This window comes from Lycium barbarum, chromosome 4, assembly GCF_019175385.1.
Source record: "Lycium barbarum isolate Lr01 chromosome 4, ASM1917538v2, whole genome shotgun sequence".
Classification (NCBI taxonomy): domain Eukaryota; kingdom Viridiplantae; phylum Streptophyta; class Magnoliopsida; order Solanales; family Solanaceae; genus Lycium; species Lycium barbarum.
In genome coordinates, this window is record NC_083340.1 from 12,412,470 (window position 1) to 12,484,558 (window position 72,089).

General features: G+C 36.9%; 5 protein-coding genes across 16 annotated transcripts in view; 2 read left to right on the forward strand and 3 right to left on the reverse strand.

Moving 5' to 3' along the window:
- Positions 1–1,196: 1,196 nt before the first annotated feature.
- LOC132635226 (regulator of nonsense transcripts 1 homolog) lies at positions 1,197–13,891 on the reverse strand. The gene is made up of 29 exons (XM_060351523.1): positions 13,269–13,891; positions 11,983–12,234; positions 11,726–11,896; positions 11,491–11,541; positions 10,914–11,006; positions 10,663–10,758; positions 10,459–10,509; positions 10,225–10,343; positions 9,701–9,809; positions 9,054–9,176; positions 8,881–8,952; positions 8,242–8,313; positions 8,074–8,140; positions 7,765–7,907; positions 7,563–7,634; positions 7,360–7,488; positions 6,573–6,728; positions 6,012–6,125; positions 5,456–5,554; positions 5,304–5,381; positions 4,787–4,921; positions 4,399–4,473; positions 4,172–4,289; positions 3,206–3,576; positions 3,054–3,116; positions 2,909–2,980; positions 2,506–2,637; positions 2,200–2,319; positions 1,197–1,977 (listed from the first exon to the last, which is right to left on the reverse strand). Exons 1-29 carry the CDS (start codon positions 13,797–13,799, stop codon positions 1,837–1,839), a joined length of 3,825 nt encoding a protein of 1,274 aa, XP_060207506.1. The 5' UTR covers positions 13,800–13,891; the 3' UTR covers positions 1,197–1,836.
- Positions 13,892–21,840: 7,949 nt separating this feature from the next.
- LOC132635230 (putative cytochrome c oxidase subunit 6b-like) lies at positions 21,841–24,486 on the reverse strand. Its single transcript, XM_060351538.1, has 4 exons — positions 24,232–24,486; positions 22,979–23,061; positions 22,747–22,828; positions 21,841–22,090 (listed from the first exon to the last, which is right to left on the reverse strand). Exons 1-4 carry the CDS (start codon positions 24,370–24,372, stop codon positions 22,049–22,051), a joined length of 348 nt encoding a protein of 115 aa, XP_060207521.1. The 5' UTR covers positions 24,373–24,486; the 3' UTR covers positions 21,841–22,048.
- Positions 24,487–25,516: 1,030 nt separating this feature from the next.
- LOC132635229 (putative invertase inhibitor) lies at positions 25,517–26,234 on the forward strand. The gene has a single exon (XM_060351537.1). It carries the CDS (start codon positions 25,561–25,563, stop codon positions 26,158–26,160), a length of 600 nt encoding a protein of 199 aa, XP_060207520.1. The 5' UTR covers positions 25,517–25,560; the 3' UTR covers positions 26,161–26,234.
- On the reverse strand, positions 25,934–34,183 carry LOC132635227 (nuclear intron maturase 2, mitochondrial). 12 transcript variants are annotated; one of them, XM_060351530.1, is made up of 5 exons: positions 31,649–34,183; positions 30,808–31,059; positions 30,067–30,138; positions 27,284–27,365; positions 25,934–26,187 (listed from the first exon to the last, which is right to left on the reverse strand). In XM_060351530.1, exon 1 carries the CDS (start codon positions 33,940–33,942, stop codon positions 31,771–31,773), a length of 2,172 nt encoding a protein of 723 aa, XP_060207513.1. In that variant the 5' UTR covers positions 33,943–34,183; the 3' UTR covers positions 25,934–26,187; positions 27,284–27,365; positions 30,067–30,138; positions 30,808–31,059; positions 31,649–31,770. The 12 variants fall into 12 exon arrangements, with proteins under 12 accessions (XP_060207513.1, XP_060207511.1, XP_060207508.1 ...); XM_060351528.1 differs by having other exon boundaries at positions 30,067–30,141; XM_060351525.1 differs by having other exon boundaries at positions 27,284–27,432; positions 30,067–30,141.
- Positions 34,184–71,137: 36,954 nt separating this feature from the next.
- Positions 71,138–72,089, forward strand: part of LOC132635233 (probable purine permease 11) — a 1,933-nt gene continuing 981 nt past the window's right edge. Inside the window, exons 1-2 of the mRNA XM_060351541.1 lie at positions 71,138–71,230; positions 71,726–72,089. The exon at positions 71,726–72,089 is cut by the window's right edge and continues 981 nt beyond it. Coding sequence (XP_060207524.1) covers positions 71,191–71,230; positions 71,726–72,089 — 404 coding nt within the window. The 5' untranslated portion in view covers positions 71,138–71,190. The remainder of the gene's footprint in view (positions 71,231–71,725) is intronic.

Below are 72,089 nucleotides of genomic sequence, written 5' to 3' on the forward strand. Positions count from 1 at the left end.
TAGAATTCCAGCAGAATTAAAAAAAAATAAAAAAAATCTGGCAAGACAAAAGGACAGAATTTTCGCGAAGCCTTGCCTTGCGAATTTCTTTTTACCAAGCGAGGGTTTAAACCAAGAACTTTGGGATATTTTCGACCACTTTTTTAAGTGAAGGACAAAAATCAAAGACTAGAGCCTTTGAAGAACAATCCGCGCAAAAAAATGTTATTGGTCAAGCCCAATATATGGGCTAGACCCACAAGAAGCCCATTTAAGTTTCGTAAGGGGTAAGTGCGCAGGTAGCCAGTTTCAGGGCAGCTTTTTAAGCTAAGTCCTAAGTTTATAAAATTTTGCAAATTTACTACTTCGAAACAAATTTAGACATACGGAGTTGAAGTTGCAAAAATCCATGTCCTGAGATTACAAATTTTGTTTGAAGGTAAGATCTATATGATTGCACTTCAGCCACATATGGCTGACCGTTCAGTCATTTTTACATGCACTTCATCTAAATGCCTGCAGGACAAATTTTTGCTCAGAAACAACAACTTGTTCTATAATTTCAACAATCACACGATTCAACGCCTAAAATCTACTTGAGATGAGCTCAAATTTCAAACATAAGTTTCAAATTCATAAATATCAAACCTCTACTATCAATTTCTCACTCCCGAGTTGAACAGTTTGGGTACATATGGAGTCTTGTGGATTCTGCAATTATGACTTGGAAATTTAGGACTAGCTGGTTTCCCCGTAAAGCCTTCATAAACAATTCATAATGTGCATCACTGTTTCTATTTTCTATATTATCAATCCCTGCATTATTGACGTACATTACAATAATGAAGGCAAAATTTTCAAGAAAAGAAGGTAATTGGAACTCCTGCAACCGTTGAACTTTTACTATATAACTCCATTGGTTTGTTCTGTTGCCCAAAAAGGAGTGGAACGCCACCCGCACATGATGACAAACGACGAATTGGAAAAGGTAGTAAAGGGAATGGCCAGAGGTCGACCTATGATTTCAAGAAAATTGTATATGGAGTATCAACATACACCATTTGAATTTAGTGATAAATATAACTATGGATATGAATTCAATTACACACACAGATCGAGCTAAAAAGCAGCATTTCATCGCGGCCATTGCAAATACGGAATCCATCAATGGCTAGGGAATAATGGGGCCAGAGACACGGTGCTAAACACTGGGAGAATAAGTTAAAATACTTTCATTGACTATACCACCGAGTGCTTTGACAGACAACCACCCAAAAAAATGACTCCACTAATGATCCAAATTCAGATTAATTTGATCTTAAGGCCGAAACCCCAAGCTTAAGTACCTAACTAATCACAGTAGTGGTACTGCTGTATTATTGACAAACACATCCATTGCCGTCTACATAATAGTGAGAGTACTAATTACATGGCAGGAAGAGCTGAAAGGATTAGGTTGACTTTCGCCAGAACTCTGTACAGGACGACAATGCTAGCAGCTTCCAGGTCCGGCTATAGTAACAACTCACCCTCCGACTAATACCATACCATGTAACGGTCTCTCCTGAATAAACAGTTTACTTCTCTTGCACAACGCAACATCAAGCAGATAACAACTGTTATTTTTACCTCTCTCAGCACCGGATGTGCTGCCCGTGCTTTTCTTTTACCAGAGAGCCTTCCTCCACTTCATCCCTCGGAATCAAATCATTCAGAAGCATCAGCTTGCCACCAGCTGATCTGAATTTCAGCACTCATACTCCATCTTACGGTGATAAACAGAGTCACACATGACAGCACAAACCAAGTTGCTGGATGCAAAACCATATGACCCATTACATAACAAGCCGGTGGTCTTCAACCATTGTAATGGAGTTTCTGATTTTGTGAGCCTTGGACTTGTGGGGCTTGTGGCTGTTGAGGTTGGGAACTTTGCATATTCAACGGTTGGGTATTGTAGTGTCCAAAAGGCTGGGAGTACAGTGGATTGAGTAGACTCTGGAGAAAAACAGAAACAAATTTGACATTGACACAATTAGACCAGTGAATTAACCAATAAAAAGGAACAGTTTGCAACACGTAAAGGTCCCCCCTAAATCTTGATATTGGTTAAAAAAATGGACTTTCCAGTGCTGGAGACTTCACATGATGCATACTTCATATCTGGAGGTCTTATAATAATTTTGCTAACTACGAAGCAGAATTAATGAATGCAGTAACCTGAGACTGAAGTTGATTTGCATTGGACATGCCAAAATGGTTCTGTGAACTGTCATCTTGTGATGGATTATTGTATCCAGCTTGTGTGAAGAGACCTTGGGATCCATGAGCCATGTAATCCTGCACAGCGATCAAAATGATGAGATAAGCAAAACACCCAGGTAAACAGGAGGAACAGAAACAACACTAAAGAAACCAAATCACAGAGTTGTTCACCGCCTATGAAGAGACTAGCGACACCTTACATTTTCCTCAACAGACCTTAAAGAGCAAGAAATGAAGGGGCCAAAGGAGTGGACAGCTTACCTGTGACATAAATTCATTTCCTGAACCAAAACGTGAGTATCCAGCTTGTGAATTCTGGTTCGAAAAATTCCCTGGAAAACCAGCCTGTGGTCCCTGGTTTACATAATCAACAGCATATCCACTCTGTGAAGCCTGAACGTAAGTGAAACAAAGCTGAGTTAGTACTACTTAAAAAGAAGGGGGAAAAAAAATACAATGTACGTAAAATTTAGTAGGAGCGAGGTGGGAATATCAATATATTATCCAAATTAAGGTAGTAAATAGCAGTTTCATATGAGAAAAAAATACAATGTACATACAAATTCGCTGGAGAGAGGTGGAAACATCAAGATATTATCCAAAATAAGGTAGCAAATAACAGTTTCATATGAACTGCCCGCTAGAGAATGTGGGGGACAGATACCTGTGTAGAGAAGTCAGCAACATGATATGGAACATGGGATCCCTGGCTCTTGAAATCATCGCCCAAGAAGTCCTGATAAAATATAAATAAGGGTCAGTGTGATATTCGGTGAAGCAAACAACAATTGATGAACACAATCAATTACCTGTGACATGCCGCCCATTGAAAATCCATCACGAAATGTCTGGCTTGGTCCTTGAACGGTCATCTATCATGTTTTAGAATAAATAATTCATGATTACCACAGGAACAATAAGTAAGTGCTAGAATAGTTAAAGACTTAACAGGTTTACTAACATTAGAAGCATATCCAGGCTGAGATACAGGTCCTCCCACAGACGGCTGAGTGTTTGGACTTTCAAGTGCAGGAAAGTTGAAGTTAGGTCCATGACTCCCAATAGGTTGCTGAGAGGCTTGCTGGTGAGAAAGATGGCTACCAATTGGAGCATTGGCATTCCCACGCCCGGCCCCAAAGCCCCGGCTACCTGGCTGTGGAACATGAGGTACAGCTCCTACAGGTCCGTGTATAGCACCACGAGCAGGAATAGCATACGGTTGGGGAGGGCCACCATGGTAAGGGGAGATGGGAACTCGAGGCATTGGATAACCAGAAGGATAGACACCAGGTCTGTGAGTACCATTGGATGGACCAGGTGCCATGTAAGAACCTATAAAGAGATAAAAAGTTAAAAACCTGAGCAACAAGGACTAGATGCATGAATACAGACTGCAATTTGGACCATAACACATGCTTCCAGTTTTCCGGCACCAATTTAAGAAAACTTGGCAAGGAGAGGAGGTAGCTCGGATTCTAACACCTTATCAGATGAAACCTGCTCAACTTGGAGATCACGTCACATAACTGCATTCCACATATTACGAGGATCATTTATATTGTTGTATAATATTTGGAGCACCTACAGGATTCCCATTACGGCTAGGTGCTTTTGGTAGAGAATGACATTCTTATCTAAATCCTCTACTTTGTATATGCTTGTATATGGGGCTATCCCTAATCGCATCAATATGATACCCCACTTGGGGGAAAATCATCATCTCAAATACAGGAAACAGGCATGAGTAATGAGTATAGGAGATCGGTATGGACAACAGGTCCCCTTAACTTTTAGCAAATTCTTTGCATTTCTTGAAGGATCCATACGAAAATAGTCACATCCATATTGAACATTCCCAATACACATCAAAGCTACTGAATGATGAATGTAACATAAGCCAATAGGAGAAAGATAAAATCCAATATACCCCTTGGTCGACTATTTCGCCTGTCAGCATTGGGGTTTGACGAGGCAGCAGGTCCATAATTATCACCGGGAACAATTCCAGGTCCACTACCAAAGAAAAGCCTGCGATCATTGTAGATCTGCAAAACCAATGACACAAGATCAACACATCAGAACCACAATATGATACATTCTGCTGAGGCATAAGCACAAACATCAAACTTAGAACATATATGCGCCTATAAGTACCTTTTTTGGCTTCTGAAATTGAACCATGCTTTGCTTTAAGTTATTTAAAGGACCTTCTACCAAGCATTCATGCTCCTGATTGACAAACATGAGTTTGAGCATGTCAAGGCGTAATACACTAAAACAAATATATAAATTATTCCCGAAGTTTAAGACAACAATGGTTCCATCAAACAAACTAAGCAATACAATACCCTCTTCCAAGGGCACAAATATAACACGTAACGAGAAAAATGTCAATTTTCCAGTTCAACAAACACCGTAGTTCAGAATAATCACGAAATGCGGCCTTTTAAGTGAGAAGCATTTAAAACCAGCATTAGAACAGAAAATAATGAAAGAAAAAGGTACCTGAGCATTTTCATTTCAAATATTTTTAGGAAGTTACCTTGTAGTGTGTCAATAAGCCATTCCAGAGAGGCTGCTTGCTCAACACTTTGGGATTTCCTAGGATAACTATTCCATAACGAGCACGTGTAAGAGCAACATTAAGCCTACGAGGATCATTAAGAAACCCGATGCCCTGAAAGGAATAGCAAGTAAACTATAAGTCAGCAGTTACATAAAAGACACTGGCAATATGTGATGTTTCAGCCAGCATATTTATCAGTTTTACATAACTTCATTTTTTTTTTTTAAATGCAGTTTTACATAACCTCATGGCCAGAACAACCAAAAGAATATAAGAAACTGAATACACCTCTTGTACCCCAAACCAAAAGGTTATTACATTTTAAATGAAAAAATGCAAAAAATCAGAGGTTATGGGGCATATGTTCTGCGGAAAGAGTGGAGAAAAAAAGGAGCAAACATCACAGCAAGATTAAAATTATCAATACACTGAACCAAAATGGTATCAACATGGAAGTAAGTGACAACACATAATTATGGATATCAATACCAACCTGATGTTCATTGCTCCTGACACAAGACAAGATGATATAATCTTTTTCCCTTCCTTGAAATGAATCTACACTTGCAACCTGAAGATAAAAATTACTCAGTTTGATGGAAGAATTCAAGAGAACCATAAGGAACCCCTCTATTCAAAGCTTACCTCAATTTCCTTGTAAAGTTGCTGCCTTAAAGAACCATTTCTAGACATGTAATTTACAATATATGCTCGTTGACCCTCATATGGTGTTATAACTCCAATCTGGCAAAATGAAAATTCAACTCTTAGGTTGTACTTTTGATTGCTGAGTAAAGGAAATGATAGTACCGGAAAGAAAACTTCTCTGCCATTATGCATTTGGAAGTAAGTGTGAGTACAGTTTTTAAAACTATGTAATAGAAAACTTTTTTCAAATTAAATTGTAATTTTTAAGGATCATGGTTTCTCTTAACTTCGAGTCGAGGGTCTATCAGAAACAGCTTCTCTATCCACAATGGTCGGGGTAAGGTCTGCGTACATCCTACTCTCCCCAGACCCCATTTGTGGGACTACACTGGGTATGTTGTTGGTGGTGGTGGTTTCTCTTAGACTTCACTTTTCCTTTTAAACAAATATATGCTTGAAAATGATTTCCCATCTTTAATTTTTACTTTGCAGAAATTTCGTAGTAACTCCTCAGCATCCAAAGGATAAGTTAAAAATCTAAACAACCACATACCTGACTAGGGACTACACCACTTTTGAGGAACGTAGTCACTAGCTTCTCAACGTTGGAAGCTTCAGTTCTATTTAGATAGGAAGTTCCACTAGCACTGATCTCCTCTTGTCCCATCTATAGAGATAAACAACCGTGTATTGACTTTATACAGCCACAAAAGGGGAATACACAAAATTGAAAGTGAAAAAGAAATCGTCAACCTATATGGCTATATCTCTACAACACACAATCCTTAGTATCTTCATAGCCATATCAGTAATATCTAGGAGAATCAAAAGAGAACAGAAGCAAAATATCTCTTTTCACTCTAAAGACATCATGAAATCAGCTAGATACCTGGACTCTTTTTTTTTTTTGACCAGGTAACAGACAGTGTATAATGATCAGCACAAAGTGCCATCCAAAAATTTACAGCATTGAATCTACATCCAAAAGAGTAAAAACAACGACTCTCTCTAAATCCTATTTCATCTTATAAGGATACTAGGATGTCTACAATAGAAACAGGGTCATCTATATACTACCTGGACACTATTTTTTTAAAAAGAAATTAGAGAATACCTGGACATAAAAGAACATGGGCCGGTTTGGTACAGGCCAAGGAAAATCAATGCCTAAAGATTGTCTCTCGTTGATGGTTACACCATTTTGAAGAGTACCTTCGTAGAAACTATTTGAGGGAAACTCTGATAGTGCAGGATGCATACGGTATTGTACCTGATATTGCATTTTAATGGACAGCAGAACCAACATTATACACCATTCAAGCAAAATATAAACCCTTAAATGTTACAGGGAAAAAAAAAAAAAGGAAAACAGAAGAGAAGGTACAAACAAATACTACAGTCTGAACAGCATACACGACAACCCATAAAGTTAATGTAATAAATTAGAGAGGAACATTCAATCAGGAAAGCAACGGAAGCAGAGTATCTATGAACTATTGTTTGTCGCGTAAATGCAAAATTCTAGCATGGCGTGCATGGAAGCTCAACAGCTGAGGTGTAGTTTAAGAAGGATAGGGAATTGCTATCTTACAACACAATTTGGAATTAAGCACTGGAAAATCACACTTAAAACTAGAAAGGTCTTTTTTTTTTTCTAATCCTCCACACTGAAGAAAAAAAAGATAGTGGCCCGTTGAAGAAATTTTGAATGTTGGTGTCCCTAAACACCCCACACAGGGAGAAAAAAGGGTAAGAAGGGAGAACTGAGTCTTCATAAAATACATGAGCGCTTTAAAATCTCTATATCAATTGCATGAGGAACAAGAGCAAACACTGGATCTCACAATTCAACCCAACCCCCAGAAAAGTTAATGGATCAGAAAAACCGCCAAGAAAATCACCTGCAACCTAATTGGCTTCACACCCAGCAGCACAAGGCGTTCAAACAGGGATTGAGCAAGTCCAGCACGTGCAGCTTTCTTGCACATAATGACAGGTCCAAGCTGGCAGTGATCACCAACAAGGACGATCTAGCACATAGATCAAAGTAAGTATCTTCCATCTGTATAGCATAACTCAATATGAAATAAATTGCAGCAGTTACCTGCTTCGCTCCAAGAACCAAAGGAATAAGGCATTCAGGTTCAGCTGCTTGAGTGGACTCATCAATGAGCACCTACAATAAGGTTACATAGCAGAGATGTTGAAACCAGCAAGGAAGGACCCAGATGAATAAAGAAGCACACAAAAAATGAGGCACAACTAAATGGATAAGAAATATGGAAAAAGAGCTAAGGCAAACCAACCTGACGGAATCTGAAATTTGCCAATCTAGGGTCTCCAGCACCAACACAAGTGCAACAAATCACATCAGCGCTTTGAGCAATTTCCCTCTCTGTTGCCCGCTTCAGAGCTTTATATTTCTTCTCATCACTGCTGGAGAGTTCTCCTGAACGTCGAATCAAAACAATTTGGATTATATGCACACATTTATCAATGCTATTAATAGAGGATCAAGTATGTACTCAGAAAACCAAAGACTTCAAAAGCTAACAAATACTTACATAAATTGGAACACCACGTAAAACATAAACAAACTAGAAGGGAACACCAACCTTGTTCATCCTTCAGTTGTTGTAACTTGTGAAGTTCACTCTTCTCAGATGTGTCAAGATGACGAACCTAAATGGACGAAGAATTGAAGAATGAAAGGAGAGAAAGGATATAAAGGTTCTGAAAGGAAACTTATAGATATGTGTGTGATAATTTGCAAAAGAACTAACCTGATAGTGAAGGGTTAGATGCTCAACAGGAGAACTGACAGCTTCTCTCGACTTAGCACAAAGCCTGACAACCTGGGAGAAAAGAATTCATAAGAAAAGAGCTGAAGAATCGTACGGTATATGACGTTCCTGCTCATTATCTGTGATCCCTATTGTTCTTAATATTTGGATTTTGATTTCTCTTTCATTTTTTCTTTTAGTTGTGTGGTTATATAACAATCAGCAACGCGCCTTCAGGTTATGGAGAAGTACTCCTAACCAATCACCACACGGAAAGGGGGTAGCGGAGGGGAAAACGGAATATGTTATGTCAAAAAGACGAGGAAGAACAATCCAAAATTCAGTAGGCTACTTCCATTATACAACAACAAAGAAATAGTTTTCAAACAAAAAAGGTCGTTTTCAAAAAAACAAAGAAACATGCGTTGATAACCAAGCAAAAACAGTGATTGAGCGTTATTTCTTTTTCTTTTTGGGAACGGTAAGTATTTTATAGATATTAATGGCAGAGCACTAGGATGGTGCTTTCAGATGCATAATCTTGGAATCTCCTATACCAAAAAATAGTGAATGAACTTGTTAGGATAGCAATGAAAGCTATCCAGCAGAGGAAGTTACACACAAATGCTGGTGCCTCACCTTCAGACCAGTAGCACTTATTTTCTCTGCTAATTGGTCCACAGCCACGTTACTGGGTGCACACACCAAAACCTGATGAAAATAGTCAAAGAAACATACAGAATACACTTAGAATCAAGAGGTTAACACTTAACCATGACGACAAAGTCAAGTTGTAGACCAATTAAACTTACTTGACCCTGGCCTTGCTTGGCCATGTGATACACGATGGCAGCAGAAGTGACAGTTTTTCCCGTACCAGGCGGACCTTGAATTAAACTGACGGGTTTTTGGAGGACACTTTTTACAGCAAAAACCTAAAAATATGAACAAGTACAATAAGACAATATTATTCCTCTTATTTGTTTCCTTCCATAGGGCATGTTTCCCTTTTCTTTTTGGGTGTTGGAGCAAGTGGATTTGAGCCACCACCTTCAGACTAATTAACTAACAGATAAGTGGAGGGAAAGCTTATGAGAAGAGTGACCAAACAAGACCACCAACAAATTAAATGCAGGATGCTGGTGATGCATAGTTCACATGGTGACATTAACGAACCAAGCAACTAAAATTATCATTACCAAAAATCTCAAAAGTCAGCTAACATGCCTATCATAACATGTGTAGCTCTATATATGAGCAAGTATGCACATGTATAAATCCCATAACTTCTATTTCTATGGCGTGCACTTGCAACAGTTCAACTTGCCCAAATATATATTAAAAATACTCCTGACAAGACTGGTAGGAGGAAGATTGATACCAAAACTAGATAGACAAAGCTGCTGTTTGAGAAACAATAAGAGGAACTGCAAGTTCAAAGAAAGACAGAACTGCCCACCTGAGACGCGTTAAGCTCTGGAAGACCAGGAGCACCAAAACGGCGAGGAAGTGTATTCCGGACCATCTGCATCTCAACTTCATGACCTAACAGGTGATGGTAAATATACCTGTGAAGTGGAATCAATGAATCAAACCTAAGTATCCTAATCAAAAAGTTATAATACGGTTGACACAAACAAAGTTATTTGCTAAAAGTCTACAAGTATGAAAAACTACAGCTGTATCGTATTATTTCAGAGTTTCCTAGTGACACCAAGACTGGACAGCAAAGCAAGGTGAATTATCAATAACATTCAGCAACAGCAAAGTAAAGCATGAACAGTCATTCATACAACATAAATACATCCACAGAATGCATCAACATTCAGAAGAAAGTCAAGAAAGCAAACATGAGATCTATCTATTAAAAAATGTAAGATGTGAAAGTACAAATTTAGGCAGAATAACACGAACAAGAGGAAGAAAATATATGTATGATTTTTCTATTAATTTTCTGTACAAAATTCAGACATTCTGACTCACCCACTGACACTTGTCTCATCCACAGCAAAAGTTTTCATTGCAGTCTGCATCCTATCAAAGCTCGTACTCTTCCAAACAAAGTCAACACTGAGCCCATGGGTCACATCAACCGGAACTCCCTGCAAGACAGGAACATTGCAAATGAATTATGTAACACAAAATGTGATGTAACCTTTGGGTTAGTTGGGAAAAAAGATAACAAGAAATAGAATAGAAATCCTAAAACTAATGTACCTGACTGGCACGAAGCTCAAGGGCAACCTCTTCTTGAGCGGTTAATTTTATCTGAAAATGGAAGAAACAATTCACCAATGAAAAAGCCAATACACTTCTCCTTCAAAGTCGTCTTGTACGTCTTAAAGAGTATTTACAGCCTTAAGGAGACTCCATATTTTTTGCCTTCTAAACAGGGTGAGAGATCAAGACAAAGGTCCATACCACATGCCCCACTGACTGCCAAGCTGGATGAGCTGCATCCCCTGAATAACGCAGTCGTAGCTCATCACCAGGTACAAGACGTAACTCATTGTCTTCCTAAAAGAACAGCACCCTATGTTCAGTCCAGATGAGTGAAGACATAAAGAAAATTCCACTTCAAGAAAGAATTGGTAATGACAACAATGTAACATCACAAGAATCTCATGCTTGATGAGAGCTATTAGAGGCAACTTTTGAGGATAACAATATACCTTCGGGAAAACAAAATATGCAACGCGTTTCTTGTTAAGACCAACATCCCATCGAACAGTCAAGTTATCTTTACTTTGAGACTCTTTCATCATCTACCAAACAGAAATAAAATCTTGTTATGTAGCAGCATTAAACCTCAATATAAAACTTTACAAGATGGAGAAAAGACACTATCAGCAGGTTATTGAAAGGTAAGAGCATATCTTTCCCAAGAGGAACCAGTGTCTTAGATTGATTGACTACAGAATTCAATCATAAAAGAAGAATAAACAACAACATAACCAGTGTCTTATGTAAAGTATTTCATAATTTACAGATTAGACGCATTTAGGAGCAAAAGTAAGGTTAATATGACTAAAGACTGTTGGATAGACCCTACTAACATGCAACTTTAATAATACTACACCAGCCAAAAGAAAAGGAAGTACTACACCATCCAAAAGAAAAAAACAAGAAGGAAAATGATCCACTAAAGGAAAGCAAAAAGCCTTTTTGGTGGAACAAAAAGCCAAGAAAAAGAAGGAACATAATGCAATCAAAATTCAGCAATTAAAATCATCTAATTGGCTGACGTACCTTATCATAGTCAGCTTCAAGCTTGATCAGCGGTGCAAATATGTTTTGATACTACATTAGAAGGATAAAGCCAAGCTTAGTTAACGTGTCAACCACAGAAGCAATTCATGAATACAATCCAGGGAAAATTTCACGGAGCATCCTTTTTTGAGGTCATAAAAAAATTGAGAAGGATTATGGAGCATTTATTAGACAAAAAAAGCTAAACAAAATAGGATAGCAATATCAAAGACACCTGATACGCATCTTCATACTTCAAGCCAACAGGCTGAGGTTCATCATCCACACCTGGCTTCTCAAGATCTTCCAGGTTAGCATCAGGATTTGTCTTCCACAATTCTTCAATTTTATTTATTTGTTGCGCACTGATTTGGCGTGCCCGCAACTGTTCTTGCTCAGATGGGGCCTGCAGCAGGCAACAGGTTACAGGAACAGGAGAGGAGCAAAACTCAGAAAGCACCACAAGGGGAAACAATAAAGAGTATCCCAAACCTTAACGAGCCACTGCAAGAAACACCTGTCATCGATAAGGGGGCACCACTGACTCAGATCCCAATTCATATCCTTCAACGCATTAACATTTAAACATGGTTCCCTGCAGAGGAGAACAACGACACTCTCTGTCTTGGCAGAGATGAAACCAAGAAGAAAGACGTTCCGACATCCACAGTTGTAGCACTCTAGAATTGTTTCTCCCAGTGGACTATCTTTATGAAGACATACCTCCTTGTGTTTCGCTCGGACCTATGGTGAATGTTGTAGATTAAATTCAGTAAATTCCAAATGCCTTGTTTCTAAAGTAAGAAGGACAAATGTACCAGCTACAGGGAAAGCCAAGATACAACTATCAACCAAATATAGCTCATAATCTATTTTTGTCGATGCATGTAGATATCCCAAAGTTTGCTATAGTAACAAGAAACAAAATGTAGCACGCACTTACGTGAATATGTGTCCTATTTTATCAGGTAAACTCACATCTAATTGACATTGAACATGTAAAAAAGAGACATCTAATAGAGTAAATTAACTCCCTTAACAATCAGCAAAAGCTAATGCCTTCGCTATTTTTTATTTTTTTTTGATAAGTAGGTAATGCCTTCGGTTTAAGCTTTGATATTTGATAATATACAAACTTCAGTTCCATATTTTCTCTGCTCTTAAAAATTGGACTTGCAGAAGAAATAAAATCTTCAACAATCAGACAAGAATCTAGTTATCAGAACAAGAAGAAATGGACACCACAAATTATAGGCCCTCGAGAAACTTTGGAGATGTCATGGATATTAGCATCCCAAAAACAAGACATGGTCTAAAAAAAATGGCTTCATATTCCCCCAGGGGTTGAATATCCATTGCCATGTCCAACAGAAAGAAATGAACACGGCAAAAGACCTCATCCGTAACAACAGCGTATCCGAAAGGCAAAGAAAACATTTTTAGAGGCAGAACGAATTCTTCATCAGTGAAAATAAGCTCAGTTCCTTAAGTTAAACAACTACTACAATCCAACTAGTTGGAGTTGGTTGTATGAATTCTACATCCTTTTCTAGAAAAGATAAGTTGCAGATTAAAACGAAGAACAACATAACCAGTGTAACCTCACAAGTGGGGTCTGGGAAGGGTAAAGTGTACGCAGGCAGACATACGACGCTCGGCACAAAGACCAATTCAAAGCAGTACGAAAAAAACAAATAAAGCCTCGACACAATACTATAAAAAGCATGATAAAGTAACTACCACAAATTAATACGATAATCTAAGCATTACATACATACCAAGTGATTAACAATATGCGAACCGGAAGTATTCCCTCTGGAATTACAAAACCATTTTCGACACGACGGAACGTTACACCTAACAACACAAGCAGGATTGGCAACACCACAATACTTACAAGCATGCTCAACACCAAAATCACCTTTCCCATACTCAACACCAAAACCCTCATCATCACCAACACTCTCTTCAAAATTCAACCCCGCCAATGCATCCACCGCCACCGCAACCGCCGCCTTATTACTACTAGTAGTAGCAGTAATTTTACTAGTACTGCCACGTGGCTTAGATGACGGTGACACGTCAGATGAAGATGAGGGTAACGGACGATCATGAGGAGATTCGGAAGGTGTAGGCCACGTAGTAGATGATGGTGATGTTGATGATCGAATTGGCTGTGAAAGCTGGTGAAATTCAGGGTAATCGAATTCTTCTTCGCCTTGTGTGTTGAATTCTAGAAATGTATACGCGTCGTTGCCTGTATCTGGTTGCGACGCCGTTTCGTATAAATTGTTCGCTTGAGAATCCATTGTTACGATCACAGAGCTAGAGCTAGGGTTAGGGTTTATGAAATTGAATGTTACGAAGACGAAAACAAAAAGAAAAAGGAAATTAAATTTAATTAGGGAGAGATATAGAAATGTTTTGTACGTATAGGTGAGAGGTGAAACGGTGGGGGTGGTCACGTGAGGTATGACGTGGCGGTTTTGTGTGATTGGGTGATTTGGTTTGGTCTCGTGAGTATAGGCACGTGACTCAAGGTGGCGCGTTGATTTTGTTGTCTTTTTTTTATGGACAGACAGCGGGGTTACTTGAGCGTGCGTTTTAATTATAAAAATGTTATATTTGGATAGTATAGTTGAAAAGTAACTATTTGTGAATTTTTTAATTACACCTTGTGTCTCTTGTTACTTACGCTCTCGGTTTCAATTTATGTGAACCTGTTATTATTTGGAGAGTATACGAGATGATTTTTTGATCATATTTTTCTTACATTTTTCTGAATTATTTAAATTATACATTATCATTATTTATAATACTTTTTAGGTAATTTCTAAATAAATAAATTTTATTTTTACAAATTTGATAAATCTATGTCAAATTTATAAAGTTTTACCCTCGTACTCCGAAAATGTTCACATAAATTAAAACGGAGGGAGTATAAAATTTGAAAATATTTAGGAAAAAGGGTTAAAAATACCCCTCTACTTCGGGGAAAGGGCTTAAAATTTCCTCCTAACTAATTTTGGATCAAAAATACCCCTCTCGCCATTGAAGTTTTCAAATATACCCCTCTCTTAATGGAAATTCCCAAAATAACCCAATTTCATTTTTTAAACTCGCTCCATTATTTAACCCGACCCAACTTATAATAACTCATACTATCCTCTTATTCCCCTCCAATTCTCTCAAACAAAATGAAATCAGGTTATTATTAGTTGGGTCGGCTTGAATAATGGAACAAGTTTAAAAAATAAAATCGGATTATTTTTGAGGAATTTGGGAATTTCCGTTAAGAGAGGGGTATATTTGAAAATTTTAATGGCGGGAGGTGTATTTTTTGCCCAAAATTAGTTCGGAGGATATTTTTAGCCTTTTTCCCAAAGTAAAGGGGTATTTTTGACCCTTTTCCCCTAAATTTTATAATTGAAAAATAATACTTCTTCCGTCTCAATACAATTTATGTGGCACTATTTGACTAGGAATGGAATTTAAGAAAGAGAAAAAAAACACTTTTACAAGTTGTGGTCCAAAACAAGTCTTACATATTTATGTGGCCGTAAATCATCTCACAAAGTTAAGTTATTTTCACATTTAAAAAGTGATATTCTTTTTTAGACTGACTAAAAAAAAGTGTACTACATAAATTGATACAGAGTTAGTAATTGGCTTGAAATTCTAGAACAATGGTTATTTTTCAGCTATTTTACTATTCTCAATTTATTTGTCATAATTTAAGTATTTTAACATTTTAGTCATACAGTTTAAAATTTTCATGGGAGAGGAGGCGGTCACGTGAGATGAGACGTGGTGGTTTGTGTGATTGGTGTGATTTTGTTTGGCCTGGTGAGAAGTGACTATGGAGCACGTGACTCGAGGTGGCGCGTTGATTTTCATTAGAATAGGGTGTTTTCTTTTTTATGGATAGACGGTGTGGTTACTTGTAGAGGTCGGCGTTCGGTTCTTCGGTTCGATTTTATCAAATTTCAGTTTAGCTATTTCGGTTTCGATTTTTTGAAGGTGGGCACCGAACACCGAACCCAACTAGTTCAGTTCAGTTATTTCGGTTTCGGTTTCGGTTTTTTGAAGTTTGGTTCGGTTCAGTTTTTTCAATTCGATTTTTTTGATATGATATTAGAAGCGATTCCATTTACACTAATTCATATTCTCAAAAGCAACAAAACATAAAACTAACAAATTAAAATCAAAATCAAACAAACAGGATACACAAGAACAAAAAACCATAATTATAATATAGGATTACTAGATGTTATATACATACAGTAAGAATATAAGAAAACACATAAAGGACATACATTAATCCTAAAGACACATCCTAGTCACGCTTCTTTGTTAAGGATATTTGATTTTCTCAACTGAAGTGGAAATTAGAGATACAAAAGCAAAAGAGAGCTTATTACAATTGAGTTTTTTGTGGGCTTAAACTTAATGGGTCTGGACTATTTTAATTTTTTTGGGTAATGTATAAATTTCGGTTCTTCGGTTCGGCTTCATCAAAGTTCGGTTCGCCTATTTTGATTTCGGTTTTTTGAAGGTGAACACCAAACACCAAACCAAACTAGTTCGATTCGGTTTCGGTTTCTTGAAGTTTGGTTCCATTCGGTCCGATTTTTCAATTTTAAGTATTTATGCCCAGCCCTAGTTACTTGAGCGTGCGTTTGGATACAAAGTTGCATAGTATGATTAAAAAAATGGCTATTTGTGAATTTTTAAATTAAACTAGGCAGCTAGGCATATGTTGTACTCATAAGATCCACAAATCATCTTTTAATTCAGTACTCCCTCTTGTTAAAAAAAAAGTGTTCATTTAGCCTTTATTTTTTTTTAAAAAAAAGTGTTCACTTATCAAATCAAGAAATAATTAATTTTATTTTCTCAGATTTGCTCTCATTAAGTGTTAAGTGATCATATCTCAATACCTATTTAATTAAAGGTAGTTTAGTCAAATTATCTATTTTTGTCTACAAGTTATCTATTTTTGCCTACAAATTAATATTTTTTTAAAGGGTGTGTAAATGGTTAAGTGGACTCTTTTTTTAAACCGGAGAGTAATAATTGAAAATAGTATTATCCTGAAATTTTTCTTGTGAGTCTGAAATTCTAAAACAATGGTTATGACAAGTGAGGGATGGCTCAGTGGTTAAGCACCTCCATCCACGACTGGTAGGTCCTGGGTTCGAGTCACAATGGAGGGGAAGTGTGGAAACACTATAAATCCTCCTAAATGGGTGGAAAAAAAAAAAAAAAAAAACAATGGTTATCTTTCAGCTATGTTTACTGTTCTCATTTATTTTGAGTAATAATTGAGTATTTTAACATTTCTAGTCAACACTCAACAGTTTAAAAAATTCACGCCTCACCGTGTGTGTCTGTTTCGTCATTGATGTATGTTCAATGACTAACAAATATATAATTATAATGAGTATATAATGTAAGGAAAATGATTTAATATAGCCCTCGAACTAATCGCAGTGGGTCAACTTTACCCTTCGTTTGCCCTCATCGTTCAAAATACATCGTTAGCCAAGTAACTTAACCCCCCTAGCGGTTATTCCAATTTAGATGAACAAGGACTAGTTTTACTCTAAACTATTTGAGATGAGATGTTTTTTTTTCCTCCATTCGCTACAAGGACTACAACGATTAATGGCTAAAGTTTATTAAAAATAAAAATAAATATTATAGTTATTTTTTGTTTGTAAGCTTTGTTGGCTCTGTTGCAGGTGTATATTTAATTATAATCACTTTTTGCGCACCCGTTATAGTTATAAAAAATAATCATTCAATATGCGTAGCATTTTATTTAAGACCTAGCAACAAAAATGAGCCACTATAAATTTGATGACAAATTCAAAATTCATAAATTTCAAATTTTTGCTTCTTTTAACAAGAAGTTTGACTATTGAATGTAGAATTACATAGATCGAGAATTAATATCATGGTACAATGGATGCCTCTTGTTTGATGTTTCAGGCAAATGTTTCCCCATATCATAATATGTGAAAACCTATGAAGTTCTATTTACAAACACATTGAAGGCGAATTTAGTTTCAAAGGCATATCAATAAGGATTATGATTGAAATATGACTTGCGTGCTAATATGACTTGCACGCAAGTCAACACCTGGTATTTTGTTTGTTATTAGTTGATGTTTAGTAGTTAGTACCACAGGTGCCGGCTAGTATGTCATATTTCTCCAGCACAGTTTTCTTAAAAATTGTTTACTACCAGGTCGTATTAGATGAACTAACCTAATCTTGGTTTGATAATATTATCTATATCTATTTTGAAAAAAGAATCAACTAATATGATGCACTTCTTTTAACTTTTACTCATGTCGGCAGTGGCGTATCTAGCATAACAAGTGGAGTTCAATTGAACCCCTAACTTCCACGCGGAATATAAATTTATGTGTAAAAAATTATGAAAATTATAATAAATAATAGATATGAATTCATGACTTTAAAAATATAATGCGTTCAATGCTAAAAATCTGAAAATTAAACCCCTAGATTTAAATTCTGGATCCGCCTCTATCACCAAGCCATTCTACACCTGAGTGGAATATAATCACTACTTTTAATTTTAAAAGGCATCGTCCTCTGGGAAGTTCCATCTTCAAATCATTTCCAATTTTATGTCTAATGATAAGCTTTCATTTCTGGTGGAATCTATATATAATATAAAACTAGGCATAAATAAGGTTATGTGGCACCTATATATGATCTTCATTCCTATTTATCTATTTTCTCATTTTTTTGACAATTTCCCTTACTTCTCTACTATTTTTTATTGTATAAAATAAAATGTATCAATTACTACTCAATTAAATGAAATGGTATTTCATTGTAAAATAAAATGCTGCATTACTCAATTAATTAATGGGATGACATTCTGATTACACCGCATTAATGATGAAGTGCGGTTAATTAGTCACAATATGTGCACACTCTTCATCTTCCCATCCCATATTCATCCGATGTTCCTCATCATAATTGCTTTGTATATATTGTTTATATTATTTATATGTATCAATTAGGCACACTACGTGCACTCTTCATCTTCCCACCCTGTTTTTCATTCCATGTTCTTCATCATAATTGCTTTGTATATTTTTTTCATTCCATGTTCTTCATCATAATTGCTTTGTATATTTTGTTTATATATATATATATATATATATATATATATATATATATATATATATATATATATATATATATATATATATTACTACTTAATATAAGTGAAGACTCAAGTTTTTTGTCATTCTCAAAAAAATAATAATTTGATCCTGTAATGTTGTGACATGTGGCTTTCCTTTTGACTTTTCTTAGCCTATTCTCCTCTTCCACTCATTTTTTCTTATCCATTTCCATGTGGGTCCCCAAAATTGTGGTATATTGATATTTATAATACTTTTTGTGAATCTTTTTTTTCCATGGTACTCTTAGCTTTCATATTTAGTCCAAATAATTTTTTTTATATATAATTAAGAATATATTAATAGTCTTATATATATACCAAATTTATCATTATTTAGATAAGTGAATTTTTACATAATCAAAAAATTATATTAAATGGGTACTATTTAATTAAGGTGATTTAAGTGAGGATCCATGAGTTTTGTAGTCCTCACAACCTCAAAATTTCATTTTTACCCCTATTTTGGCCTTTGTTTACATAGTTACCTATATGTAATTTGATAAATTTTTAAAAGTTTGATGGCAATTATACCCCAAAAGGCAACAAAGTTGAAGGACACTTGGCAGCTATCAAGATTTTTTTCCAAAATTTAAGGGGCCCATGTATCCTCATTTAGATAAGTTAATTTTTATATACTATCAAGAAGCCATATAAAATTGCTAATATTTAATTAAGGATAATTTAGTGAAAAGACTTTTTAAATTCTAGGCATGAGTGATTTGTTATAGCCAATTTTTTTGTTCCAACTAAAACATTTATTAGGTCTTACTTTATAGTTAAACATGCCCTACGCCATATGTTCCTCTTCATATGCTTCTCTCTATTAAACCTCCAACATTTTACATTTTTAGTCATATCATATGTGCTTACAAATACAGAAAATAAAAAAATTATTGAATGACATTGTTTAATGTTGAAAATGAAGGTAGAGTTATCAGTCACGATTAGATTATCTTTAAGATCTCTTGTTTGATTAACCAAAAATTAATTTTTTTTAGCATAAAACATAAATGAATAACTAAATTGATTCTCGAAGTTCATTTTATGAATTTAGTTATTTATTGAATTTCGTCTAAACTAAGGTTAAAAAACACATTTGACTAACATAACGCCTTGACACGAAGAATAATGAGTGAAAAATTATTAAACATCAAAAGAAATCTATTTCTATCTATAAATAACAATCGCATGCTCACAAATTCATAAAAATACAAAAATAATTTCCAATTTATGATCTTCGACAAGTTGTGACTATCATACTTTATCATGTTAGTTTATATAATATAAAATTACTTGCGCCCTTTTGGTATTTGCTAATTTTCCTACCAAACTTATTTTCTCATAAATATTTTTATTTTAAAAAAACTATCTAATTATATGACGAATAAACTTTAATAATTATGAAAATTTATAAACAAAATATGATTAACCTTCAATTACATTAAATTAATTACGTACTAAAAAAAGTGACACAATTTATACTTATTTGATTAAACTTACGCATTATATTTATATTTTGAGTTAAGCCCGGGCCTCCGACAACTAGTGTGTGTTGTGGGGGGTGGGGGAGGGGGGTGGATAATGCAAAAACTCCGAACAAGAAGTACGGGCATGTTTTCTTTCTATTTGTATTGACTATTGTCCTCCTCCATTTCATAATTTATTATAATTGATATAAGTTATTAAAATTATAATTGTTATTCAGTCGTCCTTTATACGTAACTTTTGGAAGAAATAAATGTACATATGCTCAGTGGAACTCCAAAGAATTTATAACAGAGTAAGACTCATTTCTTTTTCGTACTCTTTCTTTCACTATAATTTGAAAAATGTTAAGTTTATGTTAACTCTCATGAATGAATTATTTTCTAATGAAATTTCCTTAATTATTTGGGTTTGATAGTGATAAAATCTCAATAACCCAGCATCTTCCCTTAAACTCATCTTTAGAAGATAAATCTCTTCAAATGTCATGAACAAGATTGTTAGAATTTCCAAATAGGAAACTGTTTTACTACGAGAAACTTGAAGCATGTAATTAGGAGATTAAAGTTGTTACGTTTCTTCATCCTTGTATTTTCTTTTTTATTTTCATCTTTAAACTGAGAAGTGACGTGATAGAAAGGTGGAATATCTTTTTATCTTTTTTTCTCATTTAAATTAAACAAAAATAACGGAAGAAATTCTCGCAATTTGATTTCGTGTATTTAGGGTCGATTAATTTAATTTCGCATTTTTACCGCTTTCCATTCATCCTTTGCGAGGAGAATATTATGAATGCATTGATTAACGAAAGGGAAAAGGTTGGAAATACATATATTAATCAGTGTACGTAAGAAAAATCCGTCCGAATTTTGTTAGACATGTGCACATAAAGGATAAATTTCTAAAAATTCTTATCTTTCTTGACGCGTTCTTTTATAAAAAAAAATATTATGTGATATTAAAATCTATTTCTTGATGACTAAACCCATCCAAATATTTTAGTAGAGATAAATTTCTAGAAATTTTATCTTTTTCAACGAGTTCTTTTAAGAAAAAAATAAGAATATTATGTGATATTAAAATCTATTTCTTGATGACTAAAACCTAAGTGGTAAAAAAATATTTAAACTGTGTTAATGGTATAATGTGTTAAAACTTAAAATTTAAAATTTTTGGATAACTAAAAAGCATCTTCCAAGTTTAAGATTTTTTCGTAAATTCAGTTTGCTCGAAGATGAAAAATTAATTTGCAGAAAAATTCATTAGGATTGCGAAAAAATCAAATTGTGACTAATTTTTTAATATAGAAAAAAAAGTGATTATACGTATTTCATATACTGTACACTTGGAGGCTCTTCAAGTTCAAGTTAACAATCATATTATGAAAGAATAAAAGTAACATTATAGCATTAATCAAACCAATAATAAAATAGAAAATGCCAGATGTAATTAGGCAAATGAGCTAAATACGAGTTCTAATATTCTATCAAGGCTTCGGTTTAATCTATTTGGATTTGAAAATTTAAAAAGAATTTTTAACATAGTTTCTTTACAACAGCTGACAAGTTTACTAGTTCTTACGGCAGAGATTATTTTAGTTACCAAAAAAATGGTAGAGACTATGAAAAAATGAGCTCTATACGAACTACCGAGTAACATAGAAAACAAAAGTAATAGTTCTGGTTTCGTTTCATAAAATTATTACCCCAAAGAACAAATGCAAATACTGCTAATCAAGACTTTCTCCATTGGCAATTTCTTTCCTTTATGCTTTCAAGATAACATTTTGAAAGCTGGTAAATTGTTTAAGGCGACTGCAAAAGCCCCTCCTATGAGAAAAAAGAACTATCGAATTCTAACCACGTTCTCTTCATGCCACTTCTCTATCTGCACAAGCACACATAGCATACCATTCATTAGTCCCTATGTGTATATATAGCCGTAAGAAGAAGAACATCAGGAATAGTAGTTATATACAAAAAATGACCATTTTGGAATATTTCATAAAAATCAAATTCAGAATGAACTCTCATAACTTGATTCGTTTGAGGCATAAGATGAAATAATTACGGCATAGGATGACCTGGTACTTTTATCTAGTGTTCGGTTTGTATTTTGAGTCTTGCATAGCTAATCCTGGACTCCAGGTATAACTTGATACACCATTGGCGTATTATAAATAATACTACCTAATTTGGTATCGGATAACAAACATGAATTAAGTACATAGATTAAGCACTTTTAAGACAAAATTACTGCCTTTTCCTCAAACTCATCATCCACAGTACCCATCCAACTCTATTTAAGTTTAAAAATACACGTATATCTCAAATTTTTTGCCCTATATATATCATTTTTAGTACAAACCAAACTTCTGATAGAAAAAATCTCTTTATAATCCATGTATTACTACCGCTTGCACTGTATTACAATCCTTGCATATTTCTACACCAGACAATCCCTTAAACATATATATATATATATATATGTAAAACACGTCGACAAGATATATAAATTCTCGTAAGATTACAGCATTTACATACCCATTCTGAAGGACAAGATGATTTGTAAGCCTTTCCAATCTTCTCGCACTCCGAGTCCATGCTGCCCTTCTCTTCAATGCACCTAATTATTCATGACAAATCAAATATAAAAAAATTATCGGAAAAATTAATTAAAGCAAAATAATAGTTCTACTCTTTTTTCTCTTTGTTGGATATAAGCATCACTAATATTGAACCTAGCTAAGGAAGTAGTAGGAAATAGGTAACAAACTTGCGGTAGCGGCGGAAACGAGCATAACAATGGCGGATCTCATCAGCAATGGCATTAGCTGTAGCCTTCTCTTCCGTGTCAAACTGCATGCATCATCATCAATACCGCACCATAAACTCACTCAAACACAAAGCCATATAATTAAAGCAACAGAAACGAAAATATAAATAGAAACCCAACTATGGCGACCATACAATGCTATAACAAGTGGAGTTACTCTACTCTAAGGAATATGAGAGTCTAATGGCAGGATTTAAAATTTAGAATCAGCCGGTCAGAATTAGCACGACCTATACATATGGGTGCTGAGCTGGGGGACCGAAGCCTTCGCTAGAAAATTATGCTGTTTATAAAGGTCCCAATTACATTTTATGTTTACATAGTACATCTTGATTCCCCTTGGGTCCCTTGTGCGTTTACTTCTTCCTTGTATTTTGAATCATCTTAGTGAATATGTTGGTTCCGCAGCCACGTGATACATCTATAGGGCCGCGCCACTGACAGATCCAACAATTAATGAGTTTGGAGGTTCAGCGCTGAATTGTGAGCTGAAATTGAACCCTCCCTACTAAAAAATCACAATTTTCCCACTGAAAAGTTTTCTTTTCCCACTGAGCTGGTTTGGTGGGAATGAGGTCGAAAAATAATACACATTTCCCATTGATCATGGTGGAAAACATTTATTTCTAGTAGTGCCTATGTATGTACGAAAAAAACAGTATGGACATAATCGAATATAAGGAAAACTATGCTTTTAGTCCCTCGAATATCAACAAAGGCTGATTTTGATCCGTGTGATTATTGGTTAAGCACGTTTTATCTTTAATTAATCTCTATATATGCACTTTCAATCCATCATCTGATGATGAGTCCTCACAAATTTAACTAATATTATTGTGTTAAACCATTTAACTATTGGTGTGCTCTGTTAATTTTGTACTGTTTTAGAGTTGGTCCATATTTTTGAGTGTGTAAACTATACCATTATAGAAATAGTCTAAATCACATAATTATTATATCAAGGAAACAAAAACACATATTAATTAATTGAAGATTAAATGTGTTCAACCACAATAATCAAAATTAAAAATTACCAAAAATGCATTATCTCTTAAATATACATTCAAGACACACTTCCTCAAGTCAAAGCGCACAACGTCTAAATCCTGAATCTACCGACTATATATAGCACGGTTTCAGGTCAAAAGGAAAAGAAAGAGAGATACATGAGATAGAGTAGAGAGTAGAGAGACCTGGTGGTCAGTAGAGGAAGGAGGAGGAGGTTTAGATACAGTGCCTGGTTCATGAACTGGCCTAGGTGCTTGTTGTCCTGTTGCCACTTTGTTAACATCTCTAGCTCTCATCTTGTCATGTGGATCTATAGCTGATGACATTTTTATTATACATACACTACTTTTTCTGCTTCCTTTCTTTCAATTTGAATGATCTTTTTTTTGTTGTGTAAATTAGTTGTGTGCAGACATACTGGTTTTGATATGATCAGAGAGAGCTGACTGAAGACCAAATTCACCGAATGCTGACACAATGCCTATGAAGTTTGGAAAAGGCACGTAGCAAATGTAAGTGAAACGTGTCAGGACAATGTTAAGGTTTCCACAAAATAGGATTTACATAAAAAGAAAAATAAGGTTTTACAAGTTCTTTAGAATTTTTATTTTCTTCTATTTTTCCCAAGTTAAAAACTTTTTTATGACAATCAAGACCAAGGTATGTGAATATGGGTACCTAAACTCGGAAAGGAGGGGTGTGATAGAAAAGCTCTTTTGTTATATTTTTTTTTTTCATAAATTTTTTAAAAAGAACAAGAATCTTTTTTTTTTCCTAAGCTAAAACACAAAAGACAAAAATAAAATGAACGTTACGCTTTACATTTGACAATTTACTTTTTTATTTTTCACCCGCACTTAACAATTGCCTAAAAAAAAGTTAAACACTTAATTTGACATAAAATAAATAAAAGTGTCGCAAGTTTGACAATTTGAACTTAAATGGTCACCCGATTTTGCGTTGTCAGTTTTGCTAAATTTGATAAGATTTACATTGATGATTTGTATAATACTTATTACCAGTATCTGCCGATCACAATGGGCATACTGTGACTATTCCACAGGCACTTGTTACCTCTCACTTAAGATAACAATACTAGGATTTGACCCCTGGTCAATGGAGATTTCATTTGATTGACTATTAAGCTACACTTTTGGATGCTAATGTCACAACGTGTTTACATTAAAAAAAAAAAAACCGCTAAAATATATTTAAATCTCCAAAACAACTGCAAAAATCCACGTGTACTTGATCTTGGAAAAAAAACTGACGAGCTATGCAAGTTATCGTGGACAATAAAAAATAAAAATACATCAATTTATATAGCTTACTTTGCTAGTCTTGACAGGGAAATTTCCTAAACCTTTGTTACGTTTGCACAGTTCATTTGATGAATTTCCAGGAAATTTCCATTCTGTACAATATAAATTGATGTATTTTTATTTTCAATGTATATAAATATGACTTCACTTCACCATAATACGAGAAACCATCAAAACATTAGACTCAAAATAATGGGGCATTGCCCTTTCTGTTCCCTCTCACTTTGCTGCTTATTCTTACTATTAACAATAGTAACTCCTACACATTGTTACCTGATTTCTCCACCATTGCTAGACTTGATCAACTCAACTTGCAAAGAATGCTCAGATAAGTCAACAGACATAAACTACAACTTCTGTGTTACTTCACTCCAAGCAATTCCTGCAAGTCATGTTACAAACTTACAAGGAATAGGACTTGTAGCGATGGAGTTGGCTCTAAAAAATGCTACCAACACGATTTCGACCATAGAGAAGATGCTCAGCAGCAAAGAGTTTGAACCTTTTGCTATGGACTGTTTAAGAGATTGCTTGGAACTTTATGCAGATGCTATTGCCATGCTGGTGGATGCTTTTGCCGCGTTCTTGTATAAGCAATTGGATGCAGCTAATATATTCATGAGGACAGTTATGGACGCGACATCAACTTGTGATGAAGGATTCACTGAGAAGAAAGGTGAGTTGACACCACTAGCAAAGGAGAATAACAATCTCTTCCAATTGAGTGACATCTCATGGTGTATCATTAAACAAGTTTCTTTTGTTCCTTCTCAGCTACCTAATGTATCTTAATAAGATGTGGCAGCTATCAATTGTGCACTGCATGGGACATCAAAGAGTTTTTAAAATTCTTGTAGAAATACTAATCAGCAAGTCTTGTTATCCCCATCCCCCGTTTCCTTTTCCCCCGAAAAGGATACTTGCACATCAAAGTTAAAAACAGTAAACAGTAGAGGTCAATTACAGGAGAACTCGGGAAGAACACAAGATAAGTGGTAACAAAGAGAGCACTATGCCATGTTCATCTGGATATTTAACAAAGCGAACTGCATCTTGATCTATGCAATTATGGGCGAGATGAGTCACTTTAAATTATATTTTCTAGTCCATTAAGGAAAAACTTATACCAGAACATTTCAAAAATGTTACATTAGGAACAGTATGGCATAACGTAAGGCAGGGTCTTATTGCATGCTCATAAAGATATATTTGTCGAATGAACTCCCTAATGCACGAAGATGAAGTAAAACAAAATTTTGTAAGCAAATGGACATGATAATGAACCAAGGAATGGGACGGCAATCTTTTTCCCTTCTCATTCAATCTAGGAAGCACCGCCCCAGCCAAACATCGGATATGATGAATAAAATTTTTGCAGTCAGTCTGCAGGCACATGTACTGATCATTTGGTACTCACAATGGTCCAAACTGGCATGTCTTCATGGAACCTTCTCAGAGAAATTTTGCATAGCGATTTTCTTTCCATGATTTGGGATATAACCACAACCAAATAGATAAAGACTTAACAAGTGAAAACTAGTAGAAAATTATGCAACATGCAAACGTCTAAGCTTGAAATGTTCTCTTTACTAAACGGGGGCAGCTGAACTTCCCAAGGCTGGCAAAAATATAGATACGAAGGAACTAAGCCAATTTTATGCTCATATTAATGGTCGTACACAAGGATCGATAAACTAAAAGCTCCAGTGCTTCTGAAACTGCAAGGATAAAATACATATAATTCGCATTAAGAAGTTAGGCAGGGCAATCACAGGGACAATTTCTACGCATAAAATATAAGTTCACATCAACCCATTAGGCAGCAACCAAAGAAAAAATCTTTCTAATGTTACTATGTATCTGCCAGAGGACAGATAATACTCTAAGCCTTGACAAAATCTACAATATCCCTCACCTCAGCTCGAGTACTGAAAATTCCAGCTGGTGTGACTGACTTCTTTGGATCAAACGCATCAAGGTAACCTTCCATTGATGCTCTTATGACAGAAAGAAACAAATGATTAGTTCAAGTCTATGCACATTACATAGATATCACTACTTTTTCTGCACACAGGCTAACACCATAAATCATAGTTATATTATAATAACTTGATGTAGGCACGAGAGGCACTCATGAGATTGGAGGCTTCCATATTAACATCAAGAGCTTAGCGTGATTTAGAAGAGTTTGGAAGGGCGACCACAAGATCCTTTTGATAAGAGAAGACCACAGGATCCTTAATATGCTTAAATGGATATTTACAAAAGAGGAGACCAAGACTTAAGAGAGTAATATAAAGAAGCACAACGGAGGAAGTGGGCTGTCCCAAGAAGGATGGCGCCTAACTAGTCCATTAAGCTTATTTAATAAGAGTTATAGCCTAAGTGTATTTTGGATAATTACTTATGTCTTAAGTAACCCTTAGTATTAATAGTTGTTATTAGGGTTTTACTGAAGCTAGTTTTTGGATAATTGTAAAGGATGAGATTTTGATGGTAATGAATAGTTAAGACCATAACTCCGGTTTTTGCTCCATGTTTGATATATACCCTTTTCTCAACCCTCGTTTGTCTTAATTTTTGTACATTAATACTTTTGTGAGATGGTGTCTTTTTGTCTGTGCTAGAGGAACACTGTGGAATGAACAAGTAAAAACAGAATCATTATCTTAGACAAGCTCATATAGCACAACTTGGCGCACACAGTCAGGGTTATCTTGCAAGCATGATCTCAAAAATGGACATGTATGACAATCCGACAAATCACAATTTGGCCAGTGCATTAAACAAAACAGTTTAAATCCCTTACCAAACGAGATCAGGGTACTTACATTTTAAATGAAAGTGATTGGAAGTTGTGCTAATTTATCAAACAAGCAAACAAAAACATTAATATGCTGGTCCAACTCCACTGCCTCTTTAATTTTTCACATCAGTGCATTTCTTAATATCAAACTTGCACTAGCTTTCATTGTTAGTCATTAAAGAAACAAACAGTTTTCTGCTTTGATAAATAGTCTCCATTAAACAATGAATGTCGTAGCAGGATTATACATTGTATTCTCCAGCAAAAGAATGAAGTACTACGTCCAGCAGATACAAGCATTTACATTTTTAAAGTCTTGTTGCCCAATCAAATGATGTTGGTACCCCTTCTAAGTACAAGCTTTTCCATTAGTTTTCTTTAAATTCGACCACAAAAGACAGATAACCAGTTAAATAACTGTGAGGACATTTAAGTGACAAAAGTAGTAAGAAAGACTAAAAATGTGACTTATCTATCCATTATGCTTTAAGAAAGACTAAAAATGTGACTTATCTATCCATTATGCTTTGGTGCATGTTATCGTTGCGCAGGGATCATGCTAGCCTATGCTGTACCACTCCAATTTATCTGTAAATAAGAAGTACTAACATCTTATCTATTAGAAAGTGGAATGAGAAAGAGCACACCTGAGGCCGCTCTTGCAGTAATGGTACTAATTCTTGTCCAATCTCCAAAAGAAAAATGAACAAGACTGAAACCTTCGTCTATAAATGAATCAAAGATGCATGGGACGAGAAAAGGGAGAAACTCATGTAGAATTTGATAGCGAACAACTTAGTACATAAAACAAGGCTCCTCATATAGGAGCTTTAGGGTACATAAATAAGATAAGTTTCTCAGATCTTGGATTCCTAATTAGTATGACATAATCTGTAAGAATATTATATGCAATATTCAATATGATTTTCCATTATTTTTTTTTTTTGATAAGGTAAATTTTATTAAAAGGTACCAAGATGATACAGAATTACAACAAGAACAGCCCCTGCCATACCAGGGAAACTACAAACGCCCTGTCTCCTCTAAGAAATTCATATATTGCTCAATATTTTTCATAGCTTGTCTTTTACACCAAAAATACAAATTTAATAAGCATCTTCAAAAAAAAAAAAAAAGGCATCTATTCTTAATCCTAGATACGTGCTGCTTTTTCCCTTCAAAGCAAATCCTGTTCCTTTCCAGCCATATTCTTTATGATTTTCTTCACTTTCAACAATAACATAATCGTTATGAATATCTCAAGAAACAACTTCTCAGTGAATAGAGATGGATAGATAATGCTGTAGAGGTATCAAAGACTTGCGAGACAGCTAATCTCAGACTACATCAGTATTGCATGTGCAGCAAAAGACATATGCCATTTAAAAGGGTTGTTAACGGGTCAAAGCTCAATTACTTAGTTCCATTAAAAATTGGGTGAATCTTAAAAGCTCAATAGATTAAAGATTAAATATGCAAGGTCAAATAATAGGAGACAGATAGAGCAAACAAAGTTAATAAAGGAACAAAATTGAATTTTCCTCGAGAAAAGAAATAGAAGGAGCAAGATAATATCTTAAACTTGAAGAAAAGCTTATTTACTACAATGTCTTGCACTTAATCTTCCTTGCACTTGCAGAAAAAGGAATACTTGAAACATTAGGATAATTTTTCCACCAGGATATTCACATATTCAAAATGTTACAGAAGTGGAAAGGGAAACAAAAACATGAAGAAAATAAAAATAAACTGAAGGGAAAAGAAGAATACCACAAGGAAAAGTAAGCCCTACTCATCACGCAAGATATCAGAATGTCAAATGACACAACACGGAAGAATCCAATCTTATGAATAGAACAACCAAAATGTGAATTTATCAGAGAATTCCATACCAGCAAAGGGAAGTTCAAGTAGACATGGATCACAAAAGTTTCCAAATACTGTCGAACCCAAGGGAAATTGTTCTGCTGCATGGAAGAGAACAGTAAGAGTCATTAGGATCAGCAATGCGCTGCTCGATATAGGAGGCCAATCATTTCAGCACATATGGACAGTATCTCCATTACCCAATATTGGCTTTCATGTACAAACAAATATGTCGAATAACTGTATATATTGCATGAAGCATCAGATGTTAATGAAACTCTTGAGAATTTTGACCTAACACTACCCCTCTTTGTCTTTTCTTTTTGTGGCAGGGAGGGGATAAGGGGGGTTTGGGGAGGGAAAATTCTATGTTATTTAACAACTTGAATCACTTTTCTTTGTCACTGAAAGCATCTCCTATTTCTTTCTTTCCATATGCTCCATGCAACACTTAGTCAGATAGTCATCCAAGGCTTCTTATGAAATTTACCATGGAAGCTTGACCTCAAGCACCCTATATAATGTATTTATTGCAAAAATATTATAACAAGAAGAATTGTCATTATTATTGTACATCTGGTAGTCATACCACAATGTTGGTATTCATCAGCAGCTTCTCTATTTCTTATTTGTAGATGTTCATAAAAAATTCTGGAATACCTCGATAAATAAAATGTACAAGATAAAGTAGGATACAGCCATGTAGACTAGCTAGCAAATCCCAAATTTCAGTGGAAAAGAAATAGTGTGCACTTAGAAAGGGCAACTTGTTGCTCTTCAAGCCATTGAATTTTGAAGCTCGATCTGTGCTGAGGAGATTGATATTTTAGAATATTGTGAGGGTGATTTTACGCAGATTCTGATGTTCCTTGCTATAATTTCATCAAGCAGGCTCTCCCTGCACTTAGTCCCTATGCTATTGGAGACACTTCTTAAGCAAGAAGAAGTTCAGGATCAGGATGAAGTTGCTTGGAATCTTGCAATGGCCGGTGGCACTTGCCTTGGTTTGGTTGCAAGGACTGTACAAGATGACATTGTCCCTCTTGTAATGCCACTCATTGAAGAGAACATTACAAAGCCTGCTTGGGTATAACTAGCAAATATATATATATATATATATATATATATATATACACACACACACACATAACAAGGAAATGATTGATCATGAAAATTCATTTGATCATATAGGTGCAAATTCACAGAATGTAATATGTTTGCAGCGAAAAGTACAAGTTATATGTTTTAAACTGTATCTCAAGGAGTAAAAGAGGGTGGTCGACCGCAGTTACGTTCATAGATTATTATGAATAAGGAAGCAGCATAACAATGTAAATTTTGCTAGTAGAAACTGAAACTAAAACAGAAACAGCGATGGAGAAAAGGGGAACAATCTCATTTGATTAAAATGGATATCCTTCTTTTTCCATTTATTTCCCTATTCTCTCTAGAAGGAACAGAGAGTGGTTCACTGCAGTTAAGTTCATAGATTATTATGAATAAATAAGCAGCATAAAAAGGTAAAGTTTGCTAGTGGAAACTGAAACTCAAACAGAAGCAGAGATGGGAATGGGGGAAATATCTCATTTTATAAAATTGGATACTTACATACAAGCTGCTACACTCTTCTTGATAACACAAGTAACTTTAGTACCATAAAATCTTATAGTATCTGCTTTTCTGTCGGAAGAACAAAATGCCTAAAGGACCTCCAAAAACTCTAATCTCCCTTAACCTTCTTCTGCATATACCCCTTCTTCATCATCTTCATCACTTTCATTTCTTACATTAACTTTCTCCACACCTGTGCCCAGTAACAAACTTTTCTGATCTACTGGAACATCATTTCTTTTGTAGTTCCAGACAAGCATTGAAATGTAATCCTGAGGTGAGATCAGACCTTGTTCTTTAAGGCAGTTCTGTTGCTCCTCCAAAGTTTTCCGGTCACTCAGCTTTATATACTCCAGCAGTGCCTTCTCATGATCAGGCCTCCAAGCCATTGGAAAGGGGGTATAATCGGTTTCCGGTACCAAGGACATGCGGGTGTACATGAGCCCATCTATTGATTCCACCAGACCCATCCTCAACAAATTATGGTATTCTGGTGACTGCCCCTTTTTCTCCTTCAGAGGACGACTAAGAGTCCTAGAGCCAACCTTGTAAACCTTTGCTCGTGACCGAAGCTTGTACTTTGCAGCATAGAGCTTAGCAAGTGAACCCCTAATGATATAAGAACAAAAGTTAACAATTTTTTTTCTATTATCAGCATACCTGAACCATTCCACCATTGTTGATAAAAGCTTATTCATCTGAGCATTTGTATGAGCTTGAGTAGCGTGAAACATCCGAAAACACGGCTGTGGATCTGGATCCCTGTCCCCCTTGAGAAAATTCAACTTTCTAAATTGTCTAATGCACTGTTTCAGGCTAGCTGTGACAGACAACAGTGTCCCTACACCTTTTTCACTAATGATTTTCCCACCAGTAGCAGTATATCGGAGTGTGGGATAGACTACTCTACGGCACAATACATGATCAAGAAACATAATACCTTTCGTTATGTGTTCAATAGGAAGGCTCTCATTATCAAGCTTGAGCATGTATTTCTGATCACAAAACTCAATCAACTGCTTTCTTAGTGTTGCAGCATCTGCTCTTGGTCCCCTTACCCCTATAAGAATGTGACCACCAAAACGGATGTAGTCAATCTTCCTGGTCTTGTCAGGCCCACTAGTAGGAACAAATTCGGGCCAAGAAGTATTTCCTTGTTCTACTTCCCCTTCTGGACTATTCCAAATGACATCATTCTTCGAAGGCCGATAAAACTCCTGAATCTTACCTTCCATCCAGCGGTCCAACTCATCAAGGCAAACGTTAGCCAGAAGTGGACTGAGTATACCACAATGCCCCCACGAAGGAACTTTCTCAGCCTCCTCTGGAGCAAACCCAAAGAATGATTCCAGCCAGTATGGATCAGGCTTCGGCTCATCATCTGCTAGAACTCTCTTCTTCTGATACTTTCTTTTTATCTTCTTCTTTTTCTCACCATCATCAGTGGTAGTTATCACAGGAGTAGTTAACGCAGCCTTTATCAAATCAACAACCTTCTTATCTCTAACATCCCTCATTAAAGCACCAATGACCATCCCAACCTTCATCCCATCCAAAACAGTACTTAAATCTCCTTTTATATACCACAAATACCCCGCAAAGCTTCTCCTAATAACCCTCAAAGCTGTATGCGCAGTCCTTCCAGGTCGAAAAGCAAAAGACTTTTGTGAAAACCGAGCCTCATAAATCGGTTCCAATATCATAAACAACACTTCCTGCACAATCCTATCTTGAAATGGACTTGGCTGTGTTGTAGTCAAGATAGCTTTAATCTTCCTTTTAGACAACGACTCATAATCCGTCTTATCCCTCGGCGATCTAATAAAAAACTCCAACCTAGCACCCCATTTAAATCTATTATCAAGAACTGCATTTCTCAATGCCAATAAATCCTCAAGTGCTGAACGCGTAATCCCACTCCGTGGCATATACGCACCGGTATCATCAGCACTAACCTTTTGATAAGCCAATACCCACAATTCAAATCTCCTTAAATAATCAGTTACATTAGTAACCGTTTTATCGGTTTCTCGAAAACTATCAATCCACATTTTACAACAAAGTGATATGCCATCTTCTTTCATTAACGTGGCTGGATCATTAGGGTCAGGTGTTCTTCTCTTATTAGAGTGTGTGGAAGTATACATAAATGCACGAAATACAGTATGCTCATTATTTCTTCTAGGGTTACAAATATTCAATTTAGGGATAAATAAAGAACTGATTTTTGGTGAGAAAACTGAAGTAAATTTAAGTACCTGATAACTGGATAATACTATACGTTGATGCATCAGATATTTTGCATCTGTGAGAGAAAAAAAAAAATTGGAATTACTATTCGATATTTGTGTTGAAATGAAGAAATCTGAAAGAAAATTGAGAATCAAAGAGGGAAAATGAGAAAAATGAAAACCCTTAAACCCTAATTACTGAACCCTAAATGGGTTTCGACCCACGAGATGTTTCGGTTCAAATCGGGTTACCTCACATCTATTCGGGTCAAAGAATGAGGATATGGCCAGTTTCTATCCTACCAATTAAGGTTATATATTCAGTTTATTCAAATTATTTAACTTGTAGCCATTATTTTGTAAATTTCAATTACAAAATGAATAGAGTTACCTTAGCTTCACATGACCCAATGTATACATGAGCGATTATAAAATAACATACAAGCGATCTATTATATTTTGCAGGGAGTCATATAATTAATTCACCCCACTTTTGTTCCTATTTTGTGTTTGTCTTTAATTTGGTCCTACATAGCAAATAACCTTTTTACGGGGAAAAAGTTTATATGACGAACTCGTTGGCTCATACAGTAAGTCCTGTATGTTCATGTAGTCATGTCTTTACAGACTACTTTATTTCAGCCATGTTCTTCTATGAGTCAGTGGTTTGTCACATGACGGCCCTATCGGCCCACTTTTGTTCCTATTTTGTGCTGGTCTTTAATTTTTGTCCCACACAGCAAATAACTTTTTTATAGGGAAAAAGTTTCTATTTTCGCAGTATAACGGATGTTTGAATTGACTTATTTTAAGTCTTTATTGGTTTTAAGTTATTTTCTACTTTTTGTGGAGTTTGGAAAAGATAATTTAAGCACTTACTTTTGAGTAAAAAAATTACAAAAATAAGAAAGGCCAAAAGTTGAGTATTCTCAACTTATGATTTTTAGTTTTTGCCTTATAAGCTACTTTTAAAAAGTCAATTCAAACACCCTCATAATATCCCACAAGTTATGCTTCGCACCCTCTAATAACTTATGTCTCGCTAGACATAAATTCGACTACCAAAATAAGAAATTAAAGACCACCCGTTTAAGGCCAAAAGTGCAATTTTTCAAATTTCAGACAGACCACACTGCCTTTTTGCGCGGAGTGCCCTTCTTTTGGGCTAGTCTTTATATTTTGCCCCTCATTTATGTCTTCTTTAAATTTTGCCCTTACCGCCTGTTTAATGAAAGTTTTTTGACAAAATTACCCTTACCCCATTAAAATCTTTTTTATTTCGTCATTTGCCCTTTTTTTTTTTTTTTGCTTCTTTTTTCCTCCTCTATTTTGTGTTTGTCTCATCTGTTCTAAAACTTAGGTACGAATTTGGATCTTTTGCTCGTTTCAATATTTGTTTTTATGTTAAATTGTTATTTGTTGAATTGATATCCTTGTCTTCATCGTTTTTTATATTTAATTGATCCTTTTTTATTTAAAATTATAGTGTTTTGTTATAGTGTCTGTATGATTTTTTGAACTTTAGTTTCATTCCCCATGTATATATTTTGGTTTTTTGAATGTCGTAATATGTTTTAGTTGATTTTGATATGCGTTTTGGTTTTCTCTTTGTTGAATCGTTGAAGTTTTGCCTGTGAACAACTGTTTTATGTTGTTGCTGTTGTTTTTATTTAATAATCTGGTTTTTGTGAAGAATGTGTTTGTCTGAGGCAACATATGTCGGGTCCGGCAGAGTTCTTGGTTTTGAAACTGAAGTTATGCCGGTTCCGGCATAAAGTTATGCTTGTTCCGGCATAACTTCATGAATTAAGTTAATTTATGTGTGCTTGGTTTTTTGGTGTTGTCTTGTTAATAATTTTGGTTTTTATGCAATCTTATGTGTTTTTGGTGTTTTGTTAATAATGCTTTGTTTTGGTTATGAAAAATGAAAGTTTGTCTCTCACGACATACTTTGTAATTTTGTAAGCTGAAGTTATGCCGGTTCCGGCATAAAGTTATGCTTGTTCCGGCATAACTTCATGAATTAAGTTAATTTATGTGTGCTTGGTTTTTTGGTGTTGTCTTGTTAATAATTTTGGTTTTTATGCAATCTTATGTGTTTTTGGTGTTGTTTTGTTAATAATGTTTTTGTTTTGCTTATGAAAATGAAAGTTGCCTCTAACAGCATACTTTATTCTTTTGTAAAGTGAACTTCTGCCTCCTCCGGCATACTTTTCTAGTTCTTAACGCTTGCGTAAATTTTTGTTTTGCCATGAAAATAAAAGTTTGCCACTAACAGCATACTTTGTTCTTTTGTAACGTGAACTTCTGCCCCCTCCGGCAGACTTGTCTAATTCTTAACACTTGTGTACTTTTTTATTTTGCTTATGAAAATGAAAGTTGTCTCTAACAGCATACTTTGTTCTTTTGTAAAGTAAACTTTTGTCTCATCCGGCATACTTTTCTAGTTCTTAACACTTGTATACTTGATGTTTTGCTTATGAAAATGAAAGTTTGCCTCTAACAGCATAATTTGTTCTTTTGTAAAGTGAACTTCTGCCTCCTCCGGCAGACTTGTCTAATTCTTAACACTTGTGTACTTTTTTGTTTTGCTTATGAAAATGAAAGTTGCCTCAAACAGCATACTTTGTTCTTTTGTAAAGTAAACTTCTGCCTCCTCCGGCATACTTTTCTAGTTCTTAACACTTGTATACTTGATGTTTTGCTTATGAAAATGAAAGTTTGACTCTAGCGGCATACTTTTTTCTTTTGCAAGATGAACTTCTGCCTCCTCCGGCATACTTGTTCAGAACTTTGTCTGATTATTTTTTGTCAACTGAAGTTACTATAATTTCAAGTCGAAGTCATTGAGCATTGTATACTAATCAAATGGAACGTATAAACTAATCAAAATCAGAACAAAGCAATAAATTTGATCAATTCTATGTTGTTGAGTAAAATTATGATTCGCAATGTTGAATCTCAACTGAATATCAGTTGTTTAGTTCATAGAAGATGATTTGTTGTTATTTTCAATTATTAACAAATCTAAACTTAATAAAGCATCAAATTGAGTTGAATTACGTTCAATTGAAACGCTATATATTATGTACTTATCTTTTCCGATGTTGTAGCAGCAAAATCAATGGAGATTTCTCCGGTGAAATGTTGGAACGATGGAACGATTGAAAGGTTTGTTGTTGGAATGATGGATAGGTTTAATTGGATGTTTGGGGTTCGTTATAGACTTTCAGGTTTTTATATGTGATGGGTAGGGGTAGTAACGTCTTTTCTTATTATTTTTTAGCTTAGAAGGGCAAATATTAAAGACCACGCATTACGGGGGCAAAAATTAAAGACCAACGCATTTGAAAGGCATTCGCGCGAATTGCCCCTCTTGAATCCACCATGAGATTTTCTACTAGGGAAAAGGGTCAAATATAACCTTCTACTTTGTTTTATTAGTTAAATATATCATCTGTTAGTGAAAGTTAATAAAAATACACCTAGCGTCTTTAAACTTCACACTTATGCCCCTATTTGGATGAAATCCCCAAATCCTCTCAATTATCCAATTTCAAAAAAAATACCCACTTTTTTTGAAATCTTGCCCCGCCCGATCCGCCCATTATCATCATCATCAAGCTCTAGCTTCATCTTTTTTCATGGAGAAAAAAAAAAAAGCAAGAACACACCCAAATGATAAAATCCCAAAATTCACCTCAAATTTCATTTTTAAATCCAACTCCAAATCTTGGTGCAACCAATACTTGGAGTCAACTTGGAGTCAGAGTAATTAATAAAGTATATATCTTTGAACCAAATAAACAACCTGTTCTTGAAAATTAACACTGACGATGAATACCAAATTACATCAAGAATTTAAAAAAAAAAAAAAAGGAAGACGTGGGTTTTGTTGTAAAAAACTTCATTTTTAGCATGCATAAGAATCTCAGCATCTCCTTCTTTAATGATTGTGTAATCATTAACATCAAACGAAGTCCCGTTTTGCTTCTCTTCATCACCTGTTTTGGTGTCAGTCCTCATTATCAACGGTTTCTTCAAAACAAAAAGAAGTAGTTCTAAGCAAAGAGAAGCAGTTGCTTATGGGGACTGCTTCATCTCCTGAAATTTGTGCAAGCTACCTCCATCTCTACAGTTAATTATTTCAGATTGAATTGTTCCATTTCTACACGATTCAGTTTCAACTTGTCCTTGATAGACTCCAAATACTGGCTGCACCAAGATTTGGAGTTGGATTTAAAGATTAAATTTGAGGTGGGTTTTGGGATTTTATCATTTGAGTGTGTTCTTGCTTTTTTCCTTTTTTTCTCCATAGAGGAAGATGAAGCTAGAGCTTGATGATGATTATAGGCGGGTCAGGCGGGGCGGGTCAACAAACAAAAAGTGGGTGATTTTTTGAAATTGGATAATTTGAGAGGATTTGGGGATTTTCATCCAAATAGGGACATAAGTGTGAAGTTTGAAGACGTCAGGGGTATTTTTGTTAACTTTCACTAACGAAGGATATATTTAACTAATAAAAATAAAGTAGAGCGGTATATTTGACCCTTCTCCCTTTCTACTATAATGGACCATTTATGCCAATTGCCTGGTAAGCGTCTTTCGTAGCAATATTATCCAGTTATGCTCCTGTCCAATTACGTTAATAGCGCCAACTATTTTGTAAACCAAATTTAATTATGTGCTTGATGTTACTAATTTTTTTAATTACTAATACTCACATTCTTATGTCATATTATATCTTGTACAAAATAAGTGAGAAAATTAAGCCGAGTGTCCATTGAAGCATCTAATTTGTCATTTTTAGCCCAACTATCTACTTCTTATCCATATGTACCTTTCGGCAATCTAACTTACCGAAATTTTAGCCGACTCTACTTTTTGGCAATCTAAAACAATTCTTTCTTTCGTTGGTGGTAATGACGTGCCGGAATACGAAGCGACAACTTCATTTCAGTAGCATGTGAACGCGAAGTTCTCTCCCGACGTACAACACGCACCGCCCTTAGATACTCTTCTCCAATTCCGATCCAACAAATTCGTCTAATTTTGGTTCTGTCCCCGAACTGTTATCCTTCTTTTCAAATTCGGTGTATTATGGATACCCCGATAAAGGGAAGGGCTTTTAGAAGGTTTAAGGTGATCTCTTCGAGAGATTATACCAAACCGATTTGAATTAAAAAAAAAGAGATAAAAATCGATTAAAATCTACCGCCTTTTTGTCACACCCCAATCCTGATAGGGCATGACGGGCACTCGACTCTCATCGGAGTCGAGCGAATCCTCAGACTTCGCTCTATCAAAACCTATCATTTCAAAAACTTTTAAGAACATAAATTTTTTCCAAAAAGAAATCATCTAAAATACATACTCTTTTAAAGTCCACAAATGACTCAACTGACATCACTTTGTCGACATGTCGACAAACATACCACAAGACACTGTCTGCAGAAGTCTCTAAGAAGTAAACTGAACATTATGAGTCAGGATAGGGCCCTGACATACCTATAATCATACATATCTATACATGACTCAGCACAGCTCCAAAATGAGGTGGAACTTGCCAATCCCAGCTGACGTCCAAGCATCCTAGCTATACACTTAACCTGCCAAACAATCTGGGGCTGCGGGCATGAACGCAGCGTCCCCAGGCAAAAGGATGTTAGTACGGACAATGTAATGAGTATGTAAGGTGGTAACAAGTCATAATCATAATTTGACTTAGGAGAGAAGAAATCACAATCTGACTCAACGCTTGCAGCCTTCGCTAGAAGAAATATAAATGTGCACACGAAGTCTCAACAAAATCTCTAAGTAAATAATGCAATCCAACACATATGCCGCTTCCGACATGTTAACAGAATGGTCCCTTCGGACAGCCGCTTCCGGCTAGTATCACAATAGTCCCTTTGGACGGCCGCTTTCGGCATAATAATGATGGCCCCTTCAGGCAGCCGCTTCCGGCTTCATAATGATGGCCCCTTCGGGCAGCCGCTTCCGGCTTAATATCACATCATGTCAACAAAACTCAATCCATAAGTATCAATTTCAATCATATCATAAGTCACTAATCCATTCATCACAATCCAGTTATTAGCCTTAGTCTTTCATAAAAGTTATCAAATTTGTATCTTACTAGACTCAGGAGAACATACTTCCAGGTTTGAGGGTAGAATTGTTATGAAATTCTTACTACCTATATTCGACTCAATTTCATCTTATTTCCTTACCCAAAGAATAAATGATCATATCAATACATAGGGATAATATTATGGAATGTAAACATAAATCATAAATGAAATGAAGTAGTAAAATCTCGCATCCCCTTCGGAGTGGTTTTGAAAATCAAACTTTATGTTTCCTTTAGTATAAAACTCATTTCCTCGAAATTGTTAGTATAACCATATACACAACTCAACTTGTCACCTTATGGGTGTTCCCTTCGGAACATAATGGAAGTACAATATCAATAAGTCATCACAAGAAGCATTTAGACCTTACTTGTTGATACGCTCAAATTACACCTATTAATGGCGTAAAGCGGACGTTGTCAAATATAGTAACCCAAACAAGGTTGGGGTCGAATCCCATAGGGAATATGGAGAGAAAATGATACTAATTGTATGCGATACTATTCTTTAAAGGCTTTTATCCTATTCCTGATAGTTTGAAATAATTGTTGAGTAATGTAATTGAATATTTTGACTTGAATTGTATTTAATGCGAGAGAGAGACCAAGGTTGTGTTTCCCATTTTTGATTAGATATTATGCTTCAGGTTTCAATGTGATATATTTCTAATGGTTGTTCTAAGAATATGCACTTGATCTCTTAAGGACTTCCTAATGTTTCCCAACAGTTAGGCCGTATTTCCTCTTTATAATTTTTCCAAATATAAAAGAGTTGAAATCGAAGAGCGACCAATAATGCCAATTTAGACTTGTTCTTATCCCTAAGTTAGTCTATTAAACGAGGGTTAACACCTCGAGTCATTGTTATTCAGTCTTACCAATACTAACTCTCTTTTCCAAGAAAAGTTAGTATAATGGCTTAGGCTAATGCTTGCAATCATTACCCGACGCTAACGCACAAAGATAGAATAAATACTTACAACCATTATGCATATATCAATAGTAGAAACCCATTCACATAATACCCATCATGGGATCCACAACCTTAGTATTAAAATTAGCTACTCATCATTTTGGTTAACAAAGAAAGCTTAAAAGTTAACATAATATACTTACGATGCGAATACAATATGGAATGAAAGTGAAGTTGTAGCTTTAAATGCTCCAACCACTTCTAATATTCAAAGTCTAAAGTTAATGCTCATAAGAAAAATCAGAATATGAAATTAAAACCCTACTTTAAGTATTTATAGGGCCAAAAATCGCGCCAAGTTTCTGGACAAAAACATCCTTACGCGGCATCGTTACGGACCGTAACACAGGTTACGGTCCGTATCTCCCAGCTGATCATGGCCTCAGTTTTCAGTGGCCAATGCGTTACGCCACGACGTTACGACCCGTAACCTAAGTTACGGACCGTCCCTCTGGGGCGTAACCTGTGACACTACTTGACGACTTTCTGGAAATTTTCCTCAACTTACGGTACACGTTACGGCCCGTAACATGAGTTACGAACCGTCCTTCATAGCGGCACGTATCCTCTCTGGTACGGATCACGTTACGGTCCGTAACATGAGTTACGGACCGTCATTTAGCTCCAAGTTGTCCGTTTTTCAGCATTTCATATCATTTCTGATCCTTATTCAACCAATCCTATAAAACACAAAAATAACATAAGAAACGATGTAAAAACACTTAAAAACAAGCAACACTTCTAGTTACAAAGGCATAAATGTGCCGAAATTCACGGCACATCACTTGTCTAAGAATGGAATCATATGGGGTACATATAGAATGAATAACAACAAGGATCATGCCAAAAGAAGAAAGGTTTGCCTTACATACCTGGAAGCTTACATTTCACTTTCCAACTTACTTCTTGCCTTGCAATCTACGTAAGATCATTCATAGTCTCGTATTCTACATATAAAACCATTCATACTATTGTTAGGCCCGTTGTTATATACTTATCCTAAGCCTCCAAATAAATCTTTCTAGAATCTGCTGAAATTTCGGCAGCATCTTCTCTGTTTATATGCCTAGCCCAAAATCTCAATTCAGCAACCAACAACAACAACAACACAATACCAACATCAATAACAATATTATCAACACCAAAATATTCCATAAACACCCTACACGATGTTTGATCCAATTTCTCGACCCATAAATCCATTATACGCTCATGTAGCAACTTTGCCTCCGTAGATAAGCTTAAATCAATACTAATAAGGAAAAATGCATACCTTTCACCCGCTAGAATTGCAATATCTTCGATTATCACATTGAACCCAAGCCAAGTTTCGCCGCAATTTGATATTATAATCGCAGCTATGTGTTGTCCAAACTTAAATTCGGGAATTTCACTTAATTTGCGTTAAAATCTAGTGGACGAAAGTTGGGAGAGTTTTCTATAGAATTTGGGAAATATTTGGAGTGTTCTAGGCTGAAAAAATGGGGTTTAGGATCAGATTTGATCCTTAAATAGTGGGTCAAATTCGGGTCGGGTACTGTAGCAACCAGATTACTGTAGCAGCATTTCTGCTCTGTCAGCCTAACTTGTAACGTCCATAATTCTCCACTTCGATATCGTATCGACGAGCGGTTTGTTGCGCTGGAAACTAGACACGACGAACTTTATTTTAGGTTTTTACTTTGCTTCAAAACTCCTCATCTACTAAAAGATATTCTTTCTCCAAGTTGGGCCAAAATTACCCCTCATATTCTCTTCCAAGTTCCAACAAATTTAATTTCCTTAATTTACTTGCCCTTCAATCCTTCCATAGCTTACTATATGCACTTAAACCCTTATAATCATAAGTTAAACACATATAAGCTCACATACCTCCTGAAAGGTAGCTCAAATCTCAACATACGAAACTACGGAGTGTAACACTTTTGGTACCCAAGAATTGATATGTTTTCTGTTTTTTTATTGTTTTTACGGAAAAGGGCCAAATATACCCCTGAACTATTGGAAAAGGGCTAAATATACCTCTCGTCATACTCTAGGGTCAAATATACCCTTACAGTTATACTTTGGGCACAAATATACCTTTCCCGTTTTAACGGAGGACACGTATCATCATATTATTGGCCTATTTTAACTATTTTCAAATTAATTAAAAATTGAGGCAAACTCCATCAATGACGTCGCCTTAGCCGTCGCTCGCGCTAGTCAAAAACATATTCACCACCACCATGCCACCCTCCTCCGTCGTCGCGCCGACACTAGTTAACCATTTATGCTCTGGCGATACCGGCTGCCCTAACTGTGTACAAGTTAGTACTTAATAGCCAATTAGCTTAGGTTATCGTTCTCCCTATATGAAAAGATCGGAAAGTCATACTTTCAAGTATGGCAGAATATTTCTTGTCACAAGTACAATGAAGTTTTGCACAAGGATGCTGCCATAATGATAATCAAGGTTTGACAATAGAATAATTGTTTGAAATTAAAGAAGCATAGGAAAGTTCCTTACACCTGCTGGTACGGAGCTTTGTTGTTAATGCAGGGTGTAATAGAAGAAGAAGAATCCTACTTAGGGATATATCAGAGTTATCTTGGGTGTTTTGGCTTGGTGCTTTGCTTTCTCTACGGAAGGTGGCGGCAGAGGAGGATGGCGTGGTGGTGGTGAATATGTTTTTGATTAGCGGCGGCGGCAGCGGCGGAAGGTGGCGACGGCGGCTTCATTGATGGAGTTTGCCTCAATTTTTAATTAATTTGAAAATAGAAAAAATAGACCCATAATATGATGACATGTGTCCTCCGTTAAATTGAAGGGTATATTTGTGCCCAAAGTATAGCGGTAGAGGTATATTTGACCGCAAAGTATAACAAGGGGTATATTTAGCCCCTTTCTAATAGTTCAGGGGTATATTTGGCCCCTTTCCATTGTTTTTACGGTAAAAAGTGATTATGTGTCTTAAACTTTTCGTCTTATTTCACTAATAAGTCTTCTGGATTAGTCTTATTTATCCTAAAGAAATTGTCTACTTTGTGCTTTTTACTAATTCCTTCAACCTGATCGCCTCGTATGAATTGCAGAAAATATGTACGTATATATGCTTAAATCACTTGAGAGTTTTTCTGGGGTTCTTTGTTTTTCATTTTTTTTGCTTGAAATATTGCATTTGCTTGTTAATTCTAGTGTTTTCATTGAGGAATATAGTGTATGAGGATGTATATGTAAAGTTACAAAGAACTTGAGCAACGTATATATCGTTGTACATTACAATCTCTACACCGCAATTTGAGTTGGTTTCGTACGTTTATACATGATTATACAAAGCATATATACATTAAATATGCAGAGTATATGTAATATTTATATATAGCTATGCAGAAGATATACATTATCCATACACCGTTGATAGACTAAGCTATATCCGCTGCAAACTAGATGTGTGGGCCGTCTGTATACATTATCTATACAGCGACAATATAATGGGCTACACCGGCTGCAAACTAGATGTATGAGATGTCTATATGGGCTATTTCCCGTAAAATAATCTATACTATAATAAATGGGGAAAGGACATATATGGCCGCTCGGCCATAAATAATCCCGGCCATAAATAATCCCGGCCATAAATAATCCCATCCTCTAGCTCAATTTTTCCCAAACCCAAAATGTAGCAATTAAACAAATCCCATCCATTAGTCAAAACTTAAATAAGACAATTTTCAAATAAAAACCCAAACACAAAAATGTTTGAGGCAATTTTTATATACAATATGTGTCTTTTCTGTATAAAATATGTATCAATACCTATCTGTAATATATAAAAACTGTATAAACTATGAATCACTAAGGCATGTATCATTTTTGTATATAATATGTATCATTTGTGTATATAATGTGTATCAGCACAGTGCAACTGCCCTGTATAGAATAGAAAATTGTATCATTTTTGTATATAATATGTATTATTTTTTGTATAGAAAGTGTATATATAATTCCAGCATGTGTATATAAACTGTATCAGTCTTGTATAGAAAGTGTTAAAAAATGTATTATAGAAACCGTATCATTGTGGTATATAATATGTATCACTACTGTATATGTTAAAAATAAATATCATATCATTATTGTATAATATGTATATAATAAATGTATAATTTATGTATAATAAATGTATGATTAATTCCAGTATATGTATATAAACTGTATAATTTTTGTATATAAAGTGTATATATAATTCCTACATATGTATATATGCTGAAGTAGCCCTTTAGTGGCGACTTTTTAGTCGCCACAAAAAGTCTTTTTTTTTAAGCGCCTGGGCTGTGGGCCGGCCAGCCTTGACATTATTTTGGGCTGACCGACCATTTTTTGGCATTAATTTGGGCCGACCGAACACCTAGTGGGATTAAGCCCAAAAAGTGGTTAAATGTAGGATTAGTTTGGCTGAGTGGACACACAGTGTCATTTTCCCTATTAAAAGTGTGAAGAGCCTTAGAAATGTTGATTGAACTTTTTGCCCTTCATTAAATGGCTCTAAAATAGACAAAATCGTCATTTACTATTTTTCTCAAATTATTATTTAATTATTTTTATAATATTACACCTATTTTATTTTATAGAAAAGTAAAAAAGCCACCATTATTTTTGGAATGAGGCCCTTCTCCTAAACAACTACGTAAAAGAATATCGAGTTCGAGTTTATTTCATTAACTACTTACCAATTAGATCACTTAATTATTAGGTAATTAGAAGAAAACTTAATACGATATCTTTACTACATTTGATAAAATCTCATAGTTTCCTTTTTTCCAGAATAAAATTCCATAGTTGACCGATCAAAAATTTTGCAAGACTAATATTGTCTCCGTCAATTTCACTCAATATTAGGAGTACTATAAATATGAGGTTCTTTTTTTCTTTTATAAAGTTAAGACCTCTTGTGCTTCTCAAAGTAGACAGAGTTTACAATAAATATTTGTATTGAAAACATTAATTACCATAAAGCATAGTACTGTTTGAATCGCATAATTAGTCTGTGCTTTATTTTTTGTTTTAATTTTTTTATAATTTGTTAGTCTTCAGGGTAATGAGTATTGACTTAATTTTTTATGAATTTTGTTTCAGATGTACACTAGAATCATCGCCTTCTACTGATGGAGGTTGGCCTCAATCAGATACTCGTGGTGTTGTCGATGACAAAACTATCAATTTCAGTTTTCTTTTATAGCAAATTTCAGGTTATCAAAACTATCAATTTCAGTTTTCTTTTATCGCAAATTTCAGGTTATCATCTTCCACCCTACAATATTCCTTCATGTTATTGTTAATTTGTTACAAGTACTTGTGTTATATTATTATGCTCATATATAATGTAGTTCGTTTTCCTTGTATCTTTGTGTATCAATATAATTTTGACTTCTGATATTCTAAATTTTGTTTGCTGCATTTAATTTTGCTCCTTAGTTGTTAAAGTGTCACGGAGGTGAGTTACCATGTTCATCTTTAATTATGACCCCAATATTTAAGACTTTAAAATCAATTAAAATTTTGATTATTAAATGTTTTATTATTTCAACTAAGCAAGAATTCTTAATATTTAGAAATTCAGAATCGAGGAAGATTTTTACTAAAACAATTTTTTCCTAATTTTTTGGTTCACAATTAATTGCTTCGTAATTTGTTTAGGTTAGTTTCTTACGTGTATAGTTATTTATGATTCTTTTTTTATATTAGTTTAGTTTTGGTTTAGAATGAAGATCTGTGGAGTCCAATTTAAAACGTCACATCAAATCTAAAGAATGCATTTTGTAGAATGTTGAATGAAAAAAAAAAAAAAGAACGGTATAATACTTAAGTTATATTAATTCAATTATAAAATTATTTATGTCTTCTTTATTTTTATTACAAAAGTGATTAAAAAATAGGACTAATATTCATCTAGAGTCCAATTAATAGCTTTACCTGTACAAATCTTTCCTTATAATTACGTACTTGACTTACAAGAGGGCATCATTAGCCATTGTTTATTCAAGTTTCTCAACCGAACTTTTTTTTTTTTTGGTATCTAAGTGAAAAACAAACATTAAATTGACATTATAGTTAATAACAATAACCTACCCAATTTGCTTCATCGGGAGACTCAAACAAATCCCTAAGTTTTTTTTTTTTTGTGGCGTCCAAGTAAAAACACACACTAACATATTGAACTATACTAAAGGACGGAACAACCTAAAATTTAATTTTGAATAAGACCTTTGTCATGAATCCATTTAGGATTGACTAAAATTTTACCTTATTTAATCAGGTCCTTATATAATTTATTTAATTTTTTTTGCATTAGATAAATTTGCAATTTAATTATTTGCTAATATTATGAAAATCAAATCAACTAAATTTTTGATTATTAAACTTTCATTATTTGAATTATGTAGTTAAAATTCAAATTTATATGAAGTCAACTAGAAGAAGAATAAGAGAATCGAACTGCTAATATAATTTAATTTCAAATTAAAATCGTGATACTTTTCATATCAAATTTCAAAGACAAAGTCCATATGATCAGATCATTGAATTCTTAATTACCCAATAGATAGAGAGCAAAAAACTAAACGACGAGTGATGTTGGCACTTAGCACTATATAAGTCGGTCACCCAAAACAAAACTCTATATAATAGAAAATTTAAATATTTTTAAAAATATAAATAACATTTAGAGTTTTGAAGTCAAGTATGATTTTACATTTTTATTTCCTAGAATGTTGATAAATAATCTATTTCTATTCTCAATATTCTTTTACACATTAAGTTATTTCACTTTTAAATAAATAAGAATTATCGACGGAAAGAGAAAAGTTTGTCGCTAATCCAATTTAGGGACGAATTAATAAAATATTAGTAAAAAAAAGTTAGCTATGAGCAATTTAGGGACGGGTCAGCGACGAAGTTCATATCTATTAAGCCTAACTTTTCTTTTCTTATAACGCATGTTCATTGTCAAATGAGGTACGCAATATGGCCACGCCCAAAGCGCGTATGCTGAAACTAGTACTATTACATAAGGTCTTAAATCTTAAGTGGTATAAAGTATGCGGAAAAGCAAAGAACCAAATAATACATAAAGGCGTGTTTATTGCTTTGTAGTTGGCAGTAAAAGCATGGTTTAAGGACTTGCATTAATTGCTTTATGCATTGTTGGGTTACTAATTTCGATTTCGACATATTTAATATCGGTATAACTTATATATCAACCAATTCATGTACTTTTCTTCAAACCAAGACTAACATGGGATACATAATAATACCGTGATTAGTTACCTTGAGAGTCTCCTCAGAACTTTTAAAGTACAAATTTAAGTTATACACCTATATATCTAACTATTAACATAATGAACCAAATATCTAATAAAAGTAATCTCTACAATTCTAATCCATATATGTGTTTACCCCGGATTCGGTAATCAATTGAATTTGTGTGTGAGTATAGGATATGTGCTTGAGTCCCAATGTTTATTACAAACCGTGGATGAGAATGCTTATTGATAAGCGTGCAAGGAGCGCAAGTGACAGATGACTCCGCGTATGGCCAATTTGATTGAAGAAATATGATATAGATGACAAACTTACAATGGAAAATATCAATATTGAGATTGCAAGAACTGTATATATATATGTATTGTGTTACAAGTGTGTTTACCCCGGATTCGGTAATCAATTGAATTTGTGTGTGAGTATAGGATATGTGCTTGAGTCCCAATGTTTATTACAAACCGTGGATGAGAATGCTTATTGATAAGCGTGCAAGGAGCGCAAGTGACAGATGACTCCGCGTATGGCCAATTTGATTGAAGAAATATGACATAGATGACAAACTTACAATGGAAAATATCAATATTGAGATTGCAAGAACTGTATATATATATGTATTGTGTTACAAGTGTTCTTTTGAATAAAAGATCAACCAACCCCCAAAGGGAGGAGGGAATGCCCTATTTATAGTGATGAACCCATGGGCCTTCCTCAGTATGAATTAATAAAATAATAATAAAAGGACAGCCCCTGTATGGATGTGATGGGATCTGACTGACGGCGCCGTCTGACACACGCATAGTTGGTAGCCGACCATGATGTGACACCACTGCTGCGCCCCAGTAACGGTCATAACGGACCAACGGACTCACGGGTACCGGACCACCGGCGGTAACCCCCCGGAAAGAGATCCGAACCTTCGGTGGCTTAAAAACCGGGACCGATGATGCTTCCGCTCGGCTTTGATCCGAATGCTTATCCGGAAACCCGATGCTTATACACGAACTTTCCCTCCTTTTCCTCCTCCGAGCCACGGTTACCCCGGATTGGCCCTCATCCGGTTTTCACCGTATACAGATAGCCCCACGCTTCCCGGACCAACGATCTATCGGAGTGATGAGAAGTGAATGAATCGTACATCCGGCCACCCGGTCGACCAATTCTTATCACTTTATTTTGGCGGGAACGGCTGCATTTCGTCTTCCTTTTTGTCGCCCACGTGTTCAATTCTGGTTTGTTCGTTCCTGTCAACCGCCTTTTACACGTCGTTTCGCATTAATGTCGCAACACGTGGCGATTCTCGATTGGCCGCCCTCGATAACCGTTCCTCCCTTACGCCTATATAAAGCCCCTTCTTTCCTCATTTTTCACTTTTCTGGTTTGCTCTCCCTTTTCTTCTTCCTTCTGTGCGTCAACAACCATCCTTTCCGTTCACAAATTCGTTGCCAAACCTTCTCTTACCAATACAAAAAAAAAGAAAGGAAAGGGAATTAGCTTTGTCACTACTCTCGTCAATTGCTTCTTTGCTTCTTCAAATCGTCACTTCCTTCGTTTCCTTTTCTTTCAATCATGTCTGAAACCACTTCTACAGACATTCCTTCAATCTCGTCCCCGAGGGCCGAGGCCGTATCCCCGGTCAAACAAAAGAGTAACCCCAAAACTGCGGCCTCGAATATTATACCGGCAAAATTTAACTTCAACAAAGACCTGGAGGTAGAAAAACCCTCCGTCGTTTCAGACCGGGGATACGACGTGAGGCGATATCCTTCCTCTATAACCGAGGACAGGCTCGACACAGTCCGGACAGACTGCGGGTGGGACACACGCCCGGTAAGGGTTTTCGCACCCGGGCCAGATGAATCCATAACCGACCACCGGGAGGGGTTTTTGTACGTGTACACTTACCCCTTCACCCTTAAGCTCGACCCCCCGGTTGATCCGGTCATACTGGATATGTGGCGGACTTATGGCGTAACTTTGGCTCAGATCGGCCCAACTGTTTAGAGGGTCGTTGCCTGCCTCCGGTTGCTGGCCATCAGGGCTGAGAAGGAATTCTCATTGGGCCACCTAATACGTTTGTATTCCCCGAGGATATTCCGGGGTGGTGTCATAAGATTAGCCAAGCGCAGCCGGAACCCGTTCTTCTCGAAGATGGACGAAGACCGGGACAGGGGGTGTGTTACACCCCGGAAAAATTTTGAGTTACTGAAAACTGTAGACGGCTTAGTATGGGCCAAAGGGCCATTACAGCGCGAACGCGCTGAACAAAATTCGATAATCAAGTATGGAATGAAGGTTGTGTTATAAGAAGTTAATAATAACATATATATGACATTGGGAGACCATATGGTGTAAATTAGTTTATATGTTATTTGACGAAAAACCCTCGTTGCTGCAAGCTAAGTGGGGCCCACATGTCGGAGTTTTGTGAAAGACGTGAGAAGGGACACGTGAGTAGTATATGGAAAGTTGAGTAGGTCCTAAGAAGGACCCATAAGCTAAAAATGAGTGTAGACCCTCCAAAACGACGATTTAAGAAAACATGTTTGGGTGATCCGACTTGGAGGGGAAAAAACGGCATTATAAGTTTGGAATTTGGGAAAACCCCATAAATAAAAGTTGTAGATAATTGAATTAGCTTTCCAACCATAGGTCGTGGGCCCTCATACGATATCGGGATCAAACGTTATGACCGTTTTACTGAACGAACATCCAGTCAGAAAATTTAACCCTGCGCGACCGCGGCCAAAGGGACGCGAACGCGCAGAAGGAGTTTATATTACCCTCCGCGATCGCGCCAGAAGGCAGCGCGAACGCGATGAGCAATTTTCTAGTAGTTTCTGGCAGCTTCCAAACGTCATAAAAAGGGGGAAACCCCCCTCATTTTCAGATCAACACACGAAAAACACACCCCAAAACTCTCCAAAAATCTGGAGAGTTCTCCCAAACTCCCCAACCAAAATTTTGCCCAAAACCAGGTATAATTTCCCAATTCCAGTCCGGGTAGTGTATAATTATTGGTGCAGAATCATATAACAGTGTGTGGTGGCCTAAATTTAGCATGGAAAAGTGGAGATTAAGAAATATTAAAGGGAGAAAGGTATGAATCTCTTTCTATTTGTGCTAATACTAGTTTATTTACGAAGAATACGCGATTAAATAATTGTATACTGAGTTAATTAGTTATGAAAGTTGGAAAACAGCGTGTGGGCTGTCTTATGAGATATTTTTGAGTTGGAAACATTATATTTGATGTTGGTATTGTTGTTGTTGTTGTTGGCTGCTGAATTAAAAATTTGGGCTAGGCATATAAACAGGGGAGATGCTGCCCGATTTTCGGCAGAATATAAAATAATATAATTTGAATTATGGTACAAGTGTACGATGAAAAGGCTAACATTAGTGTGAATTATCTTAAATGTAGACTTACAAGCTCGGACACATAAGCGTAGCTAATAGGACGTGGAACAGGTATGTTAAGGCTCGACCTTTTCCTTCTATGGCATGATCTCTATGTCGCAAGTTTACGAATGTTTTCATAGTCCCCTTATTTTCAAAAGTTAGAAGCCCATGACACCAAGGTATAAGCCTCTCCTTAATAGTTTACAAACTATTTTCCAAAATGCCCATATTTTTCAAAAAACCAAGTTTTAAGAAGTTGAAAGCTTTTATTACTAAAACGATGAATATGATTCTTATAATGAAAATGATAATGCCAGACATGAGAAAATGTCTATGATGATGAGTATGTAATAACAGTTCCATGTTGGGAAATCCTAAGTTATGGGTTCGATACGAATATGAGAATATTGAGTTATTTCTTGATTCTCAATTTTACTCCTTGATAACGATTCTATTTTTTTTCAAAAACTTCAAAGCATATGATTCAACGTATTATGAAATTATGATCCTATCTTGTGTTATTTACTATTAGTCTCATCTTATATAATTGTTCCTTCAAGGTGAGACATGATGACCATGATGATTCCATAATACAATTGGAGGTTAACGACCTTACGTCACTCCGATATGGACATGATTTTCTTTGGGCTCTCATGGATGTTGTTTATATGTTATAAGTATAAGTATATGTATATGGGGAAGATTGAAAAAGGGAAGGCGCTATAGACGCACAACCACCTGATCAGTTGGAGTATGATACATGATATCGTCCCGGACGCGGGATAAATGGTTAAATGGATCGGAGCCGACGCCTCGGCAATATGATGTATTTTATTTTCTATATACATGAAAAGAAAAGTTTTCCAAGAAAGTAGAGTAATATATGCACATATGGATCGGGCTGCACGTTCCGCAGCAATATGACATAGTATATGCACGTATAGATCGGGCTGCACGTTCCGCAGCGCTAAGTATGCATGGTATCCGCCAAAGGGCACTTACATGTACAGGTTATTTTTCTACCTCATGACATGCTCCACATTTCTCTTATGTCATTATCCCTGTTCTATATTTTCCGCATGTTATTATTCATGCCTTACATACTCAGTACATTGCTCGTACTGACCCCTCTTCTTCGGGGGCTGCGTTTCATGCCGCGCAGGTACACCCAGATGAGTTGAAGCTAGCATAGAAGATGTTCCAACGAAGTTGGTAGGCTCCACTTGTCCTGGAGTGCTACCGAGTCAGAGTACATGTGCTACGATGTCTGATAAATGTTAGAGACTTTGCAGACAGAGTCATGGGTATAAGATGTCGGTATTGTGAATGGCTCCACTAACCTATGTGTCATTTTATGTTATGTTATAAAGTCAATATGATCAAAGATTATATTGATTCGAGTACGATGAAAAAAAAAATTGAAAGCTTTACTATGTTTTCCACTCCTTATTAATGCAAGAGTCTAAGGAAATTAAGTACGTAATAAGAGTCAGCGGGTTCGCTCGGCTCCGAGTATGGGGTCGGGTGCCCATCACACCCTAGTGCAGTCGGGGTGTGACAGGGTGGTTGGAACGCTACGTCCGGGTAAAATCCGAGGACATAATCCCGGCCTCCTATCAACCTTTTCCGGAGAAATGGAACGACAAACGTAAGTTCGATCCTTTGAGTAATCGTCATCTTATGTTTAGTTGCTTACGGTATTGTTTTCTCACCACCCTTTCGCTACTTTACAGCAAATGGATTTGTTCCCCCGGTTATTCGAGATCTGACTGAGTGGGTCACGGCGCTCCTCAACCAGCTTCCCTATGAGGACCGGACTTGGGCCCACTTATCACGCGGTCGATGGATCGCTCAAAATCATGGTAATATTTGGCTTCCCTTTGATCTCGTTGCCTCTTTAGCCATTCGAGGCCGTCAATTTCCTTAACCTGCCTATGCTTTTGTCATTCAGGCTTGCCGAAGGGTTCGGTGGCATCTAGATCGGAGTCGGGGGCTGCTTCCCCTGCACCGGCGTCCGCGTTCGACATGGCGGGTTCCGCTCGCGTTCTCGCCGAAGCCGCCAAAAGGAAACGACCCCCCGAAAAGGGCCAACCGTCCAAACGAAAGAAAGCAAGGAGTGTTGCCCGGCCACCGAGGGAGGAGGTGGAGTCCGACATCATTGTTCGGAGGGTAGACCCGGCACCGTTAGCGGCCCCAGTACCCAAGGAGACTGCCTCCGAACCGCCTTTGCCTTCTATGAATGAAGGTATCTTAATTCCCGCTCTTCTTTCAAGCGCGGAAGAAATCCTTTCCCCGACCCCTCTTCGGTCGGTTGACTTCGTCGACATTTCAGGTGAAACTTCTTCGGAAGATACTCCCCTGCATAGGAGAAAAGGAGCCGGGGAAACGGCTGTTGCTGCAACCGATCAAGGGACCGTTCCAGTTCCGGAGACCGAAGCCCCCACTCAGGCTCGTCCATCGCCCGGCCACGAACCGGTTTCTACTTCCGAGCCCCCGGCCCTCGTCAGGAATATTGAGTCTATACCGAGTTCGTCTACCCCTTCCCCGAGGGTTGCAGACTTCGAAGATATGTTTTCAGCCACTCCTCCGGCTACCGGTGAAGCTGCGGGTTTTGGTCATCTTCCAATTCCTCGGGTCACGAGGTCGGCCAACCGACAGTCAGAATCTGGCTCTAGGGATAACCTGGTGACCATCTTCCCAGCCCCGAGCGTTGAGCCGAGAAGGACCAGATCGGCCGTAGTCACCGTCCCCGAGGATTGTGGCTTTCTATCACGTCCGGTAGGAGTGGCAAGTTATTTGCGTCCTCTTGTTTCCGACTCGGATAAGCGCAAAATGACCGGGGTCACTTGGCAATGCCTCATGAACGAAGGCATGCACGCGGGCAACCGGGTAGAACTTACAGCCATCTTTGCATATCAATCAGATTTTGCGCTCATTTTGGTTTTGATTCCTTATGTTTGCTTTCCTTGCAGAGTGTAGTACTGGTGAACGAAGCCTTCATCCGTGCCCAACACGATATGGATGATCTCCGAGGCCTACTAGACGCCCAGGGCCGAGAAACGGAGAAATACAAGCACCTCCTCCGAGAGAAAGAGGAAGAGTTGAGCCAGGCCGCCGTTCTCGCCAACCTTCGTCCCGAACTCGATGCGGCTAAGGACGAAAGTTGTCGTTTAAAAAATGAGTTGGCCGCCATGACTGATTATAACCGAAGCCTCGAGGCTGATAAGATTTGCCTCAGCCGAGACAAAGCTCAGTTTTCGTCAAGGCTGGACGAGTTGGAGACCACTGTCTCTCAACTCCGAGGGGAACTTGACTTGGTGAAAGCCGATGCGACTATCTTGGCCGAGAGGAATCGGCAACTGGAATCTGATACCGCCCTGTACGAAAAACACATGAAAGTTTTCGAAGAGAAGGCCGAGGAGCGGTCTCGGATGAGTGAGGGCTTAAAAGCCGAGCTGGAGGAGGCGGTGAGTGCCAACGACGTTCTTAAGGCCGAGCTAGAAGCTGCTGTCCACATGAGGACTATCGCTGTGGCAGGCCGAGCTGAGCTAGAGGCTAAGTTGGCTAAGGTTGAGGCCGACTTGGAAGAAGCCTGGAAAGGCGTGGAGACGGCCGAGGCCCATACTGCCATTGTTGCCGAGTATGAGAAGTGGAAGTCTCGGCGGCTCACCCTTGAAGAGGCCGATCGCGGATTATCCGATCTTCCGGCCCTGATTACCCAGGCCAAGGAGATGGAGGAGGAGGCCAACCGTGCCCTTGGGTCCGACTCGGATGACTCCGAACGAACCGAGTCCGATTATTCTGACTCTAGCCGTGCTGAGTAGCATAGGATCTTTTTTATTTTTGATGTAAATGTACTCTTTATAAAAGTATCCTTTGCGTATACGAAAGTTACACTTCTCTTGTGTCTTCGTTTGATTGCTTGTTTTTATTCTGCCTTGAACTATTGGTCCGAATTTCGGACAAGATGATCCGTGGTCGTTGATTAATTCTGCCCGTGGGACTTATCTTTAAGGCCGATTTGAGATGACCTCACTTCGCCCAGTTTTTTGGGCGTACAACTTGAGCACTGCCAAAATATTGGTTATTGTAATGACTTTTGTGTTACAAGTGTTCGTACATATAGGAGAATTTTCATTCCTTGTACCTTTGCCATAGCAAACACTAAATGGGACACGATTCATTATGATCGTTTGGTCCTTACATCGAAGTCGGAGGCCGGTGGCCGGCCTATGCTTTTGCCGTGGCAAATGCTGAATTTCTTCCCTTGTTTCTCTTTATCGTGCCATGCCTCGATGTGGGTACTGTGGCCCCTTAACACTGATCCGAGCTTCGAGGTCGGGTGAGTGTTACCAAGCCCTCACTCGGAAGATGCAACCTCGGGTGTCCGAGTTCTGGCCCTTGGCCTTTATTGCGTAGCACGTTGTACTCGTTGCCTCATTAAAAACCTCGGCGGAAAACCCATTTTGGGACAAAACCGCACTTAAGGAAAAGAGTGCAACACGTGCTTTCAGTCCTAAGTTTCTATTTTTGTGTCGTATTCGATTTCCTGCAAAAAGACAATACGGTTAACAGAAGGTATATGAGAGGATCATACCTTAGCAGTAATATCTTTTCAGATGGGCTATGTTCCAGTTGTTGCGTAGGCATTGTCCATCCATGGACTCCAGCTGGTACGATCCTTTGCCTGTTACACCGGTCACCTTGTACGGCCCTTCCCAGTTTGGTCCTAGCTTTCCCTCGTTTGGGTTTTTTGTATGCAAAGTGACTTTTCGAAGTACCAAGTCCCCAACCCGGAAATGCCGAAAGTTGGCTCTCCGATTGTAGTACCTTTCCATCCTCTGCTTTTGAGCCGCAATTCGGACCAATGTTCTTTCGCGCATCCCATCTGCCAGGTCGAGCCTTACGACCATGGCCTCCCCGTTTAACTCCTCGGTTGCATACCTGAAACGGAGAGTCGGCTCGCCAACCTCGACGGGGATAAGGGCTTCGGTCCCGTATACCAACGAGAAAGGGGTCTCGCCCGTGCTGGACTTGGCCGTGGTTCGGTAAGCCCATAATACCTCGGGCAACACTTCTCTCCAACAGTGCTTCGATGCTTCCAGCCGCTTCGTTAGACTTTGGATTATTGTCTTGTTAGTGGATTCCGCCTGTCCGTTTGCACACGGGTGATATGGGGTCGACACAATCTTCTTGATCTTCAACCCCTCGAGGAAACTGTTGACCTTACTACCCATGAACTGAGGACCGTTATCACAAGTTATTTCGGCTGGAATGCCTTACCTGGTGCCCGGGGTAACGGACCCACGATGTCCATTCCCCATTTCATGAACGGCCATGGTGAGACCACTGAATGCAACGACTCCCCGGGCCGGTGAACCATCGGGGCATGCCTCTGACACCCGTCACATTTTCGGACGAAGTTTCTCGTGTCTTCATCCATCTGATTCCAGTAATACCCGGCCCTGATCAGCTTCCGGACCAGAGCTTCCGCACCAGAGTGATTGCCACAGGTCCCTTCATGTACTTCCCTCATCACATACTCCGTTTCCCCGGGGCCCAAACATTTAGCCAAGGGTCCGTGGAAAGAGCGTCGATATAATTGGCCGTCCACTAAGCAAAATCGGGCTGCCTTTGTTCGTAACAAATGCGACTCCTTCGGGTCGCTTGGAAGCTTATCATCACGCAAGTAGTCAATGTATTTGTTGCGCCAATCCCAAGTCAGACCTGTCGAGTATATTTCAGCGTGTCCGCTTTCTATGGCCGTTCTTGTCAGTAGCACCGTTTCTCCGGAGTTGATTTCGACCCCTTCGACCGCAGATCCCAAATTTGCCAATGCATCGGCCTCACAGTTCTGTTCTCTCGGTATATGTTGCAGGGTCCATTTTTTAAATAGGTGAAGTATCACTCTGGTTTTCTCGAGATACCTCTGCATCCGTTCATCCTTGACTTCAAACGTGCCATTCACCTGGTTTGCGACCAAAAGCGAGTCGCACTTTGCCTCGATAGTTTCTGCCCCCATACTCCGGGCCATTTCTAATCCTACAATCATAGCCTCATACTCGGCTTCATTGTTAGTTAGCTTGATAGTTTTGATGGAATGTCGAATGACATCACCGGCCGGGGCCCTAAGGACAATACCAAGCCCGGAACCTCTAAGGTTCGAAGCCCCGTCCGTATACAGAGACCAAATGCCCGTGGCCTTTCCCGAGGTCAGCAGGAACTCTTTTTCGACCTCGGGGACCATGGCTGGGGCGAAGTCTGCTATGAAAGCGGCTAAGATTTGGGATTTGATGGCCGTTCGGGGTCTGTATTCGAGGTCGTATCCGCTGACCTCTACAGCCCACTTCGTTAGCCTACCCGACAACTCGGGTTTATGCATGATGTTTTTCAAAGGATAAGTAGTTACTACACATATGGGATGGCTTTGAAAGTAAGGCTTAAGCTTTCTGGAGGCGCTTACTAGTGCCAACGCCAACTTTTCCAGATGGGGGTAACGGGTCTCCGCATCCCCCAATGTTCTACTCACGTAATAGATAGGGAATTGCGTACCTGATTCTTCTCGGACCAAAACGCCGCTTACCGCAACTTTGGAGACCGCTAGGTACAGAAATAGTGTCTCACCTGCCTTCGGCGTGTGCAGTAGAGGGGGGTTAGACAAGTACTTCTTCAGATCCTGCAGAGCTTCTTGGCACTCCGGTGTCCAGATAAAATCATTCTTCTTTCTGAGCAAGGAGAAGAACCGGTGACTCCTGTCCGAGGATCTCGATATGAAGCGACTTAGTGCTGCGATTCTCCCGGTGAGTTTCTGAACCCCCTTTATGCTGTTCACTACCTCGATATCTTTGATGGCTTTGATCTTGTCCGGGTTGATTTCGATCCCTCGGTTTGACACCATGAAACCTAGGAATCTGCCAGATCTCACACCGAATGCACACTTCTCCGGGTTAAGCTTCATGTTGTATTTGCGAAGCACATTGAAGGTTTCCTGCAAATGCTTTAAATGGTCCTCTGTTTCCAGGGACTTAACAACCATATCGTCAACGTAAACCTCCATTGTTTTCCCTATCTGTTCTTCGAACATTTCATTAACTAGGCGTTGGTAAGTTGCACCGGCATTTTTTAGTCCGAAAGGCATGACGTTATAACAGTAGGTCCCGTATCGGGTGATGAAGGATGTTTTCTCTTGATCCTACGGGTACATCCGGATCTGGTTATACCCGGAGTAAGCGTCGAGAAAACTCAACATCTCATGCCCGGCCGTCGCATCGATCATTCTGTCGATATGAGGCAACGGAAACGAGTCCTTCGGGCATGCCTTGTTTAAATCTTTGAAGTCGACACACATTCGAAGTTTGTTACCTTTTTTGGGTACTACCACAACGTTGGCCAGCCAGTCCGGGTACTTTACCTCTCGGATGGATCCTATCTTCAAAAGTTTTGTTACCTCGTCCTTCACAAATGCGTGTTTAGCCTCCGCCATGGGTCTCCTTTTCTGTTTCACCGGAGTAAACTTCCCATCCAGGCTGAGCTTGTGAGTTGCTATTTCTGGTGATATACCTGTCATATCTATATGCGACCATGCAAAGCAATCGGCGTTAGCATGAAGAAATTCAATTAATCGATGCCTGAGCTCCGGGGTGAGCCCCGTGCCCAGGTATACCTTTCTGTCCGGGAGATATTCGAACAGGATGATCTGCTCCAATTCCTCCACAGTTGACTGAGTTGCATCCGAGTCATCTGGCATGACGAACGATCTGGGTACCTCGTAATCTTCCTCCTTATGTACCGGGTTCAACCCGGCGCACTTTGATTGCTATTTGGGAATCTCTCCTCCGGTTGCACTTTTCCATTCCGGCCCCTCGGGCCGAGGTGCCGCTTCTTCTACTGCAAACATTTCCCTTGCAGCGGGCTGCTCGCCCCGGACGGTTTTCACTCCTTCCGGCGTGGGGAATTTCAATAGCTGATGTAGTGTTGAGGGCACCGCCCTCATGCTATGTATCCAAGGTCTGCCCAATAATGCATTATATTTCATGTCCCCCTCGATCACATAGAACATCGTTTGCTGAATGGTGCCACCCACATTTACAGGCAATGAGATTTCCCCCTTTGTGGTTTCGCTCGCCATATTGAACCCGCTTAGCACCCGGGCCACTGGTGCGATCTGGCCGAGCAGTCCTAGCTGTTCAACCACCCTCCATCGGATGATGTTGGCCGAGCTACCTGGGTCAATCAGAATACGTTTAACCTTAGTTTTAAAGACTAGTATAGAGATTACCAATGCGTCATTGTGGGGTTGAACGATGTCCTCTGCGTCTTCGTCATTAAAGAAGATGGATCCCTCGGCCGAATGGCCTCGGGTGCGCTTTTCACGAACAATAGAGATCTTCGTCCGTTTCATTACCGGCCCTCGAGGGGCGTCTGTCCCGCCCACTATCATGTTGATCGTATGCTGGGGTTCGACAGGATCGGACCTTTGAAAAGATTCCCTTTCCTTATAGTGATTTTTGGCCCGGTCGCTCAGCAGATCTCGGAGGTGACCATTTTTCAATAACTGGGCTACCTCGTCTCTCAATTGACGGCAATCTTCGGTTCGATGCCCGTGGGTCCCGTGATACTCGCACACTACACCCGGATCTCGCTGACCCGGATCCGACCTCAATGGTTTAGGCCACCTTACATCGGGGACACGTCCAATAGCCGAGACAAGTCCTGAAGTACTAACGTTGAAGTTGTATTCTGAAATTTTTGGAGGAACTTTATTGCCGGCGGAACTTCCGGCATCGCTCCTAAACGAGAGTCCCCGACTGTTCGATGGCCGCTCCACTCGTTTGCTGCCCCGTCCTGAGAAATGGCTCGGGCTCTCTATTGCCTTTTCCGACCTGAAACTTTGCTTATCCGGATAGGGATATGGCCGAAACCTTTCTTTCGATGATTCAGACATGGCCTCGTATCCCTTCCTTGGCGGCTCGAAACCTCTACTTATTTTGGTCCTTACCGGAGAGAACTCGAATTGATCATCCTCCACCCGAATCTTTGACTCATACCGATTGTGGACGTCGGCCCATGTTACGGCCTCGTATTCCAGCAAGCTCTCTTTCAATTTTGCCGAGGCCACCGAACTTAGCATGTTGAGGCCCTTTGTGAAGGCCTGTGCGGACCACTCTTCCGGCACCGGGGGTAGCTCCATTCGTTCCCTCTGGAACCGGGTGATGAATTCCCGTAATAACTCGCCGTCCCTTTGGGTTATCCGGAAAATGTCAGCCTTACGGGCCTGCACCTTTATTGCACCGGCGTGGGCTTTCACAAAGGCATCGGCGAGCATCTCAAAAGAAGTGATCGAATGCTCGGGCAGATGGTCGTACCACGTCAACGCCCCCTTTGACAGAGTCTCCCCGAATTTTTTCAACAGTACTGACTCTATCTCATCTTCTTCCATATCATTACCCTTGATAGCACAGGTGTACGAGGTCACGTGCTCATGCGGGTCCGTGGTGCCGTCGTATTTCTGAATGTCCGGCATCTTGAATCTCTTCGGGATCAACTTGGGTGCTGCACTCGGGGGAAAAGGCCTTTGAATATATTTTTTCGAGTTAGCCCCCTTCAGCAAAGGGGGAGCCCCCGGTATCTGATCTACCCGAGAATTGTAAGTTTCTACCCTTTTTTCGGTAGAGTCCACTCGTTTCGCCAAGGTTTCAAGCATCTTTAGTACCTCGGTGGAAGAACCGGCTCCGGAATCATTGCTCTCGACTGTCCGCGGCCTGCTTCTCTCGATTTCCGTTGTTCCCTTGGCCTTTTCCGGCCCAGGCTCCCCCTGCCCGCTCTGCAACCGGGCAATCGCCATCCCTTGCTCGGCGATTGCCGCTCTTTGTTCCTGCAACATTTCAAAAATCAAACGCAAATTAATGCCGTCATTTGGTGCCTCCGGCTCCTTCTGGCTTTGGGTCCGAGACAATGTGACGGAGTTGCGAGTTCTTAGGGGATCAGTTGCCGGTAGGGCGGCGTTAATTTGATCCACCGTGTTTTGTCGGTTGAGGCCCTCCCTCGAGTCGGCGCGGTTCGGGTCAGCGGGGTTCGGTAGTCCCCGTAATTCGCTTTCCTCGTTTTCTGCCACAATCTCGGTATTATTGACATGGCCGGACTGCTCAACATCAGCCATGAGTCAGTTTTTGTCGAGACAAACGGGGCGGAAGTGTTACGGTTTGGAGGTGAGAACGACAAGAATCAGGACCAAGAACTATTATCCTTGCCCCACGGTGGGCGCCAAACTGTTTACCCCGGATTCGATAATCAATTGAATTTGTGTGTGAGTATAGGATATGTGCTTGAGTCCCAATGTTTATTACAAACCGTGGATGAGAATGCTTATTGATAAGCGTGCAAGGAGCGCAAGTGACAGATGACTCCGCGTATGGCCAATTTGATTGAAGAAATATGATATAGATGACAAACTTACAATGGAAAATATCAATATTGAGATTGCAAGAACTGTATATATATATATGTATTGTGTTACAAGTGTTCTTTTGAATAAAAGATCAACCAACCCCCAAAGGGAGGAGGGAATGCCCTATTTATAGTGATGAACCCATGGGCCTTCCTCAATATGAATTAATAAAATAATAATAAAAGGACAGCCCCTGTATGGATGTGATGGGATCTGACTGACGGCGCCGTCTGACACACGCATAGTTGGTAGCCGACCATGATGTGACACCACTGCTGCGCCCCAGTAACGGTCATAACGGACCAACGGACTCACGGGTACCGGACCACCGGCGGTAACCCCCCGGAAAGAGATCCGAACCTTCGGTGGCTTAAAAACCGGGACCGATAGCTTCCGCTCGGCTTTGATCCGAATGCTTATCCGGAAACCCGATGCTTATACACGAACTTTCCCTCCTTTTCCTCCTCCGAGCCACGGTTACCCCGGATTGGCCCTCATCCGGTTTTCACCGTATACAATATGCATTATTGACTTATGAATGATTATCTTTACCTAACTTATTTTTATAATTTTTACATTACTAATCCACATATGCATTATTGACTTATGTATGATTAATCATCTTTACCTAACTTATTTTTATATGGCAGAATATCTGGGGATCCCCTGAACTTGTTGATTTTTATTCGGTGTACACCTAAACTTTACATTAGCCTAATTACTCCCCTCACCTTGACAATATGATAGGCACGACCTCTCTGGAGGCTGACAACCCATGGACATGTGACACACGCGCTATCACGTGGATTTTTTTGTCCATGTGGCATTTTTTAAGGATAATTTTTTTTTTTTACCTTTTTAAGTTTACCAATTATTTAGATCATCTTTTTCGGGCCAAATCTGTAAAAAAAGAACTTGAAACAACAATATTTTGACCATACTTTTTTTTTTTTGCTAAAGATAATGATATTCTAATCAAGTTATTTTTATATATTTGGCCAGGAAAAGAAGAAATACTCAGTTAAAACAAATAATCATTATATCTAAAAAGAAAAAGAAAAAAATATCAACCAAATATTTTAAGAATTTGACTAGAAAAAAAATGCTGAGTTGAAATAAATAGTCTAACCATGTTTCTCCGAGTCACTTCTCTGTAAGTGTATACATATTATCAAAAAAGTCCTTTGATGAGTAAATGCTTTTATTTTAATTTTGAAAATTGTTGTTATTTAAAATAGGCTTAATACCCAGATGGACCCTTAAATTTGGCATGTTTTGTAAGATAGGCATATAAACTTATAAGGTGACCAGATAGACACTTAAACTTACTCAAAGTGTATTTTTCAAGTTTTTCAGTTGTTTTGAAAACAAAAACTATATTTTTCAAACACTCACAATTTTCATGGCCAAACAAGCCCTAAATATATCACAAAATATTTTTTTTAAAATGCAAAAATAAGGCAAACGCATATACATGAGATTATAAATGTGCACTTAAACCAATAAATACTCGCTAATCGCAATTTTGCAGCTTTCAATTAACTCGGTTTTTTTTTACACTTGAATAATTAAAAAACAATAACTTTAACCAATAAAAATCCTTAAAAAAAGAAATTTCAAATTAAGATTTTTTTTTTTTAAGGATTTTCTTCTCGGCTTTACAGTTTTCTTAATTTGAAATTTCTTTTACACTTGAAATACTGAACTTAGAAATTTCTTAATTTGAAATTTCTTTTTTTAAGGATTTTTATTGGTTAAAGTTATTGTTTTTTAATTATTCAAGTGTAAAAAAAAAATCCGAGTTAATTGAAAGCTGCAAAATTGCGATTAGCGAGTATTTATTGGTTTAAGTGCACATTTATAGTCTCATGTATATGCGTTTGCCTTATTTTTGCATTTTAAAAAAAATATTTTGTGATATATTTAGGGCTTGTTTGGCCATGAAAATTGTGAGTGTTTGAAAAATATAGTTTTTGTTTTCAAAACAACTTAAAAACTTGAAAAATACACTTTGAGTAAGTTTAAGTGTCTATCTGGTCACCTTATAAGTTTATATGCCTATCTTACAAAACATGCCAAGTTTAAGGGTCCATCTAGGTATTAAGCCTTTAAAATAATACATAGAAAATCATTTAAAAGATGCTTTCATGAAATAAAATAAGAAGTTTGTTTCTTACAAAAAATAAATAAATCAAAAGTTGCTCATGTTAGTAAAAAGAGTTTTGAAAAGCAAACTAATTACATTCAATAATACTCCTTTGTACCATCCAATTAGGTCAATGCGTGAAACAAAGAAAGACTATAATTAACAAAGAAAGTCACTAAAAATGCAATGAGTAATAAGCATTCTTTACTAACCAAGTGACGATGTAAGTTGCCACCGAAGGTCTTAGGTTAAGTTTCAAGAATTGGCGGTAGGTGTATGCAGATATCCTCTAAAATATGATCAACTTAATTTAGTCGGTTTTTCAAATGTGAGAATCAAATCAAATCAACTAAGTCAATTTTTTATTACTTTGATTTTTGTCGGTTTATTTGGTTTTTATTTAAATATATGATAATACACTTACAAGCACTTATTAGATTGACTATTTTTTAACGTAGCACTACCAAAATAATTTTGAAAAAAAGAAGAAAATATAAATACTCAAGTTATATATATACCTTCCTCTAATAAATTTATGTGTCGATTAAAAATTTAGACATTTCCAAGGAACATAAAAAAGTTCTTACAATGAATCTTTTTTTGTGCAAAAAATTAAAGATATAGTTGTAATATACCAACATGTCTGGATGATAATTAAAGGAATCAAAGACAAGTTATTTTCCGCATGAAATTAATGTAGATTCTTGGATTTATCAAAAGAAAATTTACAAATCAAACTAAAAAGTAAAGGCAAAGATTGCGTTACTATAAAGGCGAACACATAGATTGTTAATCAACAAGGTAAAGAATTAATATGTATCATAAAAACTTGAAACTTGTATATAAAGTATACACATATGTGTGTGTGCGTGCGCAACCTTAATTTTTAGATAGATATTTATATTATTGGTTTGGTTCGGTTATCTTTTGGTTAAAATCCAAATCAAATGAATTTGTTGGTTTTTAAAATTAAAAATCAAAATCAAACCAAACCAAAAAATGTCGATTTTTTTCTTGATTTAATTTTTGGTTTGGTTAGATTTTTTTTATTTTCCATGAAAATCCCTGATTGGTGTATAAATCCATTCCTGTTTGTTTTGTTTAGGCTGTTAACCTTTTCTTACGTGGTAAGTCCTTCTTGTGGGTTACTGGTATGAAAGGAAAGGAAGAAGGGGTCAGGGTGTGTAAGGGGTTGCGGCGATGATGGGTCTTTAACTACAATTAGTTTTTGAGTAGGGTAAAATAAATATAACACTGTTAAAAAATTAATTGTATAGGTGGCAGCCATCTAACTGGAGGAAAGATTATTGGAGGGTATCTCAACTCCAAAAACGGAACTCCCCTCCCAACAATTCCCTTTTTTTCAGGTATTTTTTTTTTATACCCGTAACAGTGAGGAGAAAAAAATATAAAAGATGATTTCTTTCAAAAAATCTACAAAACTATTAAAATAGTAGTAGTATATAATATATTTTTTTTCTTACATTTTTTGTAGTTTATACGAATTCAAATAATAATTTTAGATATGATATTTAAAGTTATAGGTGACATGATAAAAAGGAAAAACTAATTTATGTATCATGTAAAAGAAGAGAAAATGTACAGAAAGGATAATAGAGATAATATATATGAAGATATTTATATGTTGAATTTATTTTTTTATAATTAAAAAAACCATATTCAAATATATTATTAATACATTTAGACAATTGAAGAATTATGAATAATAGAATAAAAGTTTAAAAATAACTTTCTTCAGAAGATAGAAAAATATATATCGCAATTTTAAATAGAATGTAGTGGACAAATATACTAAAGTTATCCACACTGGGTGTTTCCACTAAATTATACTAATATTATAAAATCACGTACAAATATAATAGTATTGAGCATTGAAAAATGTAATAAAAAGATGAGAAATAAAAAAATTATTGGATGATTGTATGATATATTTATTTTCTTTAAATAAAATACAAATTAAATATTTTTTAAAATTATTATGATCTAATGTACTCTAAAATAGAATTAAGAATATGATCTCAAAAAAAGAAATTAATTGTCAAGTAAATTTTTATGGTGATTGAAGGAATTTCAGCATTGTATAACTGAGTGTTGCTGTTAAGGTAGTCTTTGATGGTGAAAATTTATCCACACTCGATGTTTACAATAAATTATTAGTACTAAAGACATGTGTCAACTATTTTTAGTTTGGCGGTAAATTATTACTATCGGCTTTTATAATTTTTTTAAATTTTGATAGATAAGTTGCATAGGAAAAAAAACAATTTATTTAAATAATTAGATTAATCTCTGCTCAAACAAATAAGATAGTACTTTTAAATAATTAAATTCTTTTCATACCGACGCGATTTCACCGCGCATCGCGCGGTATGAATACTAGTATCTAATAAAAGTAATTTCTACTTTTCTAATCCATATATGCCTTATTGACTTATGAATGATTATCTTTACCTAACTTATTTTTATAATTTTTACATTACTAATCCATATATGCATTATTGACTTATGTAAGATTATCTTTACCTAACTTATTTTTATATGGCAGAATATATGGGGATCCCCTGAACTTGTCGATTTTTATTCGGTGTACACCTAAACTTTACATTGGCCTAATTACCTCCCTCAACTTGACGATATGATAGGCACGACTCCCTGGACGCTGACAACCCATGGACGTGTGACACACGCGCTACCACGTGGATTTTTTTGTCCATGTGGCATTTTTTAAGGATAAAATATATATATTTTTTACATTTTTAAGTTCACCAATTATTTAGATCATCTTTTTCGGGCCAAATCTGTAAAAAAAGAACTTGAAACAACAATATTTTGACCATACTTTTTTTATTTGTCTTGTATCTAAAAAGAAAATATCAACCAAATATTTTAAGAATTTGACTAGGAAAAAAAAATGCAAAGTTGAAATAAATAGTAATTGCACGAAAAGAAAAATACACCGTCTAAACTTTATTACTTTTGCTAAACCTTCTTTTTATTTGGCTAAAATAAATAGAGTTTCAACTAAGTTATTTAGATTTGGATCCAAAAAAGAAAAAAAAAATACATAGTTGAAATAAATAATCATTATATCTAAAAAGAAAAAAAATACAATTGGAATAAAATGTGCAATGAATGTTTGGAAAAAACAAAAAGAAACACAATTGGAACAAATAAATCATTATATTGATTATATGGTGATTAATAGTTGAAAAATACTTCACTTGAAAGCTGATTTTATATTTTGGACCCTTCCACGCGCCTAAAGGAGAGTGTGTTCACGCTCTTTGCCACATCAACGTCTAGGGGGGTCGAGACTATCATATTACCAAGTTCAGGGGATAATTAAGCCAACACATAATAGAGCTCCTTCCTTGCTCCCTTGATGACTCGAACTCGCAACCTTCGAGTTGAAAGTGGAGGGCGCTTACCATCCGAGCAACCTCTCTCGTCCGATTCATAACAGTGTTGAATTGTAAAGGGAGATTATTTCTCCAACCAGCCAAACGTTTATCATGTGGCAGGAACCAAGGTATAAAAGTCATTGCAGCAGTACATATAGTAACTGCATTTATGCGTATAGGTCCTTGTGATTTGATTTAATAAATTCTACCTAATTCTTCTTCATAGAAGCAATGAATTCAATGATGAGTGATTTGATTAGTTTGGTTTGGCTAGTTATTACTAACAGGCAGAAGTTGTGCTATTCTAAAATAGTTAAATGTGCAGGACAGGATTATCTATCAATGTACGCGACAGGAGTCTCCCAAACTTTTTTTTTTAATTTTAGATATTAAAAATAACTTTTAAAAAAGAATGAGATATGCAACTATAATGAATACATAGAAAAGTATATTCAACACAAAATTATTTAGCAAATTGATTTCATTACATGAACATAATAGATTTTTTTCGCAACACACCGTAAAAGTTATATTAAGACACAACAACAAAAATTATGCCTAAATACCAAGTAGGGATCGACTATGCAAATACTCACGTCCGACTATATTTATCCAATCAACTTCATCTCTATTATGCAAAAAAAGAATGTAAAAAAAAGAAAGAAGATAAAAAGTACTAGCAATCCTATATATTTTTAAGCAGGCATAAAAATCTATTGATACTGCATATATAGATCTTTTTGTTGTCTATCTTTGTTAATTAAGTTAGCATGGGTTACAAGAGATTGTCAGTCCTTCGAAATTATTTCATTCCACGTGATTTTGAGTCCACATCATCCTCTTTTAAGACATTTTCATCATGGTCTTACACATACAGACCGGTGCACATTTGAAAGTCGACACAGAATATGACCAAATTAGCTATTTCAAGTGCTCTTTTCTCATTTTATCCTCAATATCTGCAACTTGCATGCACTTTATCGCGAAAAATGTGGTACCAAGACACATAAAAGAAAGTGTAACGAGAATGTTCTGAAGTGTACAAGGCGGGCAATCTAAAATGTAAGCATGTAAGAGCACTCTTATGTTCGAATTCGCGATTGGAAGTCTCATATTGGAGATAAAGCTCTCCTTAATAAAGAGAAATAAAATTAAGAATGAAGAAGTATTTAACACTCCACTACAATCATCATTGTGATTGTGCGACATTCACTCTAGAGTCTACGCACACTTCATACCGTGCAGTGCTCCTTATATATACTCCATCTGTTTCAATTTGTTTGAACCTATTTCTTTTTTAGTCCGTGTCAAAATGAATGACCTCTTTCCTAATTTGGAAACAAATTCACTTTATGAATGATTTACAACCACACAAATATTCAAGGCTTATTTTGAACCACAAGTTTCAAAAGTCTTCCCTCTTTCTTAAATGTCGTGTCCAGTCAAATGAGTTCATATAAATTAAAACGGAGGGAGTATATATCTCTTCATTCTTAATTAGATTTCTCTTTATTAAGGAGAACTTTATCTCCAATATGAGACTTCCAATTGCAAATTCGGATTTCGCCAAACTCCAATACATATGCCGAATATCAAGTGCGAAATAAAAGAAAAATGTCCCACAATTGAGGCATTAGCTTATGAAATTCTTAGCCCCGTAATGATTTGGAGATATGTCTAGAAACTCCCTTGCCTCGAACATTTGATAGAGTACAAGTTTGAGCTTCATCATTGAAAAATTGTATAATACATAAGGGTTATTTTAGTTTTAATCCATGTATTGCAAGTATTCACAGACCTAATTCTACCTTGTATTTCGCATAAAACAACACTTAAATTTCTGCATAACTTATGCAAATTTTATTTGTGCTGGTAACAAATATAACGACCAAACACGGCATAGCTAATGCTGGATTCAAAATGTTAACCATACATTATATATCATGCTGGATTTTATGCAGAAATTATGTAACCTTATGCATGCAAATTGTTCCTCTATGAAGTACCACATAAGTTTGTCCAGTATAAATATCTAAGTACCTGACAGAAACGTATCTATCAATTGCCTTTTAAATTAGTATTATTATATTATAAAGGTGGTTAATCACGAAGAAATAGTATGTCATTTGAGCCTAGCTCATTTAGTAAGTTAGTCAACTTCTGCTTTTTTTCATCCTCTCAAATTCGTCAAAGGTGGCATACAGCCAGCCACTGAGATACAGTTGGCCGACTTGGCTCTAACCCCTTGTTTGCATGGTGGTTTCCCGTGGTTCATTAATATATGGTTTTGTATGAAATCATGTTTGTTTTTATTATTCTTAAAATTATGTGGTATGGTATTGTAAATCCGTGGTTCATCACATGATTATATAACCATGGAAAGTCCCAAGTTTTGTAACCACGAATTTGATGGTTTTTCCGTGGTTACGTATTTCATTTCCTATTATACCCCACCCTCCACCATCCACCCGACCACTCACCCCCACCCCATCACTCACCCTCACCCTGCCACTGACCCACCCTCCACCATCCACCCCACCCCACCCTACCATCCACCCCAACCCTTGCCCTACCATCCAACCCCACCCCCACCCCATAACCATCCACCTCACACCACCTACCCCTCACCACCACCCAATCCCACCCCACAACCACTCACCCCTACCCTACCACCCACTACCCCTTCCTCATCCCACAACCATCCACTTCACACCACCCACCCCTCCACCACCCACTACCAACCCCACAACCACTCACCCTCACTCCACCAGCCACTACCCCACCCTCATCCCACAACCACCCACCCCTCCACCACCTACACTCACTACCTACTTATTTTTTTAAAGTTCTTATTTTATTCTTTACCTGAATTTTATTAATATATATAAACTAATTTCTAATTAAGAGTTAAGGGAATTTTAATAAACTTACAAGTTATTATACAGTACCATACAGTCAAACCAAACAATATAAATGTTATTAAACCACAACAAACGATACAGTCTATCCAAACATTGTGTTCATTAGTACAGCACAATACAATACAACACCATACTGTATCATACCATACTATACATTAATGAACCACGGGAAACAACCATCCAAACAGAGGGTAAAGAGCCAATTTCCAACTTGTGAGACTTTGTGATATTTCACATACGTTTACACTTCTTTGCTTTCTTTTTTAACTAATATTACTCCCTCCAGTCTAAAAAAATTGTCTTATTTTTTTATTAGTTTATTTCAAAAGGATTATCATATTTTTATATTTAAAAAAAATTTAACTTTATGGAATAATGTACGATCACATAAATGTACGATCACATAAATATTTAAGGTTATTTTTGGACCACACATTTTAAAAGTTTTCGTATATTTTTTAAATTTTATGTTAAATCAAACTAAGACAATTTTTTTTGGACGGATTGAGTATTAAAGAACAAGATTTTAGTATCACTCTCGTCTCTGTGTACTACAACTTATTCATGGACTCTTCTACTCAGCAAGTGGAGCTGCAAGTCCCAGGTTTGTCACTGAATTTCCTCCTTGTTCTTTTTTCAATTTCCCATCTTTTTTAACTCTTTATGATCAAAATTCGATGCTCTTATTTTAGTAAAAATGATTCAAGAAAAGGAGGAGATGTATAGGTCTGTTCCTATCATGATTCTTATAGGGTGTTCCAAATAGAAAGAAAAAGATTCTACAACTGCGATTATATTAGAGAGAAGTAATCTAACATTTATGGTCCAAAACATGTTTTAAAGAAGGAGCAAGAAAATCTAAATTAATCATCTCAAATCAAGTTTAATCCCAATTCAAACTTTAGATGACTTTAATTTGTTGTTTCTGCGATATTAAAACAAATCACTGGAATTTATTACTTTTAGCCATCAAGAATAAATTAATTGATAATTGTTCTAGTTCCTGTAGGATCGACAAAATTGGCCACATGTTGTGCTTGATTATAATTTTTGCTTATTTGATTATCTACTTATTTATTTTGTGGTGGCTGTCACAAAGAATCAAGCAGGCAAATATCAGAAGATGCTACAAATCAGCAGCAACAACTTCCAAAAAGATCCAATAAACACTATGGATGGTGGTTTAGGATATTTGTATACATCACTTTCCTACTTGTTGGCCAATCTGCTGCTACACTTTTAGGATCATTTTACTATGATCAAGGTGGAAATAGTAAATGGATGGCAACATTTGTTCAATCAGCTGGTTTCCCAATCCTGATTCCACTTTTCTTTCTCTTTAAATCTCCGAAAAAAATCGCGTCTTCATCACCCGAAAAACCTTCAAAATCTTCCCTTTTTCTCCTCTATGTGTTTTTTGGCCTATTGTTAGCAGGTGACAATTTGATGTACTCATATGGACT

What these genes read in the sequence shown, in the direction of transcription:
- LOC132635230 (XM_060351538.1), bottom strand. Translation starts at nt 24,372, where the DNA reads ATGTCATCAGCTATAGATCCACATGACAAGATGAGAGCTAGAGATGTT. An exon ending in CGTTTCCGCCGCTACCGCAA is followed by an intron (nt 22,829 to 22,978) that starts GTTTGTTACCTA and finishes ATGAATAATTAG; the next exon opens with GTGCATTGAAGAGAAGGGCA. An exon ending in CATCTTGTCCTTCAGAATGG is followed by an intron (nt 22,091 to 22,746) that starts GTATGTAAATGC and finishes GTGCTTGTGCAG; the next exon opens with ATAGAGAAGTGGCATGAAGA.
- LOC132635226 (XM_060351523.1), bottom strand. Translation starts at nt 13,799, where the DNA reads ATGGATTCTCAAGCGAACAATTTATACGAAACGGCGTCGCAACCAGAT. An exon ending in GCGAAATAGTCGACCAAGGG is followed by an intron (nt 3,577 to 4,171) that starts GTATATTGGATT and finishes ATCTCTTTATAG; the next exon opens with GTTCTTACATGGCACCTGGT. An exon ending in CAAATCAACTTCAGTCTCAG is followed by an intron (nt 1,978 to 2,199) that starts GTTACTGCATTC and finishes GTTTTTCTCCAG; the next exon opens with AGTCTACTCAATCCACTGTA.
- LOC132635229 (XM_060351537.1), top strand. Translation starts at nt 25,561, where the DNA reads ATGGGGCATTGCCCTTTCTGTTCCCTCTCACTTTGCTGCTTATTCTTA.
- LOC132635227 (XM_060351531.1), bottom strand. Translation starts at nt 33,942, where the DNA reads ATGCATCAACGTATAGTATTATCCAGTTATCAGGTACTTAAATTTACT.